This window comes from Vicia villosa, linkage group LG7 (genome assembly GCF_029867415.1).
Source record: "Vicia villosa cultivar HV-30 ecotype Madison, WI linkage group LG7, Vvil1.0, whole genome shotgun sequence".
Classification (NCBI taxonomy): domain Eukaryota; kingdom Viridiplantae; phylum Streptophyta; class Magnoliopsida; order Fabales; family Fabaceae; genus Vicia; species Vicia villosa.
The window spans coordinates 80,439,149-80,500,096 of record NC_081186.1 but is presented as its reverse complement, the minus strand read 5'-3'; the positions used below and the strand labels follow the sequence as shown (position 1 = coordinate 80,500,096).

The 60,948-nt window shown below is 39.1% G+C and overlaps 2 protein-coding genes and 1 pseudogene across 2 annotated transcripts; all 3 read left to right on the top strand.

Annotated features, from left to right (window-relative positions):
* Positions 1–5,448: 5,448 nt before the first annotated feature.
* LOC131619455 (uncharacterized mitochondrial protein AtMg00820-like) lies at positions 5,449–5,820 on the top strand. The gene has a single exon (XM_058890546.1). The coding sequence runs from the start codon at positions 5,449–5,451 to the stop codon at positions 5,818–5,820; it is 372 nt and encodes a 123-aa protein (XP_058746529.1).
* A 14,049-nt stretch (positions 5,821–19,869) lies between these two features.
* LOC131619454 (uncharacterized) lies at positions 19,870–20,673 on the top strand. Its single transcript, XM_058890545.1, has one exon. The coding sequence runs from the start codon at positions 19,870–19,872 to the stop codon at positions 20,671–20,673; it is 804 nt and encodes a 267-aa protein (XP_058746528.1).
* A 25,010-nt stretch (positions 20,674–45,683) lies between these two features.
* Positions 45,684–47,750, top strand: LOC131619453 (cucumisin-like; annotated as a pseudogene).
* The last annotated feature ends 13,198 nt before the right edge of the window (positions 47,751–60,948 follow it).

Below are 60,948 nucleotides of genomic sequence, written 5' to 3'. Positions count from 1 at the left end.
GTACAAGTTGACGATTCATGCCTCTGGCATAGAAGATTTGGCCACTTCAACACACATGCCTTAAAGTTGTTACATGAGAAGAACATGATGAGAGATCTTCCAAGCATAAAGGAGAAATATGAAGTGTGTGAAAGGTGTCTCCTCGGTAAGCAACACCTATTTCCATTTTCAACAGGTAGAGCATGGATAGCGAAAGAACTGTTGGAGCTGATACATACCGACGTATGTGGACTGATGAGGACGACATCACATGAGAACAACAGGTACTTTATACTCTTTATTGACGACTTCTCTAGAATTACATGGGTCTATTTCCTAAAAGAAAAATCAGAAGTCTTTGGAGTATTCAAAAAATTCAAGGCCCTTGCAGAAAATCAAAGTGGAAACGGATAAAAGTACTAAGAAGTGATCATGGCAAAGAGTACACCTCTCACGAGTTTGATAGATTTTGCGAGGATGAAGGCATCGAGCGATAACTTACAGTTGCATATTCACCTCAACAAAATGGTGTGTCCGAAAGAAAGAATCTCACATTTATAGAGATGGCTAGATCGATGCTCAAGGAGAAGGGATTGCCTAACACATTCTAGGCTGAAGCAGTATACACTGTTGTTTACATACTCAATAGATGTCCAACTAAGGCAGTACAAGATAAGACTCCAATTGAAGCCTGGAACAGGAAGAAGCAATCAGCAAAGCACCTAAGGGTCTTTGGATCTATATGCTACATTCATATTCCAGACGTGAAGAGGCATAAGCTTGAAGACAAGACTATACGAGGTATCTTCCTGGGGTATAGCAAAATCTCTAAGGGCTACCGTGTCTAAAACTTGCAAACTAAAAAACTCATCATTATTCGAGATGTTGAAGTTGATGAGAATGCTTCTTGGAATCGGGATGAAGAAAAAGTGGGGAAGAACATCCTTATACCAGCTCAACTACCTCAAGAAGAACCCGGGGATGAAGAATCAGGTGAACCTCTTTCGCCTCAACCACAACAACAAGAACAAGAATTATCATCACCAAAGTCTACTCCAAGACGAGTAAGATCTTTGGTGGACATATATGAAATCTACAACATGGCCATACTTGAATCTGGAAGCTTTGAAGAAGCATCAAGGAGGAAGTATGGGTCAAGGCAATGGAAGAAGAGATAAAGATGATCGAGAAAAACAACACATGGGAGTTAGTAAATCGTCCCCATGGAAAAGATATCATTGGGGTTAAGTGGGTCTATAAGACAAAGCTCGGCCCTGATGGCACCATACAAAAACACAAGGCGAGGCTAGTAGCTAAGGGTTACTCACAACAACCTGTGATTGACTACAATGAGACATTTGCACCAGCAGCTCGTCTTGATACCATAAGAGCTCTAATAGCTCTTACGACACAAAAAGATGGAGTATCCATCAACTAGATGTCAAATCTTCCTTCCTTAATGGAGTCCTTGAAGAAGAGATCTATGTGGAGCAGCCACAAGGATTCATATCAGAAGGTGAAGAAAGCAAAGTGTTAAGATTAAAGAAAAGCACATTATGGTTTGAAGCAAGCACCTCAAGCATGGTATAGCAGAATCGATCAGTATTTCATGGATTTGGGATTCAGGAGGAGCAAGAGTGAGCCTACAATTTACATCAAGTCCCAAGGTCAGTACACTCTCTTAGCCTCTCTCTATATGTAGATGACCTTATATACACGGGAAACAATACTGAGATGATGATGGAGTTTAAAGAAGACATGGTGAAGACCTTTGAGATGACCGACCTTGGTTTAATGAGTTACTTCCTCGGTATAAAGGTAAGTCAAAGAACAGAAGGGATGTCCATCTCGCATAAGAAATTCACAAAATGCTTACTTAAGAAATTCAATATGTACGGTTGCAAACGTGTCGCTACTCCACTCATAACAAATGAGAAACTACAGAAGAATGATGGAGCACCAGAAGCTGATGCATCCAAATACAGAAGTCTAATTGGAAGTCTTCTATATTTAATAGCTACATGGCCAGACATAATATATGCTACAAGTCTTCTATCAAGATTCATGCAAAGCCCAAGTAAAATACACTTTGGAGCATGAAAAATAATTTTGAGTTATCTACAAGGAACAAAAGAATTCGGTATATGGTACACTACCGAAACCAACTCAGAATTACTTGGCTACACCGAAAGTGATTGGGCGGGCAGGTTCGCTAGATGACATGAAGAGCACCTCTGGCTATGCTTTCTCTCTAGGATCGAGAATTTTTTCTTGGGCGTGAAAGAAGCAAGCTACAGTTGCATAATCAACAGCAGAAACAAAGTATGTGGCAGCTGCTGAAGCAACGAGTCAAGCTATATGGCTTTGCAGAATATTCGAAGACATTGGAGAAAAACAAGATGAGCCTACTAAGGAGATGGTAATGATGATATACACTATAATATGATTTAAATATTTTTTTTATATTTCAAAAAATCTTTCCTATTTTATGGAATTGTAGAAATAAAATAGGGTTAACTATGTTTATGATCCCTATAAATAACCCAAAATCTAGTTTTAGTCTCTATAAAATTATTTTTAAAGAATGGTCCTTATAAAGTTTTCCGTCTCCAATTTTGGTCCCGGCCGTCAAATTTCATTAACGGAAGCTGACGTGGCACGCCACATAGAAGACAGCTTGGCAAACATTTTAAAACGCAACAGATTAAGGGGGTTTTAAACCTCCTCCAAAAACCCAAAAAAATAATTAATAAAGCATTAAATAGACATAAAAATGGGTGAAAGTTTATCTAGAGGTAAGTGACTTGTTTTGATAAAAATAAATGTGGAAGTATTTTTCTATATGCTCACATGTTAATCATTTAGCTTTGGTTACACAATCATTCTAATGAAATGTTTATCATAACTAATTGTTTCATATTTTAAACCACATGTAGCAATTAAAACTAATTTCACTTTGAATTATATAAAATAGATACAATAGGGAGACGCACGACAAGGTTGAGTGCTCGAAAAAGTGGCAAAGCAGTAGACCGTTGCTGTCTTACATTTAATACTTTATTAATTTTTTTGGGTATTTTTAGAGGGGGTTTAAAACTGTCTTACATTTAATACTTTATTAATTTAATTCCACGAAGCGGACCGTTTTATAAAACATGATTGTATAAGTAACTTGACAAGTACCTGTTTATAACCTCCTCTTCTAACAACCTCCAAGTAAAACTTGAACAAGTCTAAGGATGTTTCTTGGAGACTTGGACATTTAAACTGTCAAGTAGAATTGAAACATATATGTGTGACTTTTTATACTAAACATATAAAGAGAGACAATAACAAACCATTTCAGTTATGCGATTGCGATTAGACTACTGGCGCAATCCTCAATATAAAGAAGAGAGTAACCATAAATCTGTTAGCACTAATGAAGATGAGAATGCCCTGATGGTGAATGCAACTAATCGTTTTGAGCCCAAGGGTAAGAATCCTCATTACAAGAATCCTCCTCGCCAGTGCACTTTTTGTCATAGGACTGGTCATACTGTTGATTTTTGCTATCAAAAGCATGGCCGCCCTAATTTCAATAAGAACAAAGCACAGGCCAATGCCTCTACTACTCAGGCTTCTGATGCTGATCACACACCTGTCACTTCAGCATCCACTTCTGCTGATCCTAATACCAACATTTCTCAAGCTCAATATGATCAATTGATTGGTTTACTCCAGCAAATCAATTTGATTCCTTCCACCAGTTCCACTAAGAATGCTTCAGTTTCCACTTTGATGACTGATTCTACTCATAATGCAGAACCTTCAGGTATTGTATGTAATAACTTTCATTCCTCAGCTCGAGCCAATTATTGGATACTTGATTCTGGTGCCAATGACCATGTGTGTTCTTCTTTAGCTCTCTTTACTTCCATTCATAGTATCAATCCTATTTACATTACTCTTCCTAATGGCAATTCTATTTGTGTTACACAAGCTGGTCATGTTCATTTTTCACCTACTCTCTATTTGGAGGATGTGCTATACTCCAATGAATTTCACCTCAATCTGATTTCTATTTCCAAATTGTATCGATCATTACATTGCCAAGTTAAAATTTCTAATCACACATGTTTTATACAGGATATGAACAACCTGAAGATGATTGGTTTGGGTAGACAGATTGGAGGCTTATATAGACTACAAGTTGATGCTTGTCCTCTTGATGATGCCACTTCATGCACCAGCTTACCCAATCCTCATTCCACCAGTGTCAATACCATCTTACCAAGTAATGCCCTATGGCATTTTCGTTTAGGTCATGTTTCTAATCAGAACCTTAGTCATTTGTCTTTGTTATACCCTAGTATATATTTTGATTCTAAAGCCACATGTGACATTTGCCACTTAGCTAGACAAAAGAAACTTCCATTTCCTCACAACTCTAGTATTGCAAACTCTAAATTTGAGATACTACACCTAGATATATGAGGTCCATTGTCTGTACCATTTGTTCAGAATTACAAATATTTTCTTACTATTCTTGATGATTTTACTCGATTTGTATGGATTGTTCTTATCAAAACAAAATCTGAGGTGGCTGCCAAAATCCAACAGTTTGTTAAAATGATCCAAAACCAGCATAACAATACTCCAAAAATTTTAAGAACTGATAATGGCCCTGAATTTGCACTATCCTCATTCTATGCTACTCATGGTATTAACCACCAAAAGTCATGTGTTGAAACCCCCTAACAAAATGGGAGGGTGGAAAGAAAACACAACCATCTTCTTAATGTTGGTAGAGCACTATTGTACCAATCCAAATTGCCAAAACCCTATTGGTCATATGCCCTATTGTATGCTACCTTTATTATCAACAGAGTCCCATCCACAATATTGAACCATAAATCACCTTACCAAATCTTTCATAACACACTTCTTGATATCAACTCATTCAAAGTTTTTGGCTCACTTTGCTATGCCTCTAGTCTAAGTGTCCACAAAACCAAATTAGATCAAAAGGCCAGAAAATCTCTTTTTTTAGGATATCCTCCTCACATGAAGGGTTACATTCTTCTAAATTTAACCACTAAAGAAGTGTTCACCTCAAGACATGTCTCTTTTCATGAACACATACTCCCATAGACTCCTTCCCCAAGCCAATCTTGGACATACTACCCTAGTTCTTCACATGACCAATCTACCATTCAACCATCTACCACACCTTCACCAGTTTCTACACACTCATCTATATTTGATGTTCCTAATACTGATGATCAATCATCTTCTCCACCTGACAATTCCATACCTGTCACATCATCTCCACCCAGCATTTCCCCACCTATACCTACTCGTGCATAAACAAGAGTTTCTCACAAGCCATCTTACTTGCAGCACTATGTCTGCTCCCAATCTGGAAGCTCCAAATCATCTACTAAAGGTATGCCATATCCTATATCAGATTACCTCTCTTATTCTAATATGTCCATGCCTCATTGTCATTATTCTCTGTCTATCGCATCTACTACTGGACCTAAATCTTACAATGAGGCCTGCAAGTATGATTGTTGGAACAAGGCTATGCAATTGGAATTGTCTGCCCTTGAGAAAACAGGTACTTGGCTTATTGTGGACCTGCCTCCAAACATCAAACCAAATGGCGGTAGATGGGTCTATAAGATCAAACACCATCCTGATGGAACTATTGAGAGGTTCAAAGCAAGATTAGTTGCTAAGAGATACAATCAAATTGAAGGTCTAGACTACTTTGAAACATATTCACCTGTTGCCAAAATGACCATAATCAGAACTGTCATTGCTCTTGCAACCATCAACAATTGGCACCTTCACTAATTGGATGTCAACAATGCATTTCTCCATGGGCAACTTCAAGAGGATGTGTATATGACTCTTCCACCAGGTGTTACAGTTACCAAACCTAATCAGGTTTGCAAACTTGTTAAGTCACTATATGGCCTTAAGCAGGCTAGCAGAAAATGGCATGAGAGGTTAACAACTTTCCTTATCCAACATCATTTTCAACAAGCCACTACTGATGTTTCCTTGTTCATCAAGCAAACCTAACATACATTCACCATCATGTTGGTATATGTCGATGATGTCATTTTAGTTGGGAACTCCTTACAGGAAATGCAAGGCATCAAGGAGAAGTTACACCATGAATTCCAAATCAAGGACCTCGGGCAGTTGAAATATTTCCTTAGAATTGAGGTAGCTCACTCAAAGCTTGGAATCTCTCTTTGTCAAAGGAAATATTGCCTTGATCTCTTAATGGATTCTACTTTATTATCTGCTAAGCCTGTATCTACTCCCTCTGATCCATCTTCTAAAATTCATCAAGATTCCAATGGTCCATACCATGACATTCCCTCTTATAGAAGACTTGTTGGGAGACTTCTCTATCTTAATGTCACCAGACCTGACATAACCTTTTGTACTCAGCAGCTTAGTCAGTTTTTGTCAGCACCCTCTATCAACCATTTCAATGCAGCCACTAGAGTGTTAAGATATTTGAAGTCATGTCCTGGGAGGGGTATATTCCTACCAAGAGATTCTCAGCTAACTCTGCAAGGCTACTCAGATGCAGACTGGACTGGATGTTCAGACACTAGAAGATCCATTTCTGGTTAGTGTTTTTTTCTTGGAAGATCACTTATTTCATGGAGGACTAAGAAACAATTAACTATTTCAAGATCTTCAAGTGAGGCAGAATATCGGGCACTAGCAGCTGCTACTTGTGAGTTGCAATGGATTACATACTTGCTTAAGGATCTACGTGTTGAATGCCAAAGGATGCCAGTATTATATTGCGACAATCAGAATGCTTTACACATTGCTGCCAATCCTGTGTTTCATGAAAGGACCAAGCACTTGGAAATAGACTACCACATTGTGAGAGAAAATATGTTGAATGGATTGATGAAACCATTGCCATGCACGTCAAAGGATCAGCTTGCAGACTTCTTCACTAATCCATTATTGCCTCAACCTTTCAATAGCCTGCTATCCAAGTTAATGATGCTTGATATCTATCAGCCATCAACTTGTGGGAGGGTGTCACAAGATGAGGTTACTTCACAAGCAAGCAATAATGGAGATACAAGTGACAAGGGTGTAACCACCTAACTGAAAGTTAGTTACACAGTTAGAAGTTAGTTAGGGCATTGATCTTGTATATACATTACATAGTAGCTATTATGCACATTCACTATTGCATATATAAACACTTTGTAACAGATCTTTATCCCTTAATGAAGATAGATACTCTTTCTTTCAATTCATAATAACTGACAAATTATTCCATCCTTTAACAGCCGTGTGCAGGATTGCTTTGCCATTTATGTCCTGACGACAAGCTTTTAATCGGGCACATTCGTGCTTGAGGAATATTTGATATCCATTAGCTCCCCTTGGAACACCTCGCGACTTCTTCTTTTCTTTGTCATTGGAGGGTGCTTGTAGAAGCCTTTCATGTAATGCTGTATTGGTAAAAAATATTTGTTGGAAGTTGGAACCTCATTTATTTCAATTTAATATAAAAAAGAAACAAGTTAAAATAAGCAGAAATTAGTCTTTTATTTTAACCTTTGGTGGCGTCAGTTGCAGTTTGAGTTGCACGGAACCTGTAGAAGTAAATTTTCTCAAATTTGTATAGAAGATTTGCATAGAGCTTTTTAATTTGAGATGCTAACTTTGCATTGTGTCCTTCCAGTTTTAAAGCAGAAACAACTTCACCCCATTGCTGCTGTTGTTTACCAACCTAGAAACATTCAATAGAATCAGTCCATACAATTTGAACGTCCAAGACATATTAAGTCATGCATTTATGAGAAATGAACACATAAATAAATAGAATCATGTTAAAAAAGGTTCTGCAATGCAAACTGTTTTAAAACGTGATTGTATAAGTAACTTGACAAGTACCTGTTTATAACCTCCTGTTCTAACAACCTCCAAGTATAACTTGAACAAGTCTAGGATGTTTCTTGGACATTTAAACTGTCAAGTAGAATTGAAACATATATGAGTGACTTTTTATACTAAACATATAAAGAGAGACAATAACAAACCATTTCAGTTATGCGATTGCGATTAGACTACCGGCGCAATCGTCAATATAAAGAAAAAAGCACGAAAGGGAAAAAAAGACATGAGTTTGATGCATGCATGCAATTTTTAGGTTAAGAGAAGTAAAGAAAATGGCAAGAATATGTATTCAGAAACACTGACATGAGAGTGAGTCCAGAGGAGTTTAACAAGTCGGTGAGTTTGACATAGAAAGTCTCTATCTCTTCCGGAAAACAATATTGTTTCTCGCCGTCGCCGGACACATTAACATTGGTGAGTTGTGTTTGTGACTGTGATGATGGACCTATCATCTTCACCACCTCATCATTGCATTCCATGTTTTAGTTTCTTGTTCTGGTAGACTTGATGAAATGGAGAAAGAGTATTAACTCTCATACACTGGAAAAGTAAAAGCATACTTGAATTCGTTACTCTCTTGACACCTATGCACACTCCCCATACACGTGTCAGTCTTCTTTTATTTTTTACCCTTTTTTATTTGATATAAATTATCAATTGATTAATTTATATGCTTATATTTGCCATAATTTTTCCAAATATGAAGAAAAACCATATATACTCATTTTATGAGACAGAAACAATCGTGAGAATATAACTTGAATTTCATAGAGCTTGGCAAGAGCTAGTTGAGTTTAGTTTGATGATATGTCATAGAATTTTATATTTACTAAAGTATAAAGTTGTAATAGTTTTAAAGTTGGATACCGTGTTTAAAAAAACTAATCACACGGTTAAATAAATTTTAACATAATATTTCAAAAAGAATATGAAATTCACAATTATATAAATACTTTTAAATTATTGTTAAATTTTTAATAAAAATAATTTGTAGCATTATCTTATTATAAATTTATAAATCCACATTTTCAAATAGAATTCATACCCATGTTTTTTTATATATTTTTCAAACTAACCTAATTAAGTGCTAGCGTCAATTTTTCAGGGCATGTGTACAACACTTTAGTGGTGGTGTCAACTCATCAATTACATGTGTAGAACACCATACTGGTGGCGCCAATTCGATTGGCTACTAAGTGTTGGATGCTTTTTTAGTTTAAATAGAGGCGTTTCCTACCATTTACTCCACAACTCTTTTCATATTCTTCTTATTTTTTCTTAACTAGCTATATCTTGATTGTTATAAGAAATGAACATGGGTAGAACACCTTACCAAAAAGGCACATCTAAGTCGTTTCCAAATTGAATTACTTTTCTCAACAACGGATATAATTATGATTCAACAAGGAAATATAATTATCCGATAAAAGGATGCCCCTCCACCAAACTGAATCACTTTTTCAACAACGGATATATTGCCTATGAGCACTTTCCTCTTCACATTGTCGTATTTAGAAGTAATAATACTCCGCCAAAAAACCTCTTCATAAGACAAAATCCTCCACTTCTATTTGTTAAGTAACGCTATTTTCAACTACAATAAATTTCTCATTTGTCTGAATCTCCCTAAAATGAATGGAAATTCATTTTAATTGATGATAATTTTGGAGCCTCATTTCTTAAATGTGTTATAGTGTTTGCGTAGGTTTTTTTAAATCTTTGGGCCTCAAGTTCTTTTTTGTTAAAAAAAAAAGTATTGAGCTTGATCAGTGCATTTTAATGCACATTCCTCTATGTTTGTACTTATACATTACCATGGTTTGCTTCTTTTTTTTTTTTTGTATTTTATAATATGTTATATTTTAATCTATTTTTATTGTTATTTGATTTTCGTATTTAATTTTCAGGTTAAACATTATGCGCGAAAACGATCATAACTTGAGCTCTGAGAATTCGATCGACGCATTCTAGTTATCTTCAGAAAGCTAAGAGAAAGAGCTACATTTCCCGTGTTGGAGTCGAAGTCAGATTCAGAACACATATTTACGATAATTGCGTTTGAAGTTGCAGCAATAATTTTTTTATTTAGTTTTGGGTCATTTGTATTGGGTTGGGTTATGTTTTGACCCAGTTGGGTTGTAAACGGGTTGTCTTGTATTTCCCTAATATCCTAGCATCTGAAAACACTATTCACAATTTATTTTTCTGAGAGCTTGAGACGTTGATCATGAAGAACTAAGTCCAATGGTTGATCTACTATTCATGTTCCACCAAATCTTTGAGGTTTTATAATTTTAATCCCACTTCTTTTCCCTTTCAATAATATTCTATATATGTTGCATGCTTAATTCGATTCATACATAATATTATTGATTTAATTGAATTAGTTTATGTTCCTTGATCTGTTTTGTGATTTAACGTTGCTTTATCGTTATCTTGCGTATGTCAAATCATGTTTGCTTAATTCATCAGTGCTGAATTTGTTTGCTTAATTCGGATAATAGGAATATAAACTGTATAATATCAATTTCGCTTGTTATTATTGCTGTAATCGAATAGGGGATATAATTTGCTTGGGGATTATATTTATAATTACCAATGATAAGTGGGGAATCCGAACAGTAGAACAGTTTGTTTTTTAATCACTTTTCAGAATCATGTAATTGCATTTCTTTATTAAATCAATCCTAAACCAAAAACCCCCATTAATCGTTAATGTAATTAGTTAATAAGAATAAGAATGTTTGCGATACGACTCGAGCCATTGTCGATATACTACGTTTTGCAAAATAGGAGTACTCGTCTTTTATCCGCGCGCGACAGCGGATCAAATTGGTGTCGTTGCCGAGGATTCTTGTTGTTATTAACTAATTTTAGAGTCATATGTATATGGTTATTGCTAGCATTTTCTTGTCTTTTTTGTTGTGTTTGTTGATTTTCAAGGTTGCAATACTAGTTACAGACAGATGTAAGTTTTCAAGCCTATTAGATATGTTTTGAAACCTAGTGTTTCGATTTGCTCCGATATTTTTTCAAAAAATCAGAAGAAAAAAATCGAGGAACAGTACTCCTTTAGAATAGAATTCTAAAAGATTTCGATCCTAAAAATCCCAAATTTCTCTTTTTTCTATTTTTTTAATTAATTTTTTTACTGTTTTCGTAGTGTCAAAAAATTCCAAAAAAATTCTCAACATTTTTATTTGTCTTCATTAGATTAAATTTCGTGCTTTTGTTTTTTTTAATCATATTTGTTCTTTCGTGTAAAAAAATGGGAGACTCATTGGATCAGTTGGCTTTTCTTATTAATTTGATGGAAGCAAGAGAAAATCAATCATGCTATCAAAATCATATTCCACTTGCGATTTGCAATATTTGTTCTTTAAATTTTCATGGTAATGATGCATGTCTTATGTTATTAGATACTAATTTTTGTGGTGAAGCCCAAATGGTAGGTGATCTTCAAGGACAATACTCATATATTGAAGAGCAGACTATTTGGCCATATCAACAATTTCAACAAAATGCATCATTGAAAGCTGACACATAATCATATTTGAAAGAAATTATCAAACAAATAGCTGAAAATAATAAGCAAATAACTGAAAATAATTTGCAATTTCAACAACATATGCAATCTATGTTTTCAGTTAAAAAGTCTAAGGTGAACAAATAATCTCAAGCGTCCATCAAATTCAAGAGAACACGATGTTTCATGATGATGTACAACTTGTTGCATCATTAGAGTTAACACGATGTGATACAAGTCCTGATGAATTTTTAGGTGAGCCCGTTAAAACAATGTTTGTTTCATATGATGAACTCATAGTAAGAAACAAAAATTCAAGTGAATGCATGAAAGAGATTATGCCACAAAATTTCTTGAAATATGATTTGGATGAATTATATACTTCTCTTAAAGTAGATAACTCTCTTGAAATTTTTGCTTGTGAATGTGGTGTTTGTAATGTTTGTCTTGAGATCAGTGCATCCATTTTAGGTGAAGATAGTTTGATGCCGACAACCACTTGTGCATAAATTCTAGTAAATTCAACAACTCTTGAATTTGACACAAAAAATGTGGATTTTTGCCATAAGCAACCCTTGTCCATAGCAGAATTGTTTTTTGTGGAAACTCTAATTAAGCCAATTAACATGGAGTTATCTTTCACCATTTGTGCATCTCTTACACCTATTTTATCTGACTCACAAGCTAAATGTGGACTTTCTATTTTTCATACTTTTGTTATTGTAGGTTTACCATATGTGCAGACTATTCCTCCTAAGCCACCATATTTTTTACTAATATCCAAGTTCACTTTCTATTTACTTTTTCCTATTTCATGTATTCGTAATGCAGAAAAGCCTACACCAAAACCACCAGACATGAAAGCTACATTCCACCTTAACCCCTTGGGTGTGTTCTTTCCTTTCTCTCACTCTTATTTTATTTGTATGTTCTTTCATTGAGGACAATGCATTTTTTAAGTGTGGGGGAGAGAATAATTTATTTTCTTTATTTTCTTTGTTTTTGTTATTTGTGTTTTTTGTTTCCTTTGTTTTTGTTCTTAAAAAATGTTTTTATTTTTTTTAAGTTTTGGGCTATAGATTAATCTGAGGTTACTTGCGGAGACTAGGGAAAAGTTCACAAGACCAGTATCGTCTTAACACTGTAAGTCTCCTGCATATGGAAATTAATTTGAATACTTATTATGACATAGCCTTGAATTCTCATCTTTTAACAACTCTTGAGTAGTTTATTTTAGTAGTCAGCACCATCTCACACATGCTCTATGTAAGGAAGCCGATGAAAATAAGTGAGTAATCCAAGTTTTATTTGAAAAAATAAAAGAAAAGAAATGCACCTTATAAGTTTGGTGACCCTGACCCAGTCACTTAGTCCAACAGTTGTAGAACCTAAAAAAATGATTTTAAGACCCGTTTTTAGTTGGTTCAAAGGTTTCTGGTGCTGAACTTTGTAGGGCGGATTACGGTCCGATCTCCCGCAACTACAATTCGGGAATAAAAGGCGTATACCACTAAGGTACCAGAACCTCATGCAAAAAGGATCAGATTCATTAACTGGTAGCCTTACTATGAGTGTGTGGAAATAACGGGCTTAATGTGATTGTGCCAGAATGAAAAAGAGTAAAAAGGAGGATGAGTAAGTTAGGCTTTGGCATAATAACATGATTCGAAGTGGTGTGTATGTTCAGGAGGCTTATGACTGCATAAATGCATAATTGTGTTCCTACGATATCCTTAGTGTGCACGACCAGTACCTATTAATGCAACATTAGCCGAAAAAGAGTTTGTAGCATAGAATGAGTAGATGTTGCTGTGTGTTTCTTTGTTTTGATTTTATTTCTTTTATAATTTTTACTCTGAGTGCAAAAGTTCAAGTTTGGGGGAATTTAATCAGTACATTTTGAAGCACATTTCTCTATGTTTGTACTTATACATTTCCATGATTTTCTTTTCTTATTTTTGTATTTTATAATGTTTTTACATTTTAATCTATTTTTATTGTTATTTGATTTTCGTATTTAATTTTCAGCTTTAACAGTAGGCGCGGAAAAGATCATAATTGGAGCTCCGGGAATCCGATCGAAGCGTTCTAGTAATCTTCAGAAACCTACGAGAAAGAACTACAATTCTCGAGTTGGACTCAAATTCATATTTGGAACGCGTATTTTCCAGAATTGCGTTTGAAGTTGCAGCAATAGTTTCTTTATATTTAGTTTTGGGTCATTTGTATTGGGTTGGGCTATGTTTTGACCCAGTTGAGTTGTAAACGGGTTGTCTTCATTTTCCCTAATATCCCAACAGTCGAAAACACTATTCACATTACACTATTCACAATTTATTTTTCTTAGAGCTTGAGACATTATTCATGAAGAAATAAGTCCAATGGTTGATCTATTGTTCATATTCCTCCGAATCTTTGAGGTTTTATAATTTTAATCCCAATTCTTTTACCTTTCAATAATCTTCTATATGTGTTGCATGCTTAATTCAATTCATACATAATATTAATGATTTAATTCGATTGGTTTATGTTCCTTGATCTGTTTCGCGATTTAACGTTGCTTAATTGTTGACTTGTGTATGTCAAATCATGTTTGCTTAATTCATGAATGCTGAATTCATTTGCTTAATTCGGATAATATGAATATAAAACGTATAGTATCAATTTCACTTGTTTATTGTTGCTGTAATTGATTAGGGGATAAAATTCGCTTGGGAATTAGATTTATAATTTCCATAGATATAGTTAAATATTTATTTAAGCTGATATATATAAAATTATTTTCTACATATTTATTCAAAATTGATTCGCATTAATCAAATAGGTAAAAAATAATAATCTTTGTGTAACCAACTTATTTACGACTTGGTTTTTAAATACAATTATACCTGTTTTAATTAAACCAGATTGAGACCATTTTCAATTTTTAATAAATATCTTTTTAGATTTTAAGTTTGAATCTATAAATTTTGATTGATTCTTAGCATCTATTAACCATACCACATCCATATGCACTGGCTAGCCGGGGTAGGTTGTTTTCGAGGGTGTAATTTGCTTCCCGCAGTTGCATAGATTAAAATATTAAATAAGAAATAAAATGAATTAATTGATATAAATTGTAAGAATTATATAATATATAATAAAGCAAAATGAGTTCTTTGGCAAGTTTGTCAAATGTCATTTTTTTAAAAGTCTTGCCATTTTAAAACTTGCTATTAATAGTAATTTTACTATAATTATGTAATTATTATTTAATTGATTATTTTATTAATTTCTAACTATTATTTTTTATTATTTATGACTCTTTATTTATTAATTGGCCTTCGACGAAGTGTTGTGCGGCTAATTTTTCCTTGCCATATTTTATTCTCATGTTATCTTGATTTGCTTTTAAGTGAGAATGATAAAAGAATTTGTTAGAAGCTTGGTGTTTGATTGAGAATGAGTATTTTAAAAAAGAAGTAAATAAAATCTTTTCACATTACTAAAACAAAACAAAATAATATTAACGGTTTTTTTAATATTAACTTCTTTATATAATTCATGCAAGAAAAATTACATAACGACCTTACTTCATTTTTATAATAATATTAATGGTTTAGGTTTTGTTTTTTTTTTCTTTAGATTTTACTGTTTTGATTTTTTTTAATGAAAATAACGACTACAACAACAATGATATATTATTCATATTATAATATAATTACTTTTAGAAATATCAAATAATAATTTGATAAGTGTATTATAAATCTTTGAATCGTATATTAAAGCTAATAAACTTGTGAATTATTGTGATTTTTTAATATGAATTATATTGTGGTCAAATGTTTTGATATATATATATATATATATATATATATATATATATATATATATATATATATATATATATATATATATATATATATATATAAAGTTAAGTAAAATAGAAAACGCTCTGGCGATAGAATGATGAACACCGTCAATCTCCCGGCACGGAGGTGGAGGCGGTACTAGTGGTTTCTCTGGATTTCCGGTGGAAGCGATAATCTCAGGACTCACCATCTTCTCAATTTCGGTTTAAATTCCTAATCTTAGGGTTAGGGACCTTGTTGAGGAGGTGTTTAGTGGAGTTTTGGGGTTTAGGTTTTCACCGCTTTTCCTGTTTTGCTGCGCTTTTGTTCGCTTGGTTTTTCCTGGTTCTTTGTTTTGCTTACTCGGTCTGCTTCCGGTGTGTTCCTCTTTTGGTTTTGGTTATCTTGGACCTATCAATTCTAATAGAGGCGTGTTGGATTCGGTGGATGGGATTAAGGAGGAAGTTGTTCATCATTTTTCTAGCAAATTTGGAAGTGTGGATGAGGGCAATTCTAGTCTTGAAGGGATTATTTTTGATAGAATTAGTGAGGAGGAGAGAGTGTGGCTTGAGAGAGATTTTCAAGAGGAGGAAATTTTGGAGGCTATTAGTTGTTGTGGCGGTACTAAGAGCCCGGGTCCGGATGGGTACTCCTTTCTCTTTATTAAAAAATGTTGGCATATTTTGCGAAGGGACTTTTTGAGGTATTTTGAACACGTCTTCAAGGGAGGCGAATTGGCTAAGGTTATTACTTCTTCCTTTTTAGCTTTGATTCCGAAGGGTTCAAATCCTTTATGTTTGGATGACTATAGGCCGATTTTCTTGGTGGGGTGCATGTATAAAGTGGTGGCTAAATTGTTGGCGGGAAGATTGAAAAAAGTGTTGAATTCTATTGTTTCTCATTTTCAAAGCGCCTTTGTTCCGGGTAGACAATTGCTTGATGGAGTTATAGTGGCTAATGAGGTGGTTGATTACGCGAGAAAGGAGGGAGGTTCTTGTCTTCTTTTTAAAGTGGACTTCGAGAAGGCATACGGTAAAGTCTCTTGGAACTTTCTTCGGTTTCTTTTGGTCAAAATGGGGTTTGGAGTTAAATGGAGGAAATGGATGGAATTATTGGTTTTCAAGAGCAATATGTCGGTGATGGTTAACAGTAGTCCAACAAAGGAATTTGGAGTTTATAGAGGATTAAGGCAAGGTGACCCGTTGTCTCCTTTTCTTTTTGTTTTGGTGACGGAGGCTCTCACGGGACTTGTTAGAAAGTCTAAAGAGATTGGGGAATTTGAGTCTTTTGATATTAAAAGAAGGTGTGAGGTGGACATTCTTCAATTTGCGGACGAGAATTTGTTAGTCGGAAATGGCTCTTGGAAACATGTTAAGGCTTTAAAGATTGTTTTGAGATCTTTTGAACTTGTTTCGGGTCTTGGTATTAACTTCCACAAAAGTAAGTTGATTGGAATTAATGTGTCTCCTCTTTTTTTGGAAGCCGCGGCTTATTATCTTTCTTATAAAGTTGAAAATAGCAACTTTTTGTTTCTTGGTATCCCTATTGGTAGCAACCCGCGGAAGGAGGCGACATGGACTCCTTTAGTGGAGAAAATGAAAAAGAAATTATCCGGTTGGAAGAATAGATTTCTTAATCTAGGAGGTAGGATAACCCTTTTGAAGTCTATTTTGAGTTCTTTATTTATCTTTACTATGTCCTTTTACAAGATGCCGGCTAGAGTTGTTAAAGCGGTAATGGCAATTCAAAGCAATTTTCTTTGGGGATGTGGGGAGGATAAACGGATTATTCATTGGGTTGGATGGAAAGGGGTGACTCTTCCTCTTGATAAAGGTGGTTTAGGGATAAAAAATATCGCCGATTTTAATTTGGCTCTTTTGAACAAATGGAGGTGGAGGATAGCTCAAGGTCATAAGTCTTTATGGCTAGATGTGTTAAAGGCCCGATATGGTGATTTTGCTTGCAAATTATTTGTGATGGAGATTCCTTCAAGCTTGCTTCTTCTTCTTTTTGGTGGAGAGATATTCTAAAGGTTAGTATTGTGTCTTCCAATCCTTTAGATATTGATCCCATTGTTTCGAATTGCAATTTCATTGTTGGAAATGGTTTTAATACTCCGTTTTGGGAGTCTTGTTGGTTGAATAATTGTATTTTAAAGGAGGCTTTTCCGGATCTTTTTTTGGCTTCTTCTTTGAAAAAAGTTTCGGTAGCGGTTATGGGTGAGTGGAATAATGGGTGTTGGAAATGGGGGGATCTTGGTATTTCGGTTATGGGAAGGGATGCGGTTTTTGTTAATTCCTTATCGGTGTTAAAGGCTAATTTGGATTCTTTTGGTAGTTTAAACAATTCGAAGGATTTTGCGGTTTGGTTGTTGGATTTGGAGAAAGGTTATTTGATTGCTTCTTGTTACGGTTTGTATGCTTCTAGGCGTATCCCTTACGGTCCTCCGATTAAGGGTGATGAGGCATTCAATTTGATTTGGAAAACGGAAGTGCCGTATAAGATAAAAGCGTTTGGTTGGAGGCTCTTTTTGAATAGGTTACCTACTAAAGATTTATTGGTGTATAGAGGTATTGCTATTACACATACTAATTTAAATTGTATTTTTTGTGATGCTCATGTGGAAGAGGCAGATCATTTGTTTTCTAAATGCATTGTGATTAAGTTGGTTTGGAAAGATATTGCTTCGTGGGTGGGTTTTCCGGGTTGGGAGGAGGAAGAATGTGCTTCTTTTTTGTGAAATGGCATTCTTTAGGCTGAAGGAAAAAGATTAAAAGCGGCAAATTGGGGGTGTTTTGGTTAGCCACAACTTGGATAATTTGGTTGACTAGGAATGGGTTTTGTTTTAGGAATGAAGTGTGGAATATAAATAATATGGTTTGTAGCATTAAGTTTTTGGTTTGGAGGTGGTCTTCACATGGCAATATTACTCATTTCAATTGTTGTTTTTAAGATTTTTACAAAGATCCATTGTCTTTTATGTCGTAATTGTAATTGGTTGTAATATTGTTTTTGTTGGCTTTGTGTCGTGTATTTTGTACATGGGTTGGAGAACCCTTAGTTCTCCTTTCAATATATCTCTTGCTTTCAAAAAAAAAAAGTTTTGAGATACTTAAAAATTTAATATTTTTAATTACTTATAAACATAATATGTTTGGAATAAATATTAAATAATCATAAGTGAAAAAAATTATATTTTGAATAATAATAAGTGAAAAAAATTAAAAAAACTTATATAAAAATGATTAAAATAATTTAAATATAACACTGCAACTGATGGAAAACAATTGTTTTAAAACATGCACCAAAACCCTATTTTTTTTATGTTTGCGCTCAATTGTGTATATAAAACTTTGGTGCATGTTATGGAAATCGGCTAAAATGAAAACAAGTAAAAGCTAAAGCTAAAGCAAAAGCAAAAGTTAAAAAAAAAAGCTAAAGAAAAAGCAAAAACATTCATTCTCTATGAAAATAAAAACAAAACTATAAACACAGAAGTGCCACCTTTTTCTCCATTCTTGACGGGATACTAAAGCAACACCTTCCTCTTTCTTTTCTTTTTTTTTCTTTTTTCTGGTTTCTACACAGCATCTGCTAACTAGAAAAGGCGCAAAAGCAAAAGTTGTCAAACCCACCAAAATTCTGTGCCTCTCATCTCCTTCGATATAAACCACTTTCTATATAACACTCACTCTTTAACTCTGTCTTCTCACCTAAGAATTTGCATGCATCTTCAATCTTGTAATTGATGAAGAATATAATATATTATGTATATTATATTATAGATTAAATATTTTATTGTTGTTCATTATGTGAGTTTTAATGATTTACCTTTTCTTTTTTTTAATTTCCTTTCCATAAAATCATATTTAAGTGCTACTATTTATTAATATTTTTTCAGCAAAAAATTGACGGCATATTTTACATATATTACAGAACTGATTAGGATCTGTTCTGGACTGGGCCAAGATTCGGCCCAATCTACTTTCGGCCCACTTAACCTTGGGGGCCCATACCACTCCATGTCCCGTAAAGAGCAACCAAGTGCTCGTCTACACCATGCCTAGCACAAGCGCTCCCTGCAAGCTGCCTGGTGCTCGGCACACGCACTCCCCGCGAGCGTCTTCCCCACCGAGGACCCCTTCTCCTCGTGGGGTTCCTTTACTTCCAACCCCCGAATAATGCGGAGTCTACGTGGTCCCTAAAAGACTGCGTCTCCCTTAAACTTCGGAGCGGTTAACCAGGACAGAGGGCACTCACGCACCTCCGGTTTTTCTGCCCATGAAACCTGGCAGTCTCCTAGTTGGGCCTGGAAATCCAGCCCAATAGCGAGATCATGGTCCAGTGCTGGGGGCTATAAATACCCTCTTTCACTAGAGGGTCAGGTATTCAATCTCTTCTAACCTTTAGCTCGTACTTGCTACTTTGGCATCGGAGTACCTTGCAGGTACACCCCCCTTCTCACTTCACAAAGATCCAACTTCCGAGCAGGCCTTGACGATCCTTCTGATCAGGTACGATCAGTGGCGCCGTCTGTGGGAAACAAGCTTCCCCTTATTTAACAAACAAAGATCAAAGCTAACTCATCTTGCGATCATCATGGCCGGAAACAACAACAATAACCGAAATCCTGATCCTTTCCATCTCGATCCTCTCATCAACGCTACCTCAGCTGACGGGCAGAATCGACACTGGCGTGAAGGACAACACCCCGCTGCTGACGGGCATGGGAGAGCAAGGCACGAGATCTCCCAAGCCCCCAAGAACGAGCAGACTCAGGCTCAAAACAACAGGGACGAGCAAGCTCAAAACAACAGGAATGAGCAGTCTCAAACCCACAACAGGAACGAGCAGTGTCAAGTCCATAACAGGACCGAGCAGACTCAAGCCCAAAACAACGAAGCTGACTCTAGAGACGGGAAACCTGCCTCCTCTTTCACTCATACCTCCCAGAGGCGAAGGACCCAATACGAAGACGACCAAGAGGAAGTCGACGTCCCCGAGGACGCTGAGTCCACAGCTGTCCTCTTGCTCGATACCCTCAAGCAGACCAACCGCCTCATCCAGCAACAAAGTGATTGGATTGACATGCTGGAAAGGAAGCGACGATCACGATCTCCCCTTCGGAGACACTATCGATCACGTTCCCCTTCATCCTCTCGCTCCCCGCCTAGGAGGCGTCGCCGCCGGTCACCCTCGTCTTCGCACTCTCCGCCCAAGAGGTCCCGTCGCCAAAGATCCTACTCCCGCTCTCCCCCACGAAAGAGCAGGAGGAACCAGAAACCTGAGGTGGCAGAAGCTATAAGCCTTTCTCTCGAACAAGATCACCGGGGCCCCGCAAAGACTGTGGTGAAGAACCGCGAGCGTTCTCCTCCCGAAGACAATCGCAAAGCTTCTGGATAAACACAAGTAAAACCCCGGCGAAAGAGACACTCGACCTCACCAGGTCCAAGTGACGAGGAATACTTCCGCAGTCCCTTGTCCGAAGACATCCAAAGAGCTCATCTCCCAAGAGGAATAGAAAAGCCACCGACCTTGGACCTATACGATGGAACTACAGATCCTGACGACCACATTCGAAGCATCGAAGCCATCATGGACTACCACGTCGTCCGAGGATCTGTTGCACCCCAAAATTTGCCCTCTTTATTTGAGCTATAAGTTAATAATGACGTTTATTTCGTCATTCAAAAATGGAAGAAAAATAATAAAGAGTTTTCATGGGTTTAAGAGAGTAAAGTGTGAAAAAATGGTTTAAACGGTGAAAGTACGAGAAAATTCACAAATACTATTTGGAAGGTGATATGAGCTAAGTTCCCGCGCCGTCTTCGCTGTTTCGACGATATCTACAACTTTCGTATTCGGCTCAGAAGCTAATTCTTTGAGGAAGGTCGTCAAATTTACAAATTACTTGCGGTTTCGCAGTGAAAAATAGTGCTGAATGTAGGGTTTCGGATCTCAGAAAATTCGTATCTCACAATCCGCTCGTCGGATTCGCTTGAAATTTTAACTGGAGCTCCGTGGCATCATTACCAAGATTTCATATGTTCGGACCGAAGGCCAATTATGCATGGAGAATTCCCAGAATTTTAAGGATCGTCGTGTTGTTTCGGTAAAAAGTGTGTTTCCGAGTATGTCGCGCCGAGTTCGAAAATTCATAACTTCTTCGATTTTTATCGTATGAAGTCCATTCCGGCGGCATTATCTCAGAAATTTCGTTAGCTTCGATTCTTCGTCACACATGCCTGTTCAGATTTTGAGCCGAAGATAGGGTTTTATCGAGTTCTTTGAGCGGTACTCACAAAATTTCGCACGGTCGCGCCAGATGGATCGACGTTTCTCGTCATTCAAACGGGCGTATTTTCTTCATCGATTATCGGATTGAGGTGATTCTCGCGGCGACAAGTCACGAATTTGGTCATCTTCGCAATGGCATTGGTTTCGTTCCGGAACTCAGAGCCGAACCGAGTTTCCTTAAAAACGAGGCAAAATAAGACGCACCGAGGGCAATTTGGACATTTCGTGTTGACATTATATAAACATTTTGCTCTTCACAAATTGAGAACTCTCATAACTTCAATTTCACCCAAAAGATCAAAAACACTTTCTCTCAATTCTCTCTCAATTTTCTTGGATCAAAACCACAAAAACTCACAAAAACTTCATCAATTCAAGATCAAATCTCAAGAACGAATGAAGATCAAAGCAAGAATCAAGATCCTCTACTCCGTTTGAATTGTCGCAGATCTCTCCCCCTCCCAAGGATCTCACGCGCCACTCTCTCCCTCCCACCTCTTGGATTTCGTTCGTGTTCGCGTCGTGTTCGCGTTCGTGTTCATCCAATCTCATTTTCTTCGTTTGATCCGGTAAATTCACTACAAACCTTGCTAGATCATTGTTTTTGTTGCTTAATTCGACATTGATCATGAAGATTTTTGATTGTGGATGATGGATCTATGATAATTGATGATGATAATTGTTTATTGATTGAAAGATTCGTGTTGATCTTGATTATTTGGTTGAATTTGAGATTTACCGTTGATTTGTTGATGATGCTATACACATGTTGCTTATGACACAAGAAATTGCATGCTAAGTGTTTGATAATTTGAATGTGTGAAGCATTTGTGCTTAATTTCGAGTTCTAGCATGTGATAATTGATTGTGGAATGATAATTCATGATGCCTACGCTAAATTGATGCCATTTGAGGTTTGATAATGATTGCTCTTGATGATATAATCACAATGCTTACGATTCAATGCTTGCATGCTAATTGTTCGATGGAATGTTTAAGTTTGCTCTTAAAGACCGATCAATTTACTGAATAATGTGTTTGCTCTTGACTCATAGCATTGCATGTTTGATATTTGCTTGTATGCTGAACATTCATGAAGGATGGAATCATGTTTCCTTGCGGAAAAATTCAATTTTCGGCATTTGGCACTGTTAGGTCGACCCAGGGTGAGTTTAGGTCGACCTAAAACCTTCATTTTTGATCCTGCCATTGTTAGGTCGCCCCAGGGTGAGTTTAGGTCGACCTGGAGCTGTTTCTTTCATTTCTGGACCTGTTAGGTCGACCTAGGTCGAAGGTAGGTCGACCTACTTTTGCTTCCTTTGCTCCCTAACTTCAATCTTTCATATCTTTTTGCTCGTAACTCCGATTTGCGCGTTCTTTGTACCGTTGGAAAGCTTGTGAAACGTGCTATATTATGAGATTATTGGTATTGATTGATTGTGGTTTATTCATCTTTGTTTTCCCCTTGACATTTTGTTGTTCATTTCATGTTTGCATTAGTTATTCATTTTCTTTTAGATTAGAATGCAATAACGCAATTCCGATTGCGATGTTTTGTTATCTCTAACTTGTGTGCTAGTGTGCAAGGCTTTTGGATAGTCACCAACCGGCGCTTATTGCTTGAGTGTTCCGCTTTATTCGCGGGACACGATCTCATTCACTCGCATCGTGTTCTCGTCTTGGAGACACGCTTCTATTACTTTATATCTGCTTGTTTGGTTTGCTTGTCCCTCTTGCAGGTGTATTGTGATTATGCTCGACGCGCATGTCGACCTTTGTTTGCTTTCATGGCTAATCGGTGTGCTGATCATTTGCTTTTGCTTTGCTAGCTCGCTCGCGGGATTCTTAGTTTCTTCGCTTTGCTTCGCTGTAGTTTACGGATCATCATCCGTTTGGTATTGATCCCGTTTCATTTTATTTCTATTGCACTTTATCGCTTTCTCGCATCATCCAATAACATGAGAAGTAGGACCTAGACATTCATCTGGCCAAGCCCTCGAAAGAGGCTCTGTTTTTGTTGGTGCGTTTACATTTGTGCTTTGCGGCAGCGAGTCACGGTGTAATAAGTCCTATATGGCATTCCGTTAAGTCCTCATGGAAGGCATGCGGAAAGGGTTAGCAATCAACCCCCGCCTAGTCTCATCGAGTCTGTTCATTATGCGCACGCCTCGCGTCGCCTGCTTCTGAACCTGCACAAGATCTTGTTATCGAGTATGTCAGGAAAAAGGTTCATGCAGCCGGACCCCCGCCTTTCCTATAGCTCGCGTCGCTCGACGTTGATGCTCGGTGTACTCACGCACCGTTTTCCTTTACGATCCGTGACGGCTTGGTTGCTGATAGGGGTTCGCCCTCTTGTCTATGGCCCGATCATTTTCGTGAGGTCTAATGCTTGGTTGACTTGGGTTGAGTTGCTCCCCTTGGCTATGGCGGGACCGCTTTTCTACCACTCGGTCAGTACCGTTGGTTTGTTTGCTTTACGAGCGGATGCTCGTTTGTGTGCTCATTGTGTGCTTTCCCTTTTCCCTCGTAGGTTGATAGTTTAGCTTAGACTTGTACCCTTTGTATGATAACATTAGGTAGCAAGCTTTCCCCCTTAGCTTAGGTCTTCCTCATGCATTCTTTAAAACACAAACCACACTCTTTGATTTTCTTTTCTTAAGAGCTTGTTATTTCCGCTCCATTCCCAGCATAAGTCTCCAAAGGTCGAGCAGCGGAGTGTGAATGTAACTCGTTCACCTAAAAAACACAAAACAAACAGAAATTAGTTAGCCGAGCTACGGTAGCTCTGATTCTGCAAAACAGATACGTAGGCAGCGGGGTAGGGCCCGTGCGAGCACAATCCTTTATTTTCCCTACATTCTGCATTCATTTTAGTCCAGATTAGCGTAGATTTGTTACACACCCATAGATTTAGACACATGCATGGATACCATCAAGTACGATGGGCGCGAGGGGTGCTAACACCTTCCCCTCGCGTAACCGACTCCCTTACCCTTTTTCTCTGGTCGCGAGACCGTTGTTTTGTTTTGTGGTTTGCTGGCATTCCCTTCCTTTTCAGGATAAATATGTTAGTGGCGACCCTGTTAATTTTCGCGGTAGCGACAGCTGGCGACTATGCTGGGGACGTCTTGACCTGTTGCTGGTCCGGACTCAGCAAGTCGATCCTAGCGCTTGTGTGTTTATCATTGGGTGTTTTTATTGCTTTGCATATTTACCTGTTTGCATTGCATCCTATGTGCGCTTTTACTTTTCTGCATCATATTCTGGACTGTCTGGATCTCTGTCTGTTGGGTGGGTGTTTCAAGAGGTAAAAGGCCCAATACCCAGGCTATGTGTGAACCATAGGAACCCTAGGATAGAGTGGGAGCAATGTTTGTCTCGAGTTGTACGTCTCGGAATGGATTATGTGACCACGAGCAGAGTAGTGGTTTCAAACGGAGGTATTATCGTCACCCGCATCCGCGCTGTGATGATGCTTACCTTCGGGAGGACCGTATACTGCGTTTCATGACCTTACCTTGGCCTAGATTTTACCCGTGAGCGGGGCGGGAATCAATGATCTTTTAACAGGTACATTGTTGGTGACCGCTGTTCTTGTTCGTGGGTTACCGCTGTTCTTGTTCGTGGGTTACCGCTGTTCTCGTTCGAGTGTACTATTGGTTCCTGTTCGTGGGGTACTATGGTTCTTGTTCGAGTGGTAATCTGTGTTCTATCCCAGTGTGTTATTGACTATGGGCTTTGGTTCCGTGGATTGATATTCCGTGTTCCGTGTGGTATACCATTTGGGGCCGAACCTTTGGCTTTGTACTATGGGTGTTACCGACAGTCCAGAATGCCTGGTGGGCGGCAACAAATCCCACCACTTTGCATCATTGCATGTTTATTTTCCAAAAAATGACGTACAAAAAATAACTAGCATACATGTTCCTTTCATTTCCAAGGAATCATATCTTTAAGCCTTGTGTCGAGCTTTTCCACCCTTTGCTTGCTAAATCAATCAAAACACGAGGATTCCTTGGAAATGATGGAACATAACATTGCATCCATTCATGCATACATGCATTCATGACAGGTAATCAAATGTGGAGCTCTTATTTTCAACCTTCTCTCCATTCGGTTTTCTCTGCAAAAGTACGATTCTGACTTCTCGACACTGATCAACAATCAAGAGTTAGCCATGGAACAAATCCGTGAAAACTTGAATGAGATGAGGACAGAAATGGGGACTAACATGGGTCAATGTATGGAGGCTATTCAAACCCTTGATCTTAGACAAGAAGAGTTGAGACAGGTTCTTTAGAGGCCAGCTCTGGATGGTAATCCCATCCCGGGAGAAGGTCTTGTGAATCAGAATGTCAGAAATGTTGTTGAAATTCCCATCCCTGCTCAGGAGAATGCACATCATGAGAACAACTTAGAACCTGAAGCCTTCAGGTTCCCAATTAATGAAACTGAAAAAAGGTTTCACCTCTTGGAGAAAAGGTTGAAAGCTATAGAAGGTCGTGATTCCATTGATTTAGATGCTGATGGGTTGTGCCTAGTCCCTGGTGTCAAGATTCCTACTAAGTTCAGAGTCCCTAACTTCGAGAAGTACAAGGGAATCACTTGTCCGTTGGCTCATGTGAAAGCATTTTGTAAAAAAATGGCTCCTTATGCTGAGAATGACAAGCTATTGATGCATTTCTTTCAGGACAGCCTCAGTGGTACATCCCTCGAGTGGTACACTCAACTTGAACGAACCCATGTCCGAACTTGGAAAGAATTAGCAGAAGCATTCGTCAAGCGTTACAAGCACAACAGTGACATGGCTTCGACTAGAATTCAACTCCAAGCTTTGACTCAGAGAACTGATGAGTCTTTTAGAGAATATGCCCGAAGATGGAGAGAACTGGCTGCCAGAGTTCAACCTCCACTATTAGAACAAGAGCTCATGGGTATGTTCAAAGATATGTTGGAAGGTCCATACTACCAAGGCTTGATTGGTGCTTCTAAATTTGCAGAATTGGTTGTCGTCGGCGAATGAATTGAGAACGGTCTTAGGAATGGTAATATCCAAGATGTTGATGATCTTTTTGAATTCCCCAGGCGTGTGGAGGGAAGAGCCAGTGTAATTCCGGAGTATGAAGAGGAGTCTCTTAATCATCCTCTCGATCAGATCTCTCGTAATGAAATGGAAGCGATTATTTCTATTCAGGATGACCCACAAATCTGTGCTACAGCTCTCAGTCATCCACCTACTCAGTTTGCTCAAAGGGATCCCGTTTTGCATGATCAATCAGCTCAGTATGCGCCGCCATGGCGGAACCATCAACAAAATCGTCACCAGCAGGGTAGACAGAGGCGTAGAAATCCAAAAAGAGTGTATGATACCATTCCCATGACTCATGATGAGCTATTATCTGAATTGCTCAAACTTTCCTTGGTGGAACCAAAGCAGTTGGATCCTGTTTCTTTCCCGTATCCTGAGGGATTTGACCCTAATGTCAGTTGTGGCTACCATGCCGGGGCACCTGGTCATTCGACTGAAGATTGTCAGCCATTCAGAGACAAGGTTCAAGACCTAATTGATGCAAAGGCTATTGCATTCACACCTGAAGGCCAGAATTGAAGTTCTCCTTTGAATCAATGGATCTTTTGAAGCAATAAGTCCATACAGAGAGAATCTCCCCAACATTGGCAATTCTTAAATCATCATGCATTTTCATGTGTAATCTTTCTTGTTTTATGCAATACTGTTTGTATGTAAAACTTGTTTGTTTTTGAACTATAATAATAATGCATTGGATATGTTTGTCTTGAAAAAATCCATTCGCTTTTGCTCTTATATGTTTTTATATGCTTTTGTGATACCTAACTCTTGTTAATAAAGCATGATAACTCCGAAGGGAGGATGATGAACATAGTACCAAGAAACTCAAATGGTATGCTTTTGAATAGAACCCTGTTGATGATGTACAGGCATTGCTTCAAATTCCCAAAACACTGGAGATATAAGGGAGTGAAACCTTCATTAACCCCTTTGAGCCTTGAAGTAGGAGTTTCTTTTCTCAAAATAAAATAAAAACCTCAACATTCAACCCAGGGGCGGGTAGTGTTCAGTTAACCTGATTGAGCATTCAAAATTCATCAGGAGCACACATCTAAAGATACAACAATGGCTATCTTTCAAAAGGTTGAGGAAAGTCAAATCCACAACGGTTATCCCTCACCTCAGGGGGTCGAGACATCAAATTTATCCCTTACATCAGGAGGTCAGACCAACATCAAATCCATTGTGGTTTACCCCTCACATCAAGAGGTCAAAATATGACGATACCACAATGGTAATTCTTCATCAATCAAGGACTCAGGCAGTCACAATCACTTCTAACAAATCCGAGATTCAGAATCACACGACTTGTTCAAAAAAAAGAATGAATCAAAAAGAAAATAAAAAAAGCTCGCTAAGTCAACAAGTTGAAAGCATGTGACTTAGGCAAAAGTTAGGGCATCCCGCTGGACATCCAAATCAAAATTCAAAAGAATTTGTCCAGGCAAAAGTTAGGGAAACAAAAGAAAAAGGAAAAGCAAAAGCGGAACAAGGATTACAAGATAAGAATCCTTAGCAAAGAACAAAGTCGTGTGATCAGACACCAAAAACAAAAGGTAAAGTGACTGCCATGTCCAGAAGACCTCCTTGGCTCCTCAATCATCTCAAATTCCTCTTGAAAGATGAATGCTCGTGTCAAGTTAACTGAACTTAGGACTGGAGAACATCATGAAGGGGGTGGGCACCAAATAATTTGAGCCTAAAAATCTTTTTTCTTAAACCTTGAACCTGGCCACGTTACAACCCTCAAAAGTCCTAACTGAAGCAGGGTTAATTCGAAAGCAGACTATACACGAGAATACGGTAAGCTGACTCCTAGGAGGCCCGCTAAACGCTTGAGTTGGTATCACACCATCTTTCTTTAACAAAAACTCGATGTTACGACATCCTTTCAAAAAGTTTCTTTAAACTTCAGGACAAACATACTCTTTGCATTAGAATTATATTTCTCATAATAAACATTCTTTGCACATGAACAAGTGCTCGACATCAAGGAAGCTTCCATCATGAACTTCAGATGAAAAGTTTATCCCTCCCGAAGGGCAAGTTGTCTTCAGAACTTCGTTGAGTTGAAGCAAGAATATCTCAAAGTTTGATCACCCTCAGGGGCACAAAAGCATTTTGAATACTCTATCGAGTAAGTTTTCAATCAATCTAGGGCAATCAGGTCAAGATTTGAAGAATCTCTCAAAACGCTAAGAAATCAGGGGCATTCACCCAAGCATAGCTGAAGCTACCTACAATACAAGTCAGGCAGGGGCATGGTGCCAAAATTCTTGATACTGGGGCAAGTCAGTTTGATATGAACAGATATCAGAAGGTCCTTACGAGACTAATCTCTTCAAAGTCCTTACAGGATGGGGCAAGACACTATGCATTGGCATTTTATCCTCATCAGGAGGTGTTCAGTTTAAAGTTCAGGTGTGAGCTAAACAACTTATGAATTTGAGAACCATCAGGGTCGTCATCCTCAATGGTCTGAAGCTGAAAGTCCAATCTTCAGTGGCATCTTCGCATTTCAGTGTGATTTTCAAATCTCTTCCAGATGTTGCAACCGTTGCTTATCGGTATCCCTCAACTAGAGTCCTGTTATGTGGACATCGAATTTCTCTACTTTCCGACCCTCGAGTCGTGAGTTTCCAACCCTCATGTTGTGATTCCTTTGCTTTCCGACCCTCAAGTCGTGAGTTTCCAACCCTCGTGTTGTGAGTCCTTTGCTTCTCCTTTCCGACCCTCGAGTCGTGAGTTTGTCTCCTTTCCGACCCTCGAGTCGTGAGTTTGTCTCCTTTCCGACCCTCGAGTCGTGAGTTTGTCTCCTTTCCGACCCTCGAGTCGTGAGTTTGTCTCCTTTCCGACCCTCGTGTCGTGAGTTTGATTCCTTTCCGACCCTCGTGTCGTGAGTTTGATTCCTTTCCGACCCTCGAGTCGGGAAGGAGTCGTGAGTTTGATTCCTTTCCGACCCTCGTGTCGTGAGTTTGATTCCTTTCCGAACCTCGTGTCGTGAGTTTGATTCCTTTCCGACCCTCGAGTCGTGAGTTTGTCTCCTTTCCGACCCTCGTGTCGTGAGTTTGATTCCATTCCGACCCTCGTGTCGTGAGTTTGATTCCATTCCGACCCTCGTGTCGTGAGTTTGTCTCCTTTCCGACCCTCGAGTCGTGAGTTTGTCTCCTTTCCGACCCTCGAGTCGTGAGTTTGTCTCCTTTCCGACCCTCGTGTCGTGAGTTTGATTCCTTTCCGACCCTCGTGTCGTGAGTTTGATTCCTTTCCGACCCTCGTGTCGTGAGTTTGTCTCCTTTCCGACCCTCGAGTCGTGAGTTTGTCTCATTTCCGACCCTCGAGTCGTGAGTTTGTCTCCTTTCCGACCCTCGAGTCGTGAGTTTACCTCCTTTCCGACCCTCGTGTCGTGAGTTTGATTCCTTTCCGACCCTCGTGTCGTGAGTTTGATTCCTTTCCGACCCTCGTGTCGTGAGTTTGTCTCCTTTCCGACCCTCGAGTCGTGAGTTTGTCTCCTTTCCGACCCTCGAGTCGTGAGTTTACCTCCTTTCCGACCCTCGTGTCGTGAGTTTGATTCCTTTCCGACCCTCGTGTCGTGAGTTTGTCTCCTTTCCGACCCTCGAGTCGTGAGTTTGTCTCCTTTCCGACCCTCGAGTCGTGAGTTTGTCTCCTTTCCGACCCTCGAGTCGTGAGTTTCCCTCCTTTCCGACCCTCATGTCGTGAGTTTGATTCCTTTCCGACCCTCGTGTCGTGAGTTTGATTCCTTTCCGACCCTCGTGTCGTGAGTTTGATTCCTTTCCGACCCTCGCGTCGTGAGTTTGATTCCTTTCCGACCCTCGTGTCGTGAGTTTGATTCCTTTCCGACCCTCGAGTCGTGAGTTTGTTTCCGTTCCGACCCTCGCGTCGTGAGTTTGATTCCTTTCCGACCCTCGTGTCGTGAGTTTGTCTCCTTTCCGACCCTCGTTGCGTGAGTTTGATTCCTTTCCGACCCTCGTGTCGTGAGTTTGTCTCCTTTCCGACCCTCGAGTCGTGAGTTTGTCTCTGTTCCGACCCTCGAGTCGTGAGTTTGTCTCTGTTCCGACCCTCGCGTCGTGAGTTTGATTCCTTTCCGACCCTCGGGTCGTGAGTTTGATTCCTTTCCGACCCTCGAGTCGTGAGTTTGATTCCTTTCCGACCCTCGCGTCGTGAGTTTGATTCCTTTCCGACCCTCGAGTCGTGAGTTTGTCTGCGTTCCGACCCTCGCGTCGTGAGTTTGATTCCTTTCCGACCCTCGTGTCGTGAGTTTGTCTCCTTTCCGACCCTCGAGTCATGAGTTTGTCTCTGTTCCGACCCTCGCGTCGTGAGTTTGATTCCGTTCCGACCCTCGCGTCGTGAGTTTGATTCCTTTCCGACCCTCGCGTCGTGAGTTTGATTCCTTTCCGACCCTCGCGTCGTGAATTCGATTCCTTTCTGACCCTCGCGTCGTGAGTTCGATTCCTTTTCGACCCTCGCGTCGTGAGTTCGATTCCTTTCCGACCCTCGTGTCGTGAGTTTGATTCCTTTCCGACCCTCGTGTCGTGAGTGTATCTCCTTTTCGACCCTCGAGTCGTGAGTTTATATCATTTCCGACCTTTGTGTCGTGGATTTCCAACAAATGCGAATAGTTGTCATATATACCCCAATGTGTCGGTAAGCCCATTACTTGTTGGCATCTTTACAATCGATACGAATATGCAGAAACACTATGAAAGCCAATGCCCGTTTGGTCCCTTTGAAGTCAACACTTGCTTGACCCCTTGAGCATAATTTATGGTGGCATTCTCTTGGAGAATCAAGGCCTGTTTGATACTCCGGCCGACACTTGTTTGGTGTTCTAATCACTGCTTGCTTGTCAACTCATTGAATCCATTGCATGCTTGGAAAGTTTCAAAGCTCAGTTGTCTGACAATCTGTTTACTCTTGCATTTTCCCGTTGTGGGTACATCATTTTGAGTGCATCACATCAGCACGGTGGCAGATCTATCCTAATGAGATATTCTCACTCCCCAGCTGAATGCATCCTAATGAAAGATTCTCATTCCCCAACTGAGTACTTTCAGATGAGACTTTCTTTGCTCCAGGATTCTCACATCCTCAGTAAAGCACATCTTAATGCATTCTCTATGCTCCAGAAGCCTTATTCCCGACGGAATGCTTTCTCCCCAGTTGAATCATGATGGAATGGTGTCTGATTCCCCAGCAGGCTCTTAATGAGGTCCCTTGCCTGAATTCCTGGTTCTCCCCAGTAGAGGTTTTCTCTCCCCAACAGATTGACCCGTTCTCCCCAGGAGAGTCATCTTGTTCCCCAGTGGAGTTGTCTTAACAAAAGGTTCTTATGCTAAGTTCCTTATCCTCAGCGGATCTCTCATATCCCTAGCAGATTGTTGTGCAGAAGTATCCATCTTCCCCACTGAGTTTCGTTCCTCAGTTAAGATTCACATGCATCCTCAGCAGAATCTATGTTCATCTAGGACTTCCCCAGCGGAATGCGTCCTATACAAGCAAGTTGGTCACTCCTATTCAGAGTTGTCTTGACGACTTGCTCTTATCTCCACATCCCCAGTGTGTCGAGAATTTGCTTCTCCAACGGAGTTGCATGGGTATTCCCCAAGACGTCAATCGGGATGTTCATATCTTCAAGCAAGATTTATTCCCCAACCAGAACTCGTGTCCAAATTTGGTCGTCTCCAGCAGATTTCTGATTCATCTCTGTCAGCTCGCGGTTTGTGACTTCTGGTCACATATCTTGTCCTCCCCGCAGAGTTCTATGCTCTCTCCCGGACTTCTTCAGCAATTCAGTGCTCATCCGTTGCCTCCCTAAGCAACGTTTGAATCATGCATCATTCGCATTGCATTCTCTAAGCGTGTAGCATCTTCCTCCTTGGGAACGTTATTTCGTACACATTCATACATGCATCATGCATAAATCATATCATATTTGTTTCTTTCTGCAGGAAAGTTATCCAGATTCAAGTGCCTCCCAGAGAGCAACTCGCCTAATCATTATAGGCGCCCATCCTGATGTTTAAATCAGAAGAAGTTTGTCTCCCTCTCCCTGAAATTGTCGGATCAGATGAAGGCTTACTTATTCTCGATGCCCAGATCAATTGAAGTTTTTTTTCCCTGCTTGTGGGGTGGTGCATTCCTTATGACGGAATCTTCTATTGATCAAGAGTGCAAATTTTCGAGTTCATTCTGGTATTCAATCTCCTTCCACCTCAACGGTTCGAAACTTTCGTTTCTCACGCGTCAGGTTCAAGAAGTTTGAATAGGGGCAGCTGTTGCACCCCAAAATATGCCCTCTTTATTTGAGCTATAAGTTAATAATGACGTTTATTTCGTCATTCAAAAATGGAAGAAAAATAATAAAGAGTTTTCATGGGTTTAAGAGGGTAAAGTGTGAAAAAATGGTTTAAACGGTGAAAGTACGAGAAAATTCACAAATACTATTTGGAAGGTGATATGAGCTAAGTTCCCGCGTTGTCTTCGTTGTTTCGAAGATATCTACAACTTTCGTATTCGACTCGGAAGCTAATTTTTTGAGGAAGGTCGTCAAATTTGCAAATTACTTGCGGTTTCGCAGTGAAAAATAGTGCTGAATGTAGGGTTTCGGATCTCAGAAAATTCGTATCTCACAATCCGCTCGTCGGATTCGCTTGAAATTTTAACTGGAGCTCCGTGGCATCATTACCAAGATTTCATATGTTCGGACCGAAGGCCAATTATGCATGGAGAAATTTCGTTAGCTTCGATTCTTCGTCACACATGCCTGTTCAGATTTTGAGCCGAAGATAGGGTTTTATCGAGTTCTTTGAGCGGTACTCACAAAATTTCGCACGGTCGCGCCAGATGGATCGATGTTTCTCTTCATTCAAACGGGCGTATTTTCTTCATCGATTATCGGATTGAGGTGATTCTCGCGGCGACAAGTCACGAATTTGGTCATCTTCGCAATGGCATTGGTTTCGTTCCGGAACTCAGAGCCGAACCGAGTTTCCTTAAAAACGAGGCAAAATAAGACGCACCGAGGGCAATTTGGACATTTCGTGTTGACATTATATAAACATTTTGCTCTTCACAAATTGAGAACTCTCATAACTTCAATTTCACCCAAAAGATCAAAAACACTTTCTCTCAATTCTCTCTCAATTTTCTTGGATCAAAACCACAAAAACTCACAAAAACTTCATCAATTCAAGATCAAATCTCAAGAACGAATGAAGATCAAAGCAAGAATCAAGATCCTCTACTCCGTTTGAATTGTCGCAGATCTCTCCCCCTCCCAAGGATCTCACGCGCCACTCTCTCCCTCCCACCTCTTGGATTTCGTTCGTGTTCGCGTCGTGTTCGCGTTCATCCAATCTCATTTTCTTCGTTTGATCCGGTAAATTCACTACAAACCTTGCTAGATCATTGTTTTTGTTGCTTAATTCGACATTGATCATGAAGATTTTTGATTGTGGATGATGGATCTATGATAATTGATGATGATAATTGTTTATTGATTGAAAGATTCGTGTTGATCTTGATTATTTGATTGAATTTGAGATTTACCGTTGATTTGTTGATGATGCTATACACATGTTGCTTATGACACAAGAAATTGCATGCTAAGTGTTTGATAATTTGAATGTGTGAAGCATTTGTGCTTAATTTCGAGTTCTAGCATGTGATAATTGATTGTGGAATGATAATTCATGATGCCTACGCTAAATTGATGCCATTTGAGGTTTGATAATGATTGCTCTTGATGATATAATCACAATGCTTACGATTCAATGCTTGCATGCTAATTGTTCGATGGAATGTTTAAGTTTGCTCTTAAAGACCGATCAATTTACTGAATAATGTGTTTGCTCTTGACTCATAGCATTGCATGTTTGATATTTGCTTGTATGCTGAACATTCATGAAGGATGGAATCATGTTTCCTTGCGGAAAAATTCAATTTTCGGCATTTGGCACTGTTAGGTCGACCCAGGGTGAGTTTAGGTCGACCTAAAACCTTCATTTTTGATCCTGCCATTGTTAGGTCGCCCCAGGGTGAGTTTAGGTCGACCTGGAGCTGTTTCTTTCATTTCTGGACCTGTTAGGTCGACCTAGGTCGAAGGTAGGTCGACCTACTTTTGCTTCCTTTGCTCCCTAACTTCAATCTTTCATATCTTTTTGCTCGTAACTCCGATTTGCGCGTTCTTTGTACCGTTGGAAAGCTTGTGAAACGTGCTATATTATGAGATTATTGGTATTGATTGATTGTGGTTTATTCATCTTTGTTTTCCCCTTGACATTTTGTTGTTCATTTCATGTTTGCATTAGTTATTCATTTTCTTTTAGATTAGAATGCAATAACGCAATTCCGATTGCGATGTTTTGTTATCTCTAACTTGTGTGCTAGTGTGCAAGGCTTTTGGATAGTCACCAACCGGCGCTTATTGCTTGAGTGTTCCGCTTTATTCGCGGGACACGATCTCATTCACTCGCATCGTGTTCTCGTCTTGGAGACACGCTTCTATTACTTTATATCTGCTTGTTTGGTTTGCTTGTCCCTCTTGCAGGTGTATTGTGATTATGCTCGACGCGCATGTCGACCTTTGTTTGCTTTCATGGCTAATCGGTGTGCTGATCATTTGCTTTTGCTTTGCTAGCTCGCTCGCGGGATTCTTAGTTTCTTCGCTTTGCTTCGCTGTAGTTTACGGATCATCATCCGTTTGGTATTGATCCCGTTTCATTTTATTTCTATTGCACTTTATCGCTTTCTCGCATCATCCAATAACATGAGAAGTAGGACCTAGACATTCATCTGGCCAAGCCCTCGAAAGAGGCTCTGTTTTTGTTGGTGCGTTTACATTTGTGCTTTGCGGCAGGGAGTCACGGTGTAATAAGTCCTATATGGCATTCCGTTAAGTCCTCATGGAAGGCATGCGGAAAGGGTTAGCAATCAACCCCGCCTAGTCTCATCGAGTCTGTTCATTATGCGCACGCCTCGCGTCGCCTGCTTCTGAACCTGCACAAGATCTTGTTATCGAGTATGTCAGGAAAAAGGTTCATGCAGCCGGACCCCCGCCTTTCCTATAGCTCGTGTCGCTCGACGTTGATGCTCGGTGTACTCACGCACCGTTTTCCTTTACGATCCGTGACGGCTTGGTTGCTGAGAGGGGTCCGCCCTCTTGTCTATGGCCCGATCATTTTCGCGAGGTATAATGCTTGGTTGACTTGGGTTGAGTTGCTCCCCTTGGCTATGGCGGGACCGCTTTTCTACCACTCGGTCAGTACCGTTGGTTTGTTTGCTTTACGAGTGAATGCTCGTTTGTGTGCTCATTGTGTGCTTTCCCTTTTCCCTCGTAGGTTGATAGTTTAGCTTAGACTTGTACCCTTTGTATGATAACATTAGGTAGCAAGCTTTCCCCCTTAGCTTAGGTCTTCCTCATGCATTCTTTAAAACACAAACCACACTCTTTGATTTTTCTTTTTTTAAGAGCTTGTTATTTCCGCTCCATTCCCAGCATAAGTCTCCAAAGGTCGAGCAGCGAAGAGTGAATGTAACTCGTTCACCTAAAAAACACAAAACAAACAGAAATTAGTTAGCCGAGCTACGGTAGCTCTGATTCTGCAAAACAGATACGTAGGCAGCGGGGTATGGCCCGTGCGAGCACAATCCTTTATTTTCCCTACATTCTGCATTCATTTTAGTCCAGTTTAGCGTAGATTTGTTACACACCCATAGATTTAGACACATGCGTGGATACCATCGAGTACGATGGGCGCGAGGGGTGCTAACACCTTCCCCTGGCGTAACCGACTCCCTTACCCTTTTTCTCTGGTCGCGAGACCGTTGTTTTGTTTTGTGGTTTGCTGGCATTCCCTTCCTTTTCAGGATAAATATGTTAGTGGCGACCCTGTTAATTTTTGCGGTAGCGACAGGATCTATCAAATGCCACATCTTTCCGACCACACTCAGGAAAGGAGCGATGACATGGTACAGGAACCTTCCTCCCAACTCCATCCACTCTTGGGCCAAACTCAAGAAACTCTTCTCGAGCCACTTCACGACCTCTCGTCGGCAACCAAAGTCCGAAGTGAACCTCGAAGCCATGATTCAGGGAACCAACGTGCCTCTCTGAGAGTACCTCAACAGATTCAATAAAGAGGCCGTCCAGGTTCAGACAACCGATTACAAGAAGAGGTACCTCCTAAAGCGAGGACTCCTCCTTGGAAGCAACTTCAAGAAGGCCATAAAATCAAGAAGGTGCACACCATGCACGCCCTCCTCCGCAAAGCCCAAGCCTTCATCGCTTTCAAGGAAGGCGAAGCGGCTGCAATGAAAGCCTCAAGAGGCAACGACGCTGCCCGCGGTTCGAGCCAAGAATATTCGCTGTCGCCCCGAGGACAGGAAAAAAGGAAAGAGGACAGGCCCCGCGACACGAAGGAACGCATGGGACCATCTGGTCGTTTTAATGACTACACCCCCCTGAGCGTTTCACGCGAGCGCATTCTGGCCGAATGCAAGAGAACCGAGTTCAAAAACTCCAACGTCAAACCCCCGAGGCCAAATCCTACCAGACCGGGGACTGACAAGTCCAAATACTGCAAGTATCACAAGAGCCACGGGCATTTGACCGACGAATGCATACACCTGAAAGATGCCATCGAGACTCTGATTAAGGAAGGCCGCCTCTCTAAGTACACCAAGAAGGAAGAATCTTCCCAAAGAGAAGGTCCGAGGAATTTCGATGAGGACAACTCACCATCGAACAGACCTCTGCAGGTTGCCCTGTCCGTCACCCGACCAGAGGACTTCATACCCTCGGTTGGAGTGACCTCCGCTCTCAGCACATGGGAAGGATTCTCGACCGCGATGGTCATATCTAACAGCGGAGACCCGGGTTCCCTCACGATCAACTCAGTAAAAAGAAATTTCGACGAGCTAATCAGCGCCAATTCAGACCTCGGGCCTACCCTACAGAAGTTCAAAGGGAAATCGGACCCAATCACCTTCTATCTGGAAGAGCTCCCCGGCAGAGCCCCAAACGCCACGATTCCCCTGCTCGTCCGAGCAAGGATGGCCAATTTCAACGTCCGTCGGATCCTGATCAACGAGGGAAGCTCAGTCGACATCATGTATTCTCATCTTTTTCAGACCCTCAAGCTGGACGACTCCCATCTCACTCCATATGTAGGTTCCGACCTCCAGGACTTCAACAGGACGACCACCAAACCCTGGGGTTACGTCGAACTGATCGTCACTTTCGGGGAAGGAGAAGCTTCCAGACAAGTTAAGACACGGTTCCTAGTGATCGACTGGAAAACCCTCTACAACTGCATCATCGGACGCCCCACTCTTGCCGAACTTACGACCGTCCCCTCGACCGTGCACCTCAAGATGAAGTTCTACACGAAAAGAGGACGAGTGGCCACCATCAACGCCGACATCGAAGCAGTTAGAAGGATATTCGACGCGTCGATAAAGGGATTACATCTAATCGCCCCTCCCTCCAGCTCCAACAAGAAGCCAAGAGCCGAAGACAAGCCACCTCAAGAAGACCGTCAGCAACCGACCAACGTCAGCTCAGTCGACCTCGACGCCCGTTTCACGAAAGACGAACTGAATAACGGCAAAGAGCCGCAACCCAGGACAACCTACCCCGTCCGACCTATCCCGGACGGCGACTTTGAGCTCATCCCGCTGGGAGACAACCCTGAAAAGGCGGTGAAGATCGGAAAAGACGTCCCAGATCTGTCGAGGAAACAACTTGTGGCTTGCCTTCGAGCCAACGCCGACTTGTTCGCTTGGAGCGCGACTGAAATGCCCAGACTCGACCCCGAGGTCGTCTGCCACCACCTCTCCATTGTTCGAGCCGCGAAGCCAGTAGTTCAACGTAGGCGTCGGCAGTCTCCCGAGAAAGCGGAGGCTGCCGAGAAAGCTTTAAAAGACCTACTGGAGGAAAATTTTATTTCTGAGGCCAAGTATTCAACTTGCTCTCAAACGTTGTACTAGTTAAAAATCTAATGGAAAATGGAGAATGTGCATTGATTACACTGATGTTAACCGGGCTTGTCCCAAATATGCTTACCCTTTGCCTAACATTGACAGACTGGTCGACAACTCGGCCGGCTATAAATTATTATCTTTTATGGATGCTTATTCAGGTTACAACCAAATCCCCATGGCGAGATGCGACAAGCAGTGCACGACATTCATGACCGAGTCGGGCAACTATTACTATAATGTAATGCCCTTCGGACTCAAGAACGCCGGAGCCACTTACCAGCGGATGATGAACAAGGTGTTCCAAGGAGAAATCGGCAACACCCTCGAGGTATACATGGACGACATGATCGTCAAATCCCGAGAGGACACTGACCACACCGTACATCTCGAACGAGTATTCGAGCAGGCCAGGTCCTGCAAGATGCGTTTCAAACTAGATAAATGCACCTTCGGCGTCCGGGCAGGGAAGTTCCTCGGTTTCTACTTGACCGAAAGAGGAATAGAAGCCAACCCGGACAAATCCCGAGCATTCTCGGAACTCCCCACACCTAAAAATAAGAAATCCATCCAAGTCTTAAATGGGATGCTCACAACGTTGTCCCCCTTCATCGCGAAATCCGCCCAGTATGCTCTCCCATTCTTTAAACTGCTGCGCAAGGAAGCGACCTTCGAATGGTCCGAGGAGTGCGAACAAGCGTTATCTCACCTCAAGCAAGTCCTCTCGGAACCACCCGTCCTGTCCAGACCGGGAAACAACGAGATCCTATATCTCTATCTCGCCGTCTCTAACGAAGTAGTCAGCGCGGCATTAATCCGAGAAGCTGAGGACGGGAAGAAACCCGTATACTTCACCAGCAAAGCCCTACAAGGACCCGAGGTGCGATACCAGCAAATCGAAAAAGTCACGTTGGCACTGATAGTAGCCGCTCGAAGGCTAAGATACTACTTCCTCGCTCATACCATCATCGTCCGAACCGACCAACCAATCGAACAACTCCTCGGCCGACCAGACATGGCCGGGAGAATGCTGAAATTGTCCCTAGCGCTATCCGAATTCGATATCCAATACGAAAACAGGAAAGCACTGAAAGCTCAGGCACTGGCCGACTTCGTAGCCGAGATGACCTCGATCACCTCCTCCCCTCCTTCTGCCAAGAATAGGTGGACCATCTACGTAGATGGCGCCTCCAGCAGCTCGGGAAGCGGAGCCGGCGTCATCCTAGAAAACGACGAAGGACTCATCATTGAGGTATCCTTAGTCCCATCTTTCACAACTTCGAACAACCAAGCCGAGTACGAGGCTTTCCTCGCCGGCCTCCGGCTAGCTGAAGACGTGGGTGCTCGGGAAGTAAAGATCTACACTGACTCCCAACACGTCGCATCCCAATTCAACGGCGAATACTAGACCAAGAACGATATCCTCGTCAAGTACCTCGCACTAGTCAAAGAGAAAATGAAAAACTTTGCGAGAACGGAAGTCGAGCATATACCTCGAGAACATAATTCCAGGGTCGACGTCTTGGCCAAACTCGCAAGCACGAGGAAGAAAGGCTGGAACAAATCAGTGATCCAAGAAATATTATCAAGGCCAAGTGTAGATAAGAGTACACCCCACCTTCCAGTGCTCGCCATAGGTGACGACCATTGCTGGATGACCCCCGTGTATAACTTCCTCACAAAAGACGAGCTGCCGACCGATGCGAAGGAGGCCTCCACGATCAAAAGACGAGCCTGCTCGTACGTTATCATCGAGGACAAGCTATACCGGCGGGGATTTTCCATCCCTCTTCTCAAATGCGTCGACGCCTCCTAAGCGTTCGAGATACTGCAGGAACTTCACGAAGGGATCAGCGGCCAACACCTCAGCGTTCGATCAGTGGCAAGAAAAGCCCTCAGAGCCGGATATTATTGGCCAACCATGCAGCAAGACGCCAAAGAACATACTCAGAAATGCGATAAATGTCAGCGTCACGCCGACATGCACTTAGCTCCCCCAAACGAGCTTAAATCTCTATCGTCGCCCTGGCCATTCTCCACTTGGGGAATGGACCTCCTCGGACCTTTCCCAGTAGGATCATACCAAAACAAATACCTGGTGGTCGCCGTAGACTACTTCACTAAATGGATCGAGGCCGAAGCGCTCGCCAAGATCACAGCCCAAAACGTGCTCCGTTTTTATAAACGAAACGTCCTTGCTAGGTTCGGGGTACCACATGCCAGAATAACCGACAATGGCACCCAATTCACCGATAGGAAGTTCCAAGAGTTCGTGTCCAAGCTTGGCACCAAACAACACTTCACCTCGGTAGAACACCCCCAGACAAACGGACAAGCCGAGGCGGCAAATCGAGTCATTCTCCGAGGACTAAAATGAAGGCTCGGCGAGCCTAAGAGAGCCTGGGTCGAGGATCTGCACAGTGTACTCTGGGCATATAGGAAGACCCCACATTCGAGCACCGGCAAAACACCATTCAGGTTAACCTATGGAACCGAAGCCGTCATCCCCGTTGAGATTCGAGAACCTTCACGTCGGACCGAATCACCTCTCGAAGAAGAACTCAACGACGCAACTATGAGGGAAGAACTCGACATGGTCGAATAGATCCGAACAGGGTCATCCCTCCGCGAAGCCAAGCTAAAGCAATAGATAGCTCTTCGCCATAACACCAAAGTCATCAAACGCGACTTCGAAGTCGATGCCCTCATGCTCCGCAGAAACATGAAAGACTCGCGCAAAGGAAAGCTCGCCCCAAATTGGGAAGGCCCATACCGAGTTTACGATAAAACCGAGAATGGCGCCTATTATCTCGAGAACCTCCTCGGTGAAAGACTTGCTCGACCTTGGAACGCTGAAAAACTCAGACGCTATTACAGCTAGAATCAGCTGTCACCACCCGAGTGCTCACTCTGAACACGAGAGGGCGACTGGGCACGGACACGCGTCATGGTACGAACGTGAGCACTCCACGATAACGACAGTCGGAACTCCCAGCCGAGGAATAGAACCGACTACACGGGGAACCCTACACCTAGACCCACCGTGGCAGTACCTGCATGGCAGAACCCCAGCTCGCGATGGGACCGTTCACGCCGTGAGCACTTGGCACCGACCGCGGCCTCGTACTCGCTCATAGCGCACGCCTACTCTACGCGACCAGGCCGTACCCCACACGCCCGGAAAAACAACCAAGGCCGAGCATAGTCCAATGACAATATTTCTAAGTATATTATCACTCACCCGGGTTACAAAGCATAATCCGATCGCTAATTCCCTGCAGCAATGAACATTCTAAACACGAAGAGGAAAGTTAAAACATAAGCAGAATTTGCAGAGACAAGGATATAATTAAAACCCGACCAAATTGGCCGGTGATATCCAATATTACAAAATAGACAGGTACGCAGGCCCCAAATATGCCGGGCAAAAGCCCCAAAATCCAGAAAAATGAAAAGCAATGGCACGCAGGCCAAGAAAACACGGGCACGCATGCCCGGAATATCTAAACCAAAAAATTCATTCTTCCTCGTCAGGAGTACCAGGCACAAGCTGACCGTCCACGATCCTCGATGAAAGCCCCACGCCGTCAGTCTTCAACTATGGGTTCAAAAAACTCAACTGCCAAACTGCACTCTTGAATCCCGCTTCGGCCATATCGGCAAGCTCAAGCTTCAGATCGTCGATCTTATCGACAAATTCGGCCCTAGACTTCAGCACGGCCACATCCGAGGATTCCTCCGCCGTCGGCGCCATGGATTGCTCGAGCTCAGAAAACCTTTTCTTCTCCGCCTCCACCTCTTCGTCCTTCTGCTTCAAGAGATCGTCGATCTTCTTCTTCGTCTTCTCCCGAGCCGCTTTCAGCTTAACCACCTCATCCTCGGTGACCTTTTTCTCAGACTCCGCCTTCTTCAAAGCCTCGGCAGAAACAGTGCCCCCCTTCACAAGCACTTGAGCCATCTCCACGGCCCTCATAACTGCAGCACTATCACTGGCGAGCTGTTTGAGGCGGGCAGGGGCAATCATCCCTTCAATTTGACGAGCTTCGTCCGAGGAGACAGACAGAGGATACTTCTTGAAGTACTGGCCCTCCTTGAAGAAGGGGGGAGCATCAACCCCCGGTCGGGTCCCAAAGTCGACGGTTCTTCTCGAGACGCCTCAGCCGTGCGCATCTTCTTCGGAGTTCACTCCCCCTCCACGATCACCTGGGGAGAACCAGCCGACCCTGAATTATTTTTCGAGGCCACTGTCCGATTCTTGTTCTTTGCTCGGACCCTCTTGGCGTCTTAGGGTACCTTCAAAAGCTTCTCTTCCTTCGACGGCATGGCATCTGAAAAACAAAACAAACAGGTTAGAAAAAGGTGTTATTAAAAAAGGAGCAAGAGAGAAATATCCTATCCTAAACACCACCTAGCAGCGCTCTAGTCTCCTCGAGCGTCCTACAGGACAGAAGAGCTTTCGTGTTGATGGCCCGCGCCTCGACCTTAGCTACTCCATCCTCGTCCAATACGGGATCACTGCTCCTCGTCACCCACTGGGTCAAGGAGAAGCTGTCTACGTACTTGCACAAAGCCGCGTAAAACGCCATCTCCTGCTCGTCCAAATCCGCATCGTCGCAAGCGTAGCTCTTCGGAGGAAGATCGAAGTGGCCCCTCTACCAGAAGAAAGGGAACACGCCATAAAGCTTGGTCCGAACCTCACCCGTCTCGTCCCTCTCAGGCCTCCCGTCCTCGTCACGGAGCGTCACCATCTTGGCCATCGAAGTATACGCTGCTCGACTTTGAAGACGGACAATGAAGTACCGATATTTGAAATCCTTCACCGAGTTGACATAAATCTGGAAGAGTTTACGGTCGGCATTCTTAAAGGAAACCCAACTAAATCGCCCACCTTGCGACTGCCTCTGAATGCGAAAGCAACGACCGAACAGGGCAGAAGTGGCCCCAATTCCCAGGTAGTCGCAAACAACTTCAAAGGAACGCATGAAGGCAAAGGCGTTCGGATGTAACTGAGACGGAGCCAAGCCGAGACCGGCCAGCAAGGCAATCTGAAAACTGGTGAAAGGAAGACGGAACCCTAACTCCTTGAACACATGCTCGTACATCGCAAAACTATCCCCGACAAAACGAGAACATATCTGATCGTTTTTAGACGGGCACCCGACCTGGAAATTTAGAGGGTCACTGGGCCCCCAATTTTCGACCTCCCTGAAGGCCCCGCTTAGAGATTCGGTGTATCGAGAGACCATGGTCAGAGGCTCGTCGGCCACCCAATCGACGCTACTATCACAGTCATAGTCGAAGAGCGGGGTCGGCGGAACTCCCTCCTCGGTACCAGAACCAGGGGAACCCTCCTGTTCTTCCCCCTCCTCTATAGCAGCTAGATGAGAACTGTCGACCTCAATCACCTCGACGTCATAACTGCTCGCAGCTGTCTCCCGCGAACTAGCCCACGAGCTAGATTCCGAACTTGACGACGAGCTGGACCCCGAGCGAGACCCTGAATTAGATTCACCTGCATGCAGAAGGAAAAAGTGAATCCGACGGTTCATCAAATCCACCTTTCCATCGCAACACAAGTGAAAGGGTAGGGCGGCAGGCGCCGAAGCCTCCGGCTAAACCCCCCGTTAAGGATGCACTTGGTTGCTAGCCGAGGACTCACCCAATCAAACTTAGCAAAAATCAAACAAAATATATACTCTAGAGTCCTACGCAACATGATCAACGAGATCTTTAAACGCGCCGAACATATTTATGAATAAACCGAGAGAAAGCATGAGTACGCCGACCAAACCCATGAGTTTGACGACCCAAATCATGAAGACACCGAGCAGTAACGTGAAAATCAACTACATTATTAACCTCTCCCGGGCATCGCTTGAATAACCCGAAGAAATGATTAGGGCTTTCGAATCTCATGAAGAGAAACTGTCGACTTTGACGACAAAAATAGCGGAAACACACCTTGTAAATCCCCTAAAAACGAAGAGACATGTTCGAAATCTAAAAGTGAAACTCAAACGTACCTGATTGTGACATGTTTCCAACAAATCTGAACGCAATCTCTCGAGAATGTGTTGCTGAACGACGAAGATATGGGAAAACCAAGACTGGAGCCAAGCACGTAAACAGAGAGCGAAAAACCCCAAATGAGAGGGTTTGACCCCTTTTATTGAAAAATGCTCGGAATACGAAACGTCGCGTCGGCTAACACGCCCTTCCCTAGGCGCCGCCACCTACCCCTAGGCAATCATTACTCAATGCCACGCCAGCGAGTGGCGGCCACGCGCGGTCTATTGTCTCTCACAAACGGGTCCATTCGAGCGCGAACGATAGACGAGGATCAAATGAACATGGGCCGATCACTAGCAAAGTCGAAGCTCCTTGCTCGGAACTCTGACTTGGAGGGCTCATGTTCTGGACTGGGCCAAGATTCGGCCCAATCTACTTTCTGCCCACTTAACCTTAGGGGCCCAAACCACTCCATGTCCCGTAAAGAGCAACCAAGTGCTCGTCTACACCATGCCCGGCACAAGCGCTCCCCGCGAGCTGCCTGGTGCTCGGCACAGGCACTCCCCGCGAGCGCCTTCCCCATCGAGGACCCCTTCTCCTCGTGGGGTTCCTTCACTTCCAACCCCCGAATAATGCGGAGTCTACGTGGTCCCTAAAAGACCGCGTCTCCCTTAAACTTTGGAGCGGTTAACCAGGACAGAGGGCACTCACGCACCTCCGGTATTTCTGCCCAAGAAACCTGGCAGTCTCCTAGTCGGGCCTCGCAATCTAGCCCAATATCAAGATCATGGCCCAACGCTGGGGGCTATAAATACCCTCTTTCACTAGAGGGTCAGGTATTCAGTCTCTTCTAACCTTTAGCTCGTACTTGCACTCCTTTGCTCGTCTTCTTACTTTGGCATCGGAGTACCTTGCAGGTACACCCCCTTCTCACTTCACAAAGATCCAACTTCTGAGCAGGCCTTGATGATCCTTCTGATCAGGTACGATCAACATCGCTAGTATATCAGACCTTGGCCACATGATAATTGGTGCCATATGTCAAGAACCAAATATTTTTGCGGCATTTGATGATACCGTTGATGACGGAGCAGCAAATATCTTCTCTATGGGAAGAAAGTCACATGCCATTATCAATTTAGAGGATGAATTCTCAATTGGATCATTTCATGCTATGAAAAAAGGAAGACTCCAAATTTTGGAGGTAAATCATTATTTTTCTACCTTACACTGAACAACAGTTATTTGATAGTATTTATATTAATGAATTCACTTTCTACATATAATGAAAATATTAATAAAATTCTTAATACATTTACTTCATATGTGTATGGTACTTCTTTGAATACATTTGAACTTCAGGGAGAATTGTGGCCTATTATCTATGCTGGTGACACACCAAATAAGGATGCATGCTTCGATAAAGATTCATCTAGGTAACTAGTATTCCCATCATTTAAGTGAGAAAATGATTAAAAACATACAAAACAAATATTTAAAAAAACTTATGACTTTTATTTGATAAAAAATGTGATGACCAAGAATAAACAATTTATATATGGATTGAAGATAAATGAGTCGTAGTTTAATAATAACATATAACATATTTACATAATTGGTGTTGTTAGTGTCTTGGTACAAGGTCATAAATCTGATTATACCGCATACTCTTTTCCCTTGCCTGGATGCTATCTTAAATCGAAAGATGTTGCCAATGTACATAAATATATCAAGTCTACAAGGTATCAATTGCAATTATATATTAAATACTAACAATAATTTAGAGAACCACGCTTATCTAGAGTATATTGTATTAACTAGTCAATGTGCAGGAATCCGGTAGCATCTATATTTAAGACGTCTGAGTTGAATGATACATTGGCACCTATGACCACCTCTTTCTCGTCAAGGGGTTCTAATAATGCTACACCAGAGATTTTAAAGGTTCATTTTATTTAATTAATACATAAAATATATTTTATCATTTAATAATATTTGTTGGTAACTATTTTTTTTATAATATTGTAGTCTGATTTCATTGCTCCCGGAGTAGACATTCTAGCCAGATGGTCTCTAATTGCTCCAATTCCTGAAATTATTAATGAGAAAAGGAAATTGGAGTTCAATATTGTGTCTGGAACATCAATGTCGTGTCCGCACGTGTCTGGTGCAGTAGCATTTGTGAAATCAGTTCATCATAGAAATGACGACAAGTAGTAGAAATGAGTAGTGTCTCACCTCAATCAATATACTGTGTATCAAGAAAAAAGAAAACTTAGCACATGCTTAGATTTAATTAGTATTTTAATAGAACTGAATTGGTTTATTTAAAATGATAAACAGTTGAGAAACTACCTCTGGAAAAAAGAATATGCCATGATTTAGGTTTATTTCATTTTTGGTGAGAAAAATGTACTTGGTATGTTTTAAACTAACTAAGCTAATATAAAAAAAATATTGTGTTGCAGCAAAACATATGAGTCCAGACTGTGATGCAGAATTTGCATATGGAGCCGGACAAATTGACCTTATAAAGGCTTTATATCCTGGTTTAGTGTATGATGCAAATGAAGAAGACTACATTAAGTTTTTACGTGATCAAGGTTTAAATATGTCTATGTTACTCCAAATCACAAAGAGTATAGTCAATTGCTCTGAGAGAGGACTTATGACACCAAAAAACTTAAATTATCCTTCTTTTGCTTTCAAAGTCCTCCGGATTAAACATCACTTGAATGAACACTTCAAAAGAATAGTTACAAATGTGGGGTTACCTATGTCTACATATAAAGCATTTGTAAACGCTCCAAAAGGACTTAACATTCCAGTGACCCCCAACGTTTTATCATTCACATCATTGGGAGAAAAACAAAATTTTATTCTCACTATAAATGGGAAATTGAAGAAGTCAATTGGCTTAGCTTCTTTGATATGAGACGATGTTAAATATCAAGTGGAATGCATATTTTCAAATTTGGAACGCATATTTTCCAGAATTGCGTTTGAAGTTGCAACAATAGTTTCTTTATATTTAGTTTTGGTTCATTTGTATTGGGTTGGGCTATGTTTTGACCCAGTTGGGTTGTAAACGGGTTGTCTTGTTTTTCCCTAATATCCCAACAATCGAAAACACTATTCACATTACACTATTCACAATTTATTTTTCTTAGAGCTTGAGACATTGATCATGAAGAGCTAAGTCCAATGGTTGATCTATTGTTCATGTTCCTCCGAATCTTTGAGGTTTTATAATTTTAATCCCAATTCCTTTCCCTTTCAATAATCTTCTATATGTGTTGGATGCTTAATTCAATTCATACATAATATTAATGATTTAATTCTATTGGTTTATGTTCCTTGATCTGTTTCGCGATTTAACGTTGCTTTATCGTTAACTTGCGTATGTCAAATCATGTTTGCTTAATTCATGAATGCTGAATTCATTTGCTTAATTCGGATAATAAGAATATAAAACGTATAGTATCAATTTCACTTGTTTATTGTTGTTGTAATTGAATAGGAGATAAAATTCGCTTGAGGATTAGATTTATAATTACCAATGATATAGTTAGATATTTATTTAAGCTGATATATTAAAATTATTTTCAACATATTTATTCAAAATTGATTCGCATTAAGCAAATAGGTAAAAAATAATAATCTTTGTGTAACCAACTTATTTACGACTTGGTTTTTAAATACAATTATACCTGTTCTAATTAACCAAGATTGAGACCATTTTCAATTTTTAAATTGATTTTTAATAAATATCTTTTTAGATTTTAAATTTGAATCTATAAATTTGATTGATTCTTATCGTCTATTAACCATACCACATCCATATGCACTGGCTAGCCGGGGTAGGTTGTTTTCGAGGGTGTAATTTGCTTCCCGCAGTTGCATAGATTAAAATATTAAATAAGAAATAAAATGAATTAATTGATATAAATGGTAAGAATTATACAATATATGAGTTTTTTGACAAATTTGTCAAGTGTCATTTTTTTAGAAGTCTTGCCATTTTAAAACTTGCTATTAATAGTAATCTTACTATAATTATGTAATTATTATTTAATTGATTATTTTATTAATTTCTAACCATTATTTTTTATTATTTATGATTCTTTATTTATTAATTGGCCTTCGACGAAGTGTTGTCCGGCTCCCATCGAGCAAATCACTACCACTTTATAATAATATTAATGGTTTAGGTTTTGTTTTTTTTTCTTTTGATTTTACTGTTTTGATTTTTTTTAATGAAAATAACGACTACAACAACAATGATATATTATTCATATTATAATATAATTATTTTTAGAAATATCAAATAATAATTTCATAAGTGTTATATAAATCTTTGAATCGTACATTAAAGCTAATAAACTTGTGAATTATTGTGATTTTTTAATATTAAGTATATTGTGGTCAAATGTTTTGAGATACTTAAAAACTTAATATTTTTAATTACTTATAAACATAATATGTTTGGAATTAATATTAAATAAGCATAAGTGAAAAAAATTATATTTTGAATAATAATAAGTGAAAAAAATTTAAAAAAATTATATCAAAATGATTAAAATAATTTAAATATAACACTGCAACCGATGGAAAACAACTGTTTTAAAACATGCACCAAAACCCTGGTTTTTTTTTATGTTTGCGCTCAATTGTGTATATAAAACTTTGGTGCATGTTATGGAAATCGGTTAAAATGAAAACAAGTTAAAGCTAAAGTTAAAGCAAAAGCAAAAGCTAAAAAAATAAAAAAAGCTAAAGAAAAAGCAAAAACATTCATTCTCTATGAAAATAAAAACAAAACTATAAACACAGAAGTGCCACCTTTTTCTCCATTCTTGACGGGATACTAAAGCAACACCTTCCTCTTTATTTTTATTTTTTTGCTTTTCTTTTTTGTGGTTTCTACACAGCATCTGCTAACTAGAAAAAGCGCAGAAGCAAAAGTTGCTAAACCCACCAAAATTATGTGCCTCTTATCTCCTTCGACATAAACCACTTTCTATATAACACTCACTCTTTAACTCTGTCTTCTCACCTAAGAATTTGCATGCATCTTCAATCTTGTAATTGATGAAGAATATAACATATTATGTATATTATATTATAGATTAAGTATTTTATTGCTGTTCATTATGTGAGTTTTAATGATTTACCTTTTCTTTTTTTTTTTAATTTCCTTTCCATAAATTCATATTTAAGTACTACTATTCATTAATATTTTTTCAGCAAAATAACTCACGCCATATTTTACATATATTACAGAACTGATTAGGATCGCTAGTATATCAGACCTTGGCCACAAGATAATTGGTGCCATATGTCAAGAACCAAATATTTTTGCGGCATTTGATGATACCGTTGATGACAGAGCAGCAAATATCTTCTCTATGGGAAGAAAGTCACATGCCATTATCAATTTAGAGGATGAATTCTCAATTGGATCATTTCATGCTATGAAAAAAGGAAGACTCCAAATTTTGGAGGTAAATCATTATTTTTCTACCTTACTCTGAACAACAGTTATTTGATAGTATTTATATTAATGAATTCACTTTCTATATATAATGAAAATATTAATAAAATTCTTAATACATTTACTTCATATGTGTAGGGTACTTCTTTGAATACATTTGAACTTCAGGGAGAACTGTGGCCTATTATCTATGCTTTTGAGGAAATCCAGGGAAGTTATAACGATTCTTTTTGCTTTAGTTCCAAATCTTGTACTTCAACTCCCAAAATTGAAGCAAATAGTTCCGAGCAATAATATCGTGCCATACAAGAGTAAGGTTTGATATTCTCCAAAGAGTAACCTAATATCGAGCCATATAAGAGTAAGGTTTGATATTCTTTAAAGAGTATCCTTAAATTCACATTATGTAACTAGACTTTTTCGTCAGTTTCTTTTTTTCTTAAATAAGGATAACTAGATTGTGTAATTAGATTTTATAATTTATCCTTATGATATACTTTGAGGGAAAGAATATACTATGATTTAGCTTTTATTTAATTTTAGGTGACCAATATGTAATTATATGTTTTAAACTAACTAAACTTAAACAAAAGATGAGATGGCTAACAATTAGGGCTGAAAAGTATTGCTATTGGTTAATAGAATAGAGGATGTCAGGTATTCATTTAGAAACTAACTATTATATGAATTCTTGATTACAAAAGTTGTTACATAGCACTTGCTTTTTATATAGAAGTTACGTATCGCATGCTATGGCAGGTAGTCCTATGATAACAAATTACTTCCCAAATCAGACTTATTATATTTATAAGGATGAACATGTGCATAGGAATTTAAAAAAAGTTTCACTTTCCCTACAAGAGTTACTTCGTCAAAAACAAGGTGTGGAGTATAGGAATTTAGAAGGTGGTATGTACTTAGATGTTATAGAGACCTTTTTTGAGATGCTTTCTTTTGTCCTTTGCAAACTAGCACAATTTATTTTTCTATATTGTATACACATCATCACCATTAATTTTCAAGAACCTATAAAACATGTAGGCCCTATATAATATAAGATGTTATATAGTAAAAGAGGGAGTTATTATCGGAGGCTCTAAATTTAATATTATTGGAACCTATAAAACATATTTTTTTTAATCTTAATTTATAATTTTGTTGTCTTTGAATTTTGAAGTTTGCTATGAGATTGAGATTTTGAAGTTTAATCTTAAATAAATATATTGAATTTAGTCAAATAAAATGCATTCATATTTTTAGGTGTAATTGCCAAACCCACCAAAATTATGTCTCCCGTCTCATGTATTCTCATTCTCCTTCTACAAAAACAACATTCTATATAAGATCTACCTTCCAAAATCATAGTCCCATTCTCTCACACTAACTCACTTTTTAACTCTGTCTTCTCAGAATTTGTACCTTCAATCTGGTAATATGATTTAATTCTAAAGGTTCATTTTAATTAGTTAATACATTAAATATATCCTATCATTTTAATAATATTTGTTGCTAACCTTTTTTTTGGTTAATATTGTAGCCTGATTTAATTGTTCCCGGAGTAGACTTTATAGTCAGTTGGTCTCCAATTGCTCCAATTTCTGAAATTCATGGTAACAAAAGAAAATTGGAGTTCAATGGAACATCAATGTTGTGGCCTCATGCTTCTGGTGCAACAACATATATAAAATCCTTTCATCTTAATATGACGCTGGCTTATACTATAACGATGAAGATTATGAGTAGTGAGAAAAACGGAGGATATAGCCCATTATCACTGTAATATCTAACCTTGCTTATGCATATTTTTAACCAACAAAATTTATTTATTATTGCCTCTAAAAAATAGCTTATGTTTCAAACCACGGTGCAATTTCAATGTTCAAAGTGCAATCTCTATTCTCTCTACAAATGAATATTCATTCTCTTTATTGAAGAACCAACTTGTCAACCCGTCATCACATATCTCATCAATGTCACAACTTTAATTATCTTCTGTTTTCACCTTTTTCCCATGCTTTAGGCTTCGACACTACTCTCTCTGTCAGCGACTCCCCTGCCACCATTTTCTAGCATTGTGTCAGGCCAATCAACATAGAGCATTTAGTGTTACCGTCAAGGACAAATCTTGCCATTCCTCGTTTCTCTCAACGTTTCATTCTCTTAAATCTCCGAGAAAAAAAGCCAATTATATATATGTATAAACCCGCACGCGCACACATGCATTCATCATGATGATATATTGTTGGAAATTTTATACACCCTATCTTTGAGCCAATTGCGATGAACACTATTTGCACCACAACTTCTTTATCAAGCTCATTAGTTTTCTTAACGACTTTATTCCATGCCTGGAGAATTCTTATAATCTCTTTAGCATTTTCGAAATAATTTTCATAAATAATAAATGGACTTAATAATTGTTCATCTAATGAATTCATCATAGGATATCCTAATTGCCTTAAAGCCACATGAGGATTATAATTGATAAACTCCTTTGTTCCCTTGAGCGGGATATACGGATAGTCTCCGCAACGATAAATCACTTCAGTTGTTTCTCGCCACCGTGACCCCATCTGGCTTTAAATTGATTAAGATCTATTAAAGTCTGCTCCCACTCTTGATCAGTCTTAGTTTTCACGTCGAACGTCTTGAATTTTCGATTGGACAAGCTGTTTTGTACTTATTTGCAAACACATGAGTGATACGCCAAACATAAAGTACAGATATGCAACACAATATTCGTTTTCCTTTATTTTTTGTACAATGAGTGAAAGTTAAGTTAGTATCCGCAAGAACGGCTGGTATATGGTTCTTCTCAGTTGCACGATCTACGTGCTTGGCGATATGTGGAACTAAAATAATCTAATAAATTTGAACAGCCAACACATCTATGAAACAAGTCCAATTTATAACTCCTGCCAAATACTCCATTCTTGCTTCCAACTACTTTTGAGGAAATCCAGGGAAGTTATAACGATTTTTGTTGCTTTAGTTCCAAATCTTGTACTTCAACTCCCAAAATTGAAGCAAATAGTTCCGAGCAGTAATATCGTGCCATACAAGAGTAAGGTTTGATATTCTCCAAAGAGTAAACTAATATCGTGCCATATAAGAGTAAAGTTTAATATTCTTTAAAGAGTATCCTTAAATTCACATTGTGTAACTAGACTTTTCCGTCAGTTTCTTTTTTTCTTACCAAAGGATAACTAGATTGTGTAATTAGATTTTATAATTTATCCTTATGATATACTTTGAGGGAAAGAATATACTATGATTTAGCTTTTATTTAACTTTAGGTGGCCAATATGTAATTATATGTTTTAAACTAACTAAACTAAAACAAAAGATGAGATGGCTAACAATAAGGGCTGAAAAGTATTTCTATTGGTTAACGGAATAGAGGATGTCGGGTATTCATTTAGAAACTAACTATTCTATGAATTCTTGATTACAAAGGTTGTTACATATCACTCGCTTTTTATATAGAAGTTACATATTGCATGCTATGGCAGGTAGTCCTATGATAACAAATTACTTACCAAATCAGACTCATTGTATTTATAAGGATGAACGTGTGCATGTGCGTGCATGCGTGTATATATATATATATATATATATATATATATATATATATATATATATATATATATATATATATATATATATATATATAAGAAAAGTTTCACTTTACCTACAAGAGTTGCTTCATCAACAAGGTGTGGAGTATAGGAATCCAGAAGGTGGTATATACTTAGATGTTATAGAGACCTTTTTTGAGATGCTTTCTTTTGTCCTTTGCAAACTAGCATAATTTATTTTTCTATATTGTATACACGTCATCACCATTAATTTTCAAGAACCTATAAAACATGTAGGCCCTATATAATATAAGATGATATATAGTAAAAGAGGGAATTATTATTGAAGGCTCTAAATTTAATATTATTTGAACCTATAAAACATATTTTTTTAATCTTAATTTATAATTTTGTTGTCTTTGAATTTTGAAGTTTGCTATGAGATTGAGATTTTGAAGTTTAATCTTAAATAAATATATTGAATTTAGTCAAATAAAATGCACTCATATTTTTAGGTGTAATTTCCAAACCCACCAAAATTATGTCTCCTCTATCATGTATTCTCATTCTCCTTCTACAAAACACAAAGTTCTATATAAGACCTACCTTCCAAAATCACTGTCCCATTCTCTCACAATAAATCACTTTTTAACTCTGTCTTCTCAGAATTTGTACCTTCAATCTGGTAAAACATTTTAATTCTAAAGGTTCCTTTTAATTAGTTAATACATTAAATATATCCTATCATTTTAATAATATTTGTTGCTAACCTTTTTTTTGGTTAATATTGTAGCCTGATTTAATTGTTCCCGGAGTAGACTTTCTAGTCAGTTGGTCTCCAATTGCTCTAATTTCTGAAATTCATGGTAACAAAATAAAATTGGAGTTCAATGGAATATCAATTAGTTTGCAAGGTTTCACCATATACTTGTTCACATACACCTTTATCTAGGTTGTTCTCATTTCCCATTCACCCCACATTGCAATTTTGTTGAGCCTTGGTGATAAGGTTCTTCAACAGGTATCAAAGGAGACGACGACATTAGGGTTAAGAGTGAAACTTGAAAGTTTTTACAAGACCAAATCGCTGGTAAATCGAATCTACCTGAAGCAAGATTTGTACTCGTTCAAGATGATTGAAGACAAAGTATTGGCTGAGCAATTGGATATGTTCAACAAACCCATTCTTGATCTTGAAAATATTGATGTGAAAATCGACAATGAAGATCAAGCTCTGTTGCTATTACACATTTTGCCTAGGTCACATGCTCACTTCAAATAAACTATATTGTATGGAAGGGAGTCCCTGACCTTAGAAGAAGTTCAACCAGCCTTGTATTCTAAGGACTTGAACGAACAAAAAGAGCATAAACCTTCGACAGTTGGTGAAGGTTGGACCGTTAAGGGTAAATTCTTGCGAAATTATGGTAAGTTCGAAAAGAAGGGAAAAAGTTAGGAGAAGTCTTGAAATGGCGAAGCATCTGGTATTCAATCATATCATTATAAGAATGAGGGTCATACAAGAAATGTTTGTCCTGAACGCCTAAAAGATCATGGAGGTAAGAATAATGACAACGCATCCATTATCCAAGATGATTTTGAATCATTTGATGTTATTTTGGTTTCAAGTAGTGATTCAATTAAGGAGTGGATTATATATTCAAGTTGTAATTGGCACATGACTTCATACAAAGATTTGTTCGAGGAATTATGTGATCAAGATGGTGGATCTGTATTGTTGGAAAACAACAACGCTTGCAAGATTATAGGTGTTGGATCTGTGAGATTCAAGCTCCATGATGAGTCAATATGGTTATTGACTGAAGTCAGATATGTTCCTGATTTGAAGAGAAATTTGATTTCTCTTGGTGAATTCGACAAGAAAGGATATATTTTCCAAGGAGAGAAAAGTATCCTAAGAGTCATGAAGGGGTCGAAGAAAATATTGAGAGGCGTCAAGAAATAAGGCTTGTATACTCTTGAGGCTGAAGTTGTAAGTGGTTCGAAAAATTTTGCATCCACGAAACCTTTGTCAAAGACACAAGTTTGGCACATGAGATTGGGCCACATCAGTGAAAGAGGTCTGGTCGAAATGGGAAAACAAAATCTGCTTGGTCGAGATAAATTCGAAAAGATGAAGTTTTATGAACCATGTGTATTGGGAAAATCTTTCAAAATGAAGTTCAACAAAGGAAGACAAAGAACATATGGATCCCTTGATTACATCCATGCTGATCTTTGGGGGCTTGCAAGGTGTCCATCACATTCAGAAGCGAGGTATTTTCTATCCATAGTAGATGATTATTCTAGAAAATTATGGGTATTCATCCAGAATACTAAGGATGAAAATTTCAAAAGTTGGAAGACTATGGTCGAAAATCAAACTGGAAGAAAGGTCAAGAGGTTAACAACCGATAATGGTCTTGAATTTTGCAATGAGGCGTTGTCGCTACCGCGCAAAATAACCAGAGTCTTCACTAATATATTTATCCCGTTAAGGGAAAGGAATATTAGAACACCTATCAAAGAATAAGAACAAGGTTTTGCAACCATAGAAACTGGGTACGGAGTCGGTTACGCAAGGGGAAGGTGTTAGCACCACTCACGTCCGTCGTACTCGACAGGTTCCACCTATGATTGTTTCTATCTAAAGGGTATGTCTGTCTAAAGCCTAATGCGAATGCATGCAAAATAAACACAGGAAAAAAAGAATTATTTACACTTGTACTCGCTTAGGCCCCGCGACCTAATGCCTTCGTATCCTTTACCAGAAATCAGAGCTACCGTAGTTCGGATAAAAAATTTCCATTTGTTTTGTGTTTTTTAGGTGAGCAGAGGTTAAGGTCACAATCCACTATGCTCGACCTTTGGAGACTTATACGTCTAAGTATGGAAAGGACTTAACATGTTCTTAGAAGAAAAGAAAAAGGATTTGTTTGTATTTTTTTATGTAAATCCATGATGAATGAGACCCACTACTAGGCCTCGCATCACTTCCTTACTTTGTTTATGATTTGAATATTTATTAAGTGTTTTTAAGTGTTTTTGATTGGGTATTTTTTAAAGGGAATTAATTTGTGACTTAAATCATACAAAAAGAGTTTAAGTGTTAGAGAAATAGATTTGGAAATTAATCAAGATTGAAGTCACCATCTTAAGGGGACATGGCAAGCACATGGTAAGAGATAAGAAAAGAGCAAGCATAGAATAAGAATAGAATAAGCATATAGATAACACTCCTCTCGATCACCTAAGTGTCGAGGTAACAAAAAATAGAGACAACGGCCTCCTTTCGAATACCTACGCAACGAGGAACAAACAATAGAGATAAAACTCCTCTCAATCACCTAAGTGTTGAGGTAACAACATAGAGACAACGACCTCCTCTTGAATACCTAAGGAACGAGGAACAAACAAAGAGATAGAACTCCTCTCAATCACCTAAGTGTTGAGGTAGCAACATAAAGACAACATCCTCCTCTCGAATACCTAAGCAACGAGGAACAAACAAAAAGATAAAAATCCTCTCAATCACCTAAGTGTTGAGGAACAAGCATAGAGACAACGACTTCCTCTCGAACACCTAAGAAACGAGGAACAAACAAAAGAGACAAAATTCCTCTCAATCACCTAAGTGTTGAGGAATGTCTACTCTTAAAAGAAGAGAGACCTAACCAATGAAACCCAAAAAAGACTACCACATCATACCAAAATTATACTAAATATGGCATAGAAATGATACAAGAGAATTGAGAAAATAACCTAAAAATACTAATATTTTTTGGTGCATTTTTCATGAGGGAGGATTTAATTAATGCTAAAATTATACTAACCTAAATCTAATTAAGAAACTAGTATTTTTATAGCATTTTTTTATTTAAGCAAAAGATGAATTATCATGCAAAAGTTTACAGCAAAATTCAATTTTAAGGCATTTAACCAAATTAATTTCCTAAGTGTATCAAAACAAAAAGCAACATGAACAAGTTCTAAGAATATGCTTAAAGAAAATACCAATTTAATATGTAAAACCTTACAAAAAAAATTAAAATATCCTAACAAAGAAATTAGAAAGAATTTTTTGCCATTTTTTTATTTAGGTGGAAAATGAATTATCAATCAGAAATTATAAGAGAAACAATTTGAAGCAAAAAGAAAATAAAACTGGCAGGGGGTGTAGAAGCAAAATGAAATTAACTAGATTTTGTGTTGTGGTGCGCCTTGGGATTGTTTCCAAGAGGTGGGGATAGAAATGGCGCTAAGGCCCAGCCATAAAAGGTGGCCCAGCTAATCCACTTATCATATGTTCCAGCGAGAAAAACTTGCATGGATACGAACATAAATCATGAGTGTTAGGAACAACCAATAAGAAAAGAGAAAATTTTAAATTTATTTAAAATTTAATTTCTTTTTTAATTAGATTCATGGGGTGGTTGTGATAGGAGAGAGAAAAAAATATTTTTTATTTTTTAATTAATAAAAAATTGTGATTGGTTGTTTGTATAGCCACTTGTTATGTAACTTGCATGGATACGAACATAAATCATGAGTGTTAGGAACAACCAATAAGAAAAGAGAAAATTTTAAATTTATTTAAAATTTAATTTCTTTTTTAATTAGATTCATGGGGTGGTTGTGATAGGAGAGAGAAAAAAATATTTTTTATTTTTTAATTAATAAAAAATTGTGATTGGTTGTTTGTATAGCCACTTGTTATGTTTGTGCTAATGCAAGTATTTTTCTGTTCTATATTTATCTCATATTTACTCATTATCAGCATGTGATTATTTTATACTATGGTTTATATATGATAGATACGAGAAATACTTGCATGGATACGAACCTAAATCCATATATTTAGGAACAACCAATAAAAAAAGAGAGAATTTAAATTTATTTAAAATTTAATTTCGTTTTTAATTGGCAACATGGAGGGTGGTTATGCTAATGGAGGAGAGAGATAATTTTAATTTTATTATTTAATTAATAAAAAAAATGTGATTGGTTGTGTGTAAATCCAAGTGTTATGGCTGTGTCCACCTAAATATTTTCCCCAGCCTAAACCCTATCCTAAATTTTGATTGGGCTATTTTAATGACCCTAATCCATCCCTAAATCTGATAATCTATAGTTAGTTTATAACAGATTAATTTAAGATGAAATAGATTTGACTCGAAATAAAACAATTTTCATGCCTGATAAAACAAACAATATTTTGAACAATAAAACTGACCCCAATTTTCAAAGAAGTGGTTTGAAGATTATTCAAATACGACTATGTCCAATATACATAAAGTCATATGATGAAAGTGCATGCGAAATGGTTTTGATGACAAATCCATGCTAAAGAGAAAAAAAGGAGAAGATAAATAGTTCTAAGACAAATGATATACCAAGTGCATCATTTTTTCCTTTATGTTTTGCTTAATAATGTTTTGGTCCTTCTTTGTTGTTTTTTTGTTTTGTTTTTTTTTTTCAACATAGTCCTTTGAGTCGTAAAACTTTTGCAACGTTGGCCAGAAACAGAATCTCTATTAAAAGAAGATGATGTGTAATTTTTCAATCCTATGTCGACATTTGTTTAACATGAACATATTTGTTTTTGGATTATCGTATAGCCAAATTGGTTTGGATAAAAATGGCGGCTTGGATTGGTTTGAGTTATACTTTTCTTGAAGATTTGAAAGAGAATTTTTGGGTTTGGTGTTCCTTTTGTCTTCATAAAAAAAGTAAGAAGTGGGAAGGAGGGTAGTATTTGGATGGCCATTGTTTGGAGTTTATGGTTGTGTAAGAACGATATTATCTTTAACAGTTCACATTGTAACTTAAGCGATTTGCTTTGGAGTTGTAAAGTCCTAGTTTGAAGATGGTCTTTTGTCAGGAAAATTACTCATCCCAATTGTAACTTTTACGAGTTTAGCAAAAACTCTTTGCTTTACTTAAGTTAGGTTCTATTTGGTTTGTAATTTTCCGTTTGGCTCTTGCCTCTTTGTAACCGAGTTTTTAGAACTTTTGTTCTTCTTCAATATAACTTGCTTACAAAAAAAAATATATTGAAAAATAGGTAGATGTGTCATCATCTCATTCCTCATACAAACAATTTTAATCAAAAATTTTAAAACTTATAAATTTAGTAATTCACAAGCAAACACTCTAAAATGTCGTTCTTATATTCTATAGATTTTGAATTAATCGACTCCATAAATACAATGAATAAATTTTCTAAAATTAATTATTCAAGTGTTTATCTTAAAAATAAATATAAAAAAAACCTCATGTTGGTGTGAAACCGGGACCATGTGGATTTGCAACTTTGTCTTCAATCTTTGGTCTCGGCAAAAAATATTAGAACTCGTGCCACAATCTCTACCACCACAAAATCTCCTTTCATTGGTTGGTTCTGTTAAATTGTACTTCCTTGTGTCGAAGCAGAATGTTGCTTGACACAAGGTGTTTGAAAAGTTAGTTTGTCGAGTTGTATGTTAGCTGTTGAAGTGCCGAAACAGTTAGTTTCACACAATATTTTGATTTGGGTTTAAAATAGGTGTTTTAGACTTTTATATTTTGGGCTTTTGGCTTAGGCAGAAAGCAAACCTAAAACTATAAATAGAGGGAGTAACCCTATTTTAAATAATAACTTGTATTCACATAATTCATTGTCATTGTGTAGTAATAAGAAATTACTTAAAGGTTTGAGAGATTAATTCCAACATCTGGTATCTAGAGCCCCGGTTAAACGAGTCAAGGCCAGAGAATGACGATGGCAATGAGTCATCTGAATGGATATTTTTCAGCAAGTCTTCCAATTCTGAAAGGAGATAACTATGAGAATTGGATCATAAAAGCAGATGAAGGTTGTGTTCTATTGTCAAGATTTTTTGGATCTTGTGAAAGAAGGGATAGAACAGCTTGCAGAAGACGCAACGGATGAACAAAAGGCTACATATAAAGAATTGAAGAAGAAGAATTATAAAGCTCTCTTTATAATTCATCAATATCTGAGTCCAGATAATTTTGAAAAAGTTAGTGATGTAGAATCTGCAAAAGAATCTTGGGAGATTCTTGAAAAGTCTTTTGGAGGTGCAGAAAAGGTGAAAGAGGTGAGGTTACAAAGTCATAAAAGAACGTATGAGTTTCTTCAGATGGAAGAAAGTGAAAGTATAGCAGATTTCTTCACTAGGGTTACGAAACTAGTGAATCAAATCAAGGTATGT

What these genes read in the sequence shown, in the direction of transcription:
- LOC131619455 (XM_058890546.1), top strand. Translation starts at nt 5,449, where the DNA reads ATGTCCATGCCTCATTGTCATTATTCTCTGTCTATCGCATCTACTACT.
- LOC131619454 (XM_058890545.1), top strand. Translation starts at nt 19,870, where the DNA reads ATGGCCGGAAACAACAACAATAACCGAAATCCTGATCCTTTCCATCTC.